The following is a 72,089-nucleotide window of genomic DNA, read 5'->3' on the forward strand; positions in this document are numbered from 1 at the left end:
AAAACCAATTGTTTAACTAGGGATACAGGTGAACCCATTGCAACAATGAGATGTACAATACATTATGTTGAAAAATGAACTTTACATCTTTGGAAGGTTCGGGGAGAGGGGGTGCGTGCTGGGGAGACGGGAAGGGATGGGAAGGGGAAACAAAGGAGGAGGCAACAATGCTTGATAAGAAATGTACTCATTACCTTGTCCATGTAATTGTAACCCCTCTGTATGGCATTTTCACAATAAAAAAGAAGACTCCTACATGGAAGAGACTATCTCTGACCCCCATGCTCTTCTTTTTATCAAAGAAACAGTTCCTTTAGTAATTGATGTTTTTTTTTTAATTTAGATAATGAATGAACATTTTTCACACAAATGAAGTTTGAAATCCCTTTGATCCATTTCCCATGCTTAAAACTAGCAATACAATATATAATAGTAGCCACAATTTTAAACTTTTCTATATCAATGGAAAAACAATTTGCAGAAAATAGATTCTAGAAAGTACCAAAGGAATCCAGAGATGCATCTATTTTCTACACAATTGCTCAAGTGGAAGTAAGGCCAATATATTTTCTTTAAAGTAGAATGATTCTAATGTCTGCACACCCACACTTAACAAATATTAGTTGTAAACTTGCTGACTGTACTCTAGGTAGACTTTTTTATTGTTGAAAAAAAAATCTACTTTAGTGAGACAAAGGAACCTTAAGTAAGGCTTACAAATAAAACACATAGTCTGTTAGAAGAGGAAAGCTTAGTAGAAAAATGAAACTTACTTTTCATTGGTTACGGGGTGTGAACTCAGGGCCTGAGTACCAACCCTCAGCTTTTGGTTCAAGGCTAGCCCTCTACCTCTTTGGGCCAGATTACCACTTCTGGTGTTTTGTTGGTAACTAGAGAGAAATCTCATAGACTTTCTTCCTAGGCTTGCTTAGAACCGCTATCCTCATATCTCAGCCTCCTGACTAGCTAGGATTATAGGTATGAGCCACCAGTATCCACCACCATCCCAAACTGAAACTTTGGAGCTTCTAGTGAATTCAATTTTCAGTGAAAACTTCAAAATGTCTGGTCAGGAAAGACCTCCTAGAATGAAGCTTGCTACTAAATAATTGAAAGTATAAAATGAGCAACCAGGAAGTTGTCTGTTGGTAAAGATGGAAGTATAGGAGAGGGTTATTAATTTCAGTTATTTTTTTGCAATATGATTGATCTTCAGTACAAATCTGAGCTTGTTGTCACAATGCATCTATCTCTTGGCATGAACTGAGCCTTGGCCTATTCTACCTCAAATGCAAGAGACTAGCAAAAGAATAACCTACAGTATTCCTGCCAAGGAATCAGGACAAGTAGTTGAATATCTAAAAGAAGCAATATATTGCTGGCATGGGAAGGTGTGGGAGAAACAACAGTAGAGAGAAAACTGGTGGTCACAACATATAACCCCTTCTCCTTCAAGGAAACTAACCTCCCACAAAGTGGCAGTAACATAATTCACCTAGTTCATTTTCTGATATAAAGGAAGGTATTGTGTCTCACTAACAATTCAATTGTAGTCAAAGAGAGGGAAATTATTTTGTGTCCCCCTTAGGCTCAGTCTCAGTTTATCTCCATCTTAGACTTTGTCCAGACTCTAATCCTAACAGAAGGTCCCTGATGAGGAGGAAAGCTTGATCTCCTGGCTTCTGACTGGCCCTGTGGGGACTGAGACCATTTTCAGATTAGAATCTGTTCCTCCTGCCAAGGCAGTGGCTTGTGGAGAGAAAGCTCATTCTTTGAATTGTGCCCTAGTACCAAATCTTTTCAGAGAAAGTCAAGGAATGACAGAGTCTGTCTGAGGGTGTTTCACCATTTACAAAGAGGTCAATTAATATCTGATTCTGAGGCCCAGGTGGAGGTCCTTCACTAGATCCTCTAAGATTTAGTGGGAGTTAGCTCAGGCTCCAGGCCGTCCTCATATTTCTCTAGCTCTTTCTCATGAACCAAAAGGTCACAGGAGTTGAGTTGAGAAACAAGGAGAATTGAGAGTAGCAGAAGAAACGTTGGCCCCTGCCAATTCAATTAGAAACTCTGGGTGAAAATGTGTTTGGAAAAATCTCCTAGGACCACTAAGATCATTTGGGAGTCACATCATAAAATTAGAGAATAAAAGTAATGAATTACAACCTAAATTAGTAACTTCATTGCTCTGACTATAAGTGTTCTATCAAAAGGTAGATGGCCTAGCTCTATGTTGATGAGGAAAGAGAGCACATTCTTTCCTCTCAAAGTTCTACTGAGTATCTTCATCCACTGTCCAGGTTGTTCTTACTCTCCACTTCTCTGTTACTTTCCTTTGCTGGTTCTTGTAATGACATTTGAAAGTGTTAACATCTTCAGATGTAATTAATTTTTATTTTAATCCATTTGTTATCAAATAAAACAAATTTTGGGGAAAAATCTGTCCGTGGTACATTCTCTCCCATGACCTATTTATTTGATGATATTAAGAATTATTTTTATAGTTTCATTTTTAAAATGTTTTGTTAAATTAGCACTAATTAGTTGCACATGTTTCCATCTCTGTATATGTGTAAAATATATCTTGAAAACACCTCATATGTTTTCTTTCCTCTTTTCTGAAATACAGATTCATTGTGCATCTTCCAGAATCATAAACTATTTTGGCCATATTTACTCTCCTTCACATTTCTGATCCTCCAGTGGATTCTTGCTATTACATATAATCAAGACAGATCCTGCTCTATCTTCTCATAAATATTTTAAGTGTATTTTATGTTTTGGAACGAGTTTCATCCGTGTACATTAAATATGCATGTACTTCAGTCGCATTGATGATGCAGATGAAGCTGTTTTTCTAACCTTCATCCATCTTCTATCATTCAACAACTTTTGATGAATATCATTTTATACGTCTTTATTCAACTTTTCAAGATAATTTGTTATTAATGTTCTAACATTGTCTTTTCCCTCAATTGCTGCCTTCTTAAAATTGCTTCAAATTATGAACTATATATTATGGTTCTGTATGTGTTCACTGATATATTTAAATTTTGGTCTACCATCCACATATTATAGGATATCTTTAACCTTTTGTAACTGCTCTGAAAATCATTATGGAGGTTCCTCACAAAAGCAAAAACACAATGCCATAAAACCCAGTGAAATTAGGATTAAGTGTATATCCAAAAATATTTTGAAATGAAATATAAGCATTCACTTCTCTTATCTCCCAGTATATGTTTATAGCTATGAATATCACATTGTCTTTATTGCCTCTTTCTGGTGCTCCTAGGTTGACTTCAGGGCTTGGGTGCTAAGAATACTCCTGCCATGAACGGGTAGATTCATGTTGAATCATATCCCTTCAATATGTATCCAAGTTGCTGTAAAGGTCATTAAAATACGTATCTTTTTTGTTATTGTGTAAACTTCCATTCTGAGCACCAAAGGAGTTGCACTAGTTTATAATGCCACACAATTAATATAGTTCCTGATTTATTTCAACCTCTCCAGCATTTGTTTTTATTTGTTTGAGTTGTGATAACTATTCTGATGTGTACGATGGAATCTCGGTGACTTTTTGATATATATTTCCATTGTGGATAAGAATTCCAAACATTGTATTTATTTATTAAACATTTACATTTGTACTTCATTCCTAATCAGTGTCTTTCTTTTTTGTTATTTGATCAATTTTTAAGTTTAACATTTGTGATTTTGTCCCATTCCAAGTATTCACATTAGTAAAAAAAATTATCACTGCAGTGGTGCACAATTTACTAAAATCAACAGATTGTACATTTATAACACTGTTTTTTTTTACAATCAGGCAATTATTTCAATAAAGAAGCTGAACATTTTTCACTGGAAAGATAGATTGAAAGGATAGTATCTCATATTAGTCCTAAGCTAATCTCAGAATTAACAGTCACAGCCAAGGCCCCAAGAGTTGGGCTAAGTAAAATTCACTAACATAGTAAAACTGCATTTAAAGTGATCAAAGGTTTCATAAGGTTTTTAAAAAGGCACCACCTTCAACGAGCAAATGGTAAGGTTCTCAAGCAGACCATAGGAATCTGAATATCAAGAAGATCAAAGGATAAAAGTATATAGAAATAGGGCTGGGAACGTGGCTCAGTGGTAGAGCACTTGCCTTGCATGCATAAGGCCCTGGGTTCAATTCTTGAGCACAACATAAGCAAAAAGAAAAAAAGCCAGAAGTGATGCTGTGGCTCAAGTGGTAGAGTGCTAGCCTTGAGCTTAAGAGCTGAGGGACAGCACCCAGACCCAGAGTTCAGGCCCCATGACCGGACCCCCCCCCCCAAAAAAAAAGAAAGTTAAAAAGTATATAGAAATACAGGTGGACCCGTTGCAACAATGAGAAGTACAAGTTGTCATGTCGAAAATGAACTTTACAACTTTGGTGGGGGGGAAGATTGGGTGGGGATGCCGGGAACTAGCTGGCAACGAAAGGGAATCCTGAGTTAGGGGGCGAGGAGAGAAAAATAAAGACATAAGCCAAAGGATGGGGTCGGGAGGTCTGCAGCTCAAGACTACAGCACCATTTATTTTTAACTCTCCTTATTATATACTATTAGAAGTCAAGAGGTAACCTAAGGTCACCATAGTGCAGAGAAGCAAGGAAAATTTTTAATAAAAACAAGGTGCAGATTGAAACAAGGTCAACTGACAGAAAGTAAAACAAACTCTACAGACATAGCAAAGCAAACCCGGGCACCTGGTGTTTTTATGAAAGCCAGTTCCTTGTACGTGCTTTCAAGTGAGCACAAGGGTAGAGATCACCTTGGAGCTTCACTGTCGGCTCTGAACATCTCTCCCACCTTTGTTTGAATAAGCGAACCCGCCTGTCTTAGGTTGGGTGGATCACCTTGTCTGTCTTACCCATCTTTGGGAACTTCTTCAGAGCAAAGCTGAAGGCCTTGTCTTAGATTGGTCAGACTGGCACCCCCTCTTACCCGTCTCTGGCTGCAGTTTCTCTAGGGGGGAATTCATTTATTTGGGGCTTGATGTTATGTAGCTGGCTGGCTAAACTCATAAGAGAGTTTTGGATGGCATGTATAATACAATAAAGGCAAAGAAAAACCATCAATAAAAGTGCACCGGGGCCAAGCAATGTCATTAACAATCCTTCAACATTAGTCAGGGAAAGAATATAACGTTGAAATTGTTCAAACAGCTTGTTAGCAATTTTGGCCACTTCAGAGTCCATCGATGGGGCTTGTTCTAATCTGGATATTTGCCTGTGAAGCTGAAAAAAATCTAAAGACAAGTTATTATGGTGCCAGATACCATTGAGATGTGCTACAACCTTTTCCCATGAGTGATTTGATTCATTATATATATGAGGAGTCACACAAATGAAATCAAACCTGGCATGACAGCGCACTCACTGTAAAGTTTGCAGAGCGCGAACTTGTTCTCCTAAAGACAATACTGACTCATATAATGCTTCTAGTTTTTGTTCTACCTTATCATCAATCCTACCTTGAAAGTGTAGAGCCTGTGCAGTATTATGAACAAGCTGATTAAGATAATGGGCAGTTTGTACATTTTGAGTGAGTGCCACAGCAGCTGCTGCTGAGGAGGCAGCTAATGAAATAAAGGCTAGAACAGCAACTATAAGTAGCCCAACAAATCTACGAGGGCGCATTAGTTCTTTCAATTGTTTTAACACCTGAATACCAGAATCTTCATACCAAGTTTCAGAAATATTTACAGGAAGCATAACAAAAGGTGGTTGTCTAACAATAAGTATGGATTCAGTTATGCCGCTATACAAGTTATTAGTAAAAGAACAATTAGAACAGGTAACATTAAATGAATTAGCTCCTACAGAAATATTAAATGGTCCATACATAATAACATGGGGTGGTGATACACAACTCATAATATTTTTTAAAAGGGATGCATTGGGCCAAGTTATATTATTAAGTGCAGCCACCAACATCCAAACATGATGTTGAGGATGCCCATTCATCCACCACAATCCAGGATTAAACTTATTAGTAAGATTAGCTCCAGACCAATCCAATAATTGAGAATTAGTTCCAGAAATATTGGTAACAAATGGCTGCCCATGTCTGCACCTTATTGGATGAGGCTCTCCTGTAGATTCTACTACCTGTGAAGAATTAATGCAATGGGGTATCCTATAGGATGGAGTAGAATTTGCAAAAACTAAATGGCCAGCTGTCAAGGATGTCATTTGTATATTGTATATTTGATTTTTGTCTGGGATCCAAATTTTATGAGTCATGGATTGCATAAAAGTACAGCCTGGAATGGAGCTTTAAAAATTGGTGGTAAAGCATAAAGGAGTTCCAATACTTGAAGCTGAGAAATCTCCCAGTTTTATATATTGGATGAAAGGATCGGGGACTGTACCATATGCTGATCTAGTAACATGAATGAGTACTTCAACTCCCTTCCAGGTCGCTGGGTGTACAATCTGGGGATCCGGCTGTAAGCCCAATGGGTCAGCGTTTGTGTCATCTGAATGAGCCTCCACAATCCTAATGCAGCCTTCAGGCAACCAGCGGGCGTCGTTTTCTTCCTGCGAGAAAACACAAACATATCCTCGACCCCATGTTAAAACCAGATTGGGCCCGTGCCAAGCACCTGTTAAAGTATCCTTCCACTTAACTTGAGCAAAAGCTCTTTGCTCTCTTTTTTCCCAAAACCACTGTGCTGCGGAAAGGCCATTACAATCTAAGTTCAAAAAATTTAGTACAAACAAAGCATGAGAAAGAATATTAACAGGAGAGATGGGGTACAATTCCCCACCTTTTAATTTAAAATTTTGATGTTTGAGCAAACCATTAGCTTGTTCAACAATTCCTTGACCTTGAGGATTATAGGGAATACCTGTAGTGTGAATAATCTGATAAGATTTACAAAAATTTTGGAAAGCTTGTACAACATATCCTGGACCATTGTCAGTTTTAATATATTTAGGAAGTCCCATAGTGGCGAAACAATGCAGAGAATGGGAAATACAATGCTTGCTAGTCTCCCCAGCAAGGGGAGTAGCCAAATAAAATTAGAATAAGTATCTATAGTAACATGAACAAAGTGAAGCCGTCCAAAGGATGGAATATGAGTAATATCCATTTGTCAGATCTGATTGGCAACTAAACCCCGAGGGTTAATTCCAATGGAGGGCGCTGGTAAGAAAGTATACAACTAGGGCAGGTCTTTAAAATTTGACGAGCTGCCTCACAAGTGATTTGGAATTGTGGGCGTAAAGCACGACTGTTTTGATGATGGATGGCATGTGATTATTTTGCCAAATCAATTTGAGTAAGAAAAACTTAAGTAGCCTTGTCTGTAATAGCATTGCCCTCACTTAATGGACCAGGAAGTTTAGTATGGACACGTATAAATCCAAAATAGCATGGACAAGTGTGAGAGTGAAGAAGAAGCTGTATTTGGCAAAAAAGAGTTTGAATAGTGGAACTTGCTGTTCCAAGAAAGGGGACAGTTTCAATAACCTGAAGGGCTAGAATAACATAATGACTCTGAATATAAATTAAAAGCACTAGTAGGCAGAAGTGTAAGGGCCTGTAAACCTGCTTGGAGCTCAACTTCCTGGGCTGAAGAAAGACCAGTATCCCAGGATGTAGTATTTCCATCAATAGTAAGAGCGGCCATTCAATTAGAAGATCCATCTGTAAACACTAAGGCAGCCATAGAAAGAGGTGATAAAGATACCACTCAAGGAAATATGAAAGTATAAGAAGAGGCAAATTGAAACAATTTGTTAGAGGGAAAATGATGTGAAATTGGGCCCATAAAATGAGCCCAAGCAATAGCCCAGGAATCACAATGAAAATAAAGCCATTCCTGCTATTGTAATGTATAGGGAATATAAATAGCATGTGGATCTCGTCCGAGATATTTACAAGATTCCACATGGCACATGTGAACTAAAGTAGCCACCAATTCATAATAAGGAGTTAATACTTTTGAGGGGGTAGCAGATAAAGAAAGCCATAAAAGGGGTCCCTTCTGCCAGAAGACCGCTGTGGGAGTATGAGGTGTAGTTAAAATATAAGCTTCCCAAGGAGCTGAATAATCAATATAATTTACATGTTGGATAGAGATAGCAGAATTTACTATTTTTAAAGCTTCAGCCACTTCAATTGTTAATTCTCTGAGGAATGCAGGGTTAGGGTCTCCTTTTAACAAATCAAATAAAGGTTTTTAATTCAGCTTTAGATAATTTAAGATAAGGGCGAAGCCAATTAATATCTCCCAGAAATTTCTGAAAATCAGGTAAAGTACGCAAATGAGAAGTTTTAATCTGTAATTTTTGACTAGTAAATAATAAGAACTCAAAATATAACCAAGATAAGTGAACGGAGGATGCTCTTGCACTTTATCATTGGCTACAATTAATCCAAAATAGCTAAGGTCTAGTTTTAATTGTCCAAAAGCTTGTCGTAGTACTGTAGGGTTTAAATGAGCTAACAATATATCATCCATATAATGAATGATATAAACAGAAGGAAATTTTTGGTGAGTAAAAGAAAGAGCCCAAGCTACAAAACTTTGACACAATGTGGGGCTATTTGCCATGCCTTGAGGCAACACTAGCCAATGGTACCGTTTCATGGGTTCTTTAAAATTAGTGGAAGGGACACTAAATGCAAAAAGTTTGCAATCTTGATGGGCAAGGCATATGGTATAAAAACAGTCTTTTAAATCAATTATTATTTTGTATGTATGTTGAGGAATGGCCATTGGGGAGGGCAAACCTGGTTGTAACGGCCACATAAGTTCCATGGTAGCATTTATTCTCCGGAGATCTTGAAGAAGTCTCCATTTTCCAGATTTCTTTTTGATAACAAAAATACGTGAATTCCATGGGGAAGTAGAGGGAGGTATATGGCCCAATTCCAGCTGTTCCTGCACCAGCTGCTGGCAACAATAATCCTTTCATTTGATAGGGGCCACTGATCCACCCACACAGGAGTTTTTGATAACCATGTAATAGGATCGGCGTGAGAGGCAGGATGAGCAGCAGCCCCCGCTAAAAATATCCTAAACCTTGTCTATTTGGTCAGGGCTGTGGCTGAATGGGCTCTCGAATGCCTTGTTGACCAATCCCCAGTCCCCCTGAAGGTAGCAGTCCTTGATCTAAGAGTTGTCGAGTGACTACATCATTTTGGCTAAACAAATAAAACTCATTTTTTCCATAATATCTCTTCCCCACAAATTAATGGGCAAATGATCCAGCACATAAGGCTGAAAAGTTCCAGAATGGCCTTCATCATCTTTCCAATTGAGAATAGCACTGCTTTGCTGTGGATCTGTAGCATGGCCAATTCCTTGTAAGGATGTGTGAGAGGCAGTAAGGGGCCAGTGAGAAGGCCAATATTTTTTTAGCTGTTACAGATACATCTGCTCCAGTATCCAACACGCCTCGAAAAGGCTTTTCTTGAATATAAATTATAAGTTCAGGCCTTCCTTGTTTTATATTTTGAATCCAGAATACATCTGAGGCCCCAAAACTTTTTGTGCCTCTAGGGGCAGAAGTAACAGAATTTCCAACAGAGAGTAAAGGAACAAGGACCAGCTGAGTGATTCTTTGCCCAGCAGAAATAGATATAACTGCAGAAGGTGCTGAGGCCATAATTTTTATTTCTCCAGTAAAGTATTGATCTATCACTCCTGGGGTAATATGTAGGCCTCTCAATGCCGAGCTACTGCGGCCTAATAATAGGCCAACAGATCCTTTTGGAAGGGGGCCAAATATGCCCGAAGGCAGAGCTTGAACTCCCATTTCAGGAGTCAATACTGTGTAGGTGGAAGAATAGAGGTCCAATCTTGCACTTCCTGGGGTTGCTCTGAGGAGATTGGAAACCGTTTGTTGTTGTTGTTGTTGGTTGCCAGCGGGTAGGCCTGAAGCCGTGAAAAGGACAGGGCTGCCCCGTTTTTTTGTTGAGGGGCCAGGGGCTGGCCCCTCTGCCAGTTTTCTGGAATCGGATGGCCAGCACTATCAAAAGTAGATTTACAATCTCTGGCCCAATGCCTTCCTTTATTACATCGGGGGCATCTCCTTAGTTTAATTCCCTTTTTCTGATTAGGACATTGAGTTATTAGATGGCCCATTTGGCCGCAAGAAAAACAACTGCCAGGAGGTCCAGCACCTCGGAGAAGTCTTCCTCCATTTTTGCCTCCCTGAGGAGTGGGGAGGAATTCAGTTATGGTTTGTCCCTGAAGTGCAGCAGCCAGTGTGAGGCCCTGCATATAGGATGGGCCAATGTTGGCACAGAGCCGAATATAATCAGTTATTCCTCCTTTTTTCCAAATGGTCTAATGGCTGCTTCCAAGCTGCATTAGCATTTTCATATGCCAATTGTTGTACAAAAACCATACCAGCATCCCCATCTTGGATGAGACGGCCTGTTGCCCCCAGTAACTGAGAGACAAAATCTTGATAAGGTTCATCTGGTCCCTGTATAATTTTAGAAAGATCCTCAGTCTTATTAGAGTTAGGAAGTTTCTTCCAGGCACGCTTAGCAGTGGCATTAATCTGAGCATATGTGCCCACAGGGTAATTTAACTGGGTATGGATGTCATTATAAGCACCTTCCCCAGCAAGCTCTGCAAAAGTAGTAGGTATATTATTAGCCCTATTAACCTCTGCTGTGGCCTGACACTGTTCCACAAATTCAGACTTCCACAACAAGTAATCTCCTCCACTAAGAGAAGCTCTAGCTAATTGTTTCCAATCATTAGGGCATAAAGCATCAGTGGACAATGTTTCCAAAATTACCTGCGTAAATGGAGCTGTAGGTCCATATTGAGAACAAGCATTTTTCAAGTCTCTTATTTGTTTAAATTGAATAGGTTGGTGAGTTCTTTGTTGCTTTTGGTCCTCCATTACAGGAAATAAATGAAAACCAGAAATATCCTCCACTCTTTGAGCAGCCTGTGCTAATGAGAGCTGCAAGGCACTACGCCTGGGAGGGCAAATAGCCCCTGTCCCAAGAGGGAATTCATCATTAGGAGGACTAGATAACTTCAAAGGCCTGGGCCGACTAGGCTCCACTGACCCAGTAGACTGCACCTGGGGAATAACAGGCGGAGGGGGTGGCAGAAAGAAATCTGAGTCCTTGGGAACTGTTAAAGTGGGCTCACAAACATTCACCCTTAAAGGGGGTTGCTGCTTTGCTTCAATCTGACAATTTTTTATAACTGAATTCAACATTTTCTCAAAATGGACTGTTTTATCCTCAGTAGGGTCATCATATATTTTTTCCTCAGCATCTGAGTCATCTGACTTTTCCTCAGCATCAGAGCAATCTGACTTTTCCTCATTTTCTGACCCAATAGATTCAACTTTTATCAATTTATTTGATTTCTCTTGGGCAGCAGTATGCTCTCCTGGAGCAGGCAAGACTTGTTACCCTGTTCAACTTCCCCAATCAACTGATTAAATTTTATTTGTTCATGTCTGGGGTCCAGAAATTCTTGAACTAAATGCCAAAGAGTAAAAGCATCCACTGGGGTTGTTTCAGGGCCACTTGCATCATAATGTTCCTGAATCATTTTTCCTATTTTTTGCCAAGCTTCTAAACTAATGGTTCCTTCCTCAAGGAACCAGGGGCATACTTCCTCGATAAAGCGAAAGAAACTCTCTAATTGACTCTGTCCAACTTTAACTCCTCGAGCTTGGAGCATGCCCTTAAGAGCCTGCGCATATAACTTGCGACTGTTACCTTGCCCCATAATTTCTTACTCCCAACTATACTATCACCCACTCTTTTTCTGGATGCATCCTCTTAACTTAGCGGGGTCCTCTGCCTTGATCCCAGGTTTTCAGGGTCCCTGTTCAGGCGCCACTTGCCAGAACCACCCGGCAACAAAAGGGAATCCTGAATTAGGGGGCGAGGACAGAAAAATAAAGACATAAGCCAAAGGATGGGGTCGGGAGGTCTGCAGCTCAAGACTACAGCACCGTTTATTTTTAACTCTCCTTATTATATACTATTAGAAGTCAAGATGTAACCTAAGGTCACCATAGTGCAGAGAAACAAGGAAAATTTTAATAAAAACAAGGTGCAGATTGAAACAAGACAAGGTCACCTGGTAGAAAGTAAAACAAACTCTACAGACATAGCAAAGCAGACCCGGGCACCTGGTGTTTTTCATGAAAGCCAGTTCCTTGTACGTGCCTTCAAGTGAGCACAAGGGTCGAGATGACCTTGGAGCTTTACTGTTGGCTCCCAACATGGGAGGGGGTGTGAGGAGGCTGGGAAGGGATGTGAAGGGTAAACAAAGGAGGAGGCTACAATGCTTGATAAGAAATGTACTCATTATCTTGCCCATGTAATTGTAACCCCTCTCTACAGTATGTTCACAAAAAAAAGTATATAGAAAGACAAGTTTAGAACATTGACTCAGAATCGGGGTGGGGGGGACAACAACTAGACACCAAAACTCAATGCTGAAGGAAAGAAGTGTTTTACCCCAAACCTCAGTTGTGTCTGATTCTCTCACACCACACACACACACACACACACACACACACACACACACACAGACACCCACACCCACATACACACATACACACACACACACACACACACCTCGTTTGTACAGAGAATCCCAGGGGCAGTTATATCTGGGACAATGAAGCTTTTTTCCTCTTCTTTTAGATAATCAAATGTGATGTTTTGGTTGGCTCCACAGCCGCCCCACAACTGAGCAGGAGGAGAGAAAGGATGCCTTAGACTGCAGGATGACTTTGTGTACCCCTAGCTTCCTGTGTAAGAATGCAGTTCGTGGTCCCCTAGACAGGAGTGGCCAAGCTGAAATGCGGGTATGCTTTGCCTGGAAGATGGCACCCCAGAACCCTGCATGCATGGTGAACCGGGCATGGGAAGCCCTGTGAGCATCTCTGGGATGGCCTTCCAGTGGTGTGGAGAAGTTGACACATGTAGTTGGACATGGCAGGAGGCAGGAGAACAGCAGGAATCCTGAAGACAGAAGAGGCACAGGTGTGAATGTGCCTTTCCGTGGAGAAGCCTAGGCCATGCTAAGGAAGTTCCCAGCCCGCATGAGTTGGCCACCACACAGGACCCCAGATGCCCCACCCAGTCTTGTCCACAAAGCTTGGTCCTGGTCCAGATCTGGAACCTCCCTGGCTGCCCTGGGCTCGGAGTAGCAGAAAGAGTGAACTCCAGGCATGCTTCCTACACCTGGCCATGGCAACTCAACAATTACAGTCACAATCGTTCTTTCCTTGGGTATCCTAGTCTCTGCTACTCTGTTCTACTACCCATAATTCATAGTACCATGGTTATAGCCACTTGATCTCTGACAGTGCTGATACTGATACTCCATTCCCTAAGAAAACAAGTGCAGAGTGGGCACAATCTGTCGACGTGGGTACTCCTGTCCTCTTGCAGGTACATTGGGACAAGTTATTCCTCAGGTGTATGAGCGACTAACTGGAGGTTGAAAGAAAAGAGATTATACAGAGGTGACTAAAGTGTAGGGTCATCAACGTAACATTGGTTGCTAGGAAGGCCTCAGGTAAAAGTTAATGAGAACAGAACACTTTATAAGGAATATTGGGGATGATGTATTAGGTTTAGCCTAGTCTCTTTTACTAGTGATCTGAATTATTTTATGACATAGATATGTAACTGTTTTGCATTTTAAAAATTATATGAAGATACACATACGTGGTAGTTATATTAATTTATAGAATAATTGCATGTAATTAATGCTATTCAATGACATATGAGTCTTCCATTGTCAATATAAATTGAGCTATCAACAAATGGAATTTCACTGTCAAATACTACAAGGAGATTACTGATGCTAGTCCCGAAATGAAAGCTAGAACAGTAATACTGAATAAAGCTACAAGTTTGAAAGGAGGGGGTCAGTGTTAAGGGCTTCTTCACCATGGAATCTGGGAAGAATAGAATGTGTTTTGTTGAATTACTAGTTTTTGTAACCTTGTTAGAAATCAGAACATTATTATTTATTCTTGCTTTATGGGACCTCTTTAGTGAGTGGTTTACAAAAAACTATCAAAATGACTGAAAATTCACTGATGTGAATTATCAGAGTAACATTATATGCAAAGCTGCCCTGAGATGCAGACAGGCTGTATTCCTTTTCTAATAAATTAATGAAATAAGTTTAGTTTTGAATGGATGGACAGTCCATGACATTTGTTCCAAACCAAGAAAAGATACTGGAAAATAAAAGAGGAAGGAGACCCAAGTCTCCTGAAATTAGCAGAAATATATAGAAATATAATTTAAACATTCACGGTCCAAAGCAAACCCTGGCATGAAAGTCTGTGAGACTCTTATCTCCAATTAACCACCAGAAAAGTGGAAGTATTGCTGTGGCTCAAGTGGTAGAGGGCTCCCCTTTATCTGAGGAGCTCAGGAACATGTTAACACTCAGGCACAGAGTTCAAGCCCCACAACTGACAAAAAGAAATTAAAAAAAAATTAAAGCATCAAACAACCTGAAGATGTTGACCAGAATAAAGAGTGTGGCATTATGCATTTACATGATTTAGTCACTTGCAACCTAGTTTACCAAGGGTGGGTGGGTGATTTGTGTGTGTGCCAAAACCTGCAAAATTATTCTGTATTTTACCAAGGAAGGAGGGATTGGAGGAAGGGGAAAAGTATTTGGTAGCCTTTCCTTTTGGTTCAATGATTGTTTTCTGGAGTCAAATTCAGAGAAATTCCACTGGTAATCCTACTTGCATGGGGAACTAAGGAGCCATACCCTGGAAGTGGATTTTGCCCTGTCCTTGGCCTGGTTACAACTGCCACTGTGTAATCCAAGTCCCACTTCAGGACCAAGATACCTTGAAGACAACTTATCCACCGGGCAGGTGGCTGAACCACAGCCAGAAAAGGCAAAAAGTGCCAGGTCAAGGGCAGCACGTGAGATCTAAACCATGCAGAGATTTTTTGTCATTCTCATATTGTAATACCACTTTGATTCTGCAAAATAATGTATGGATTTTTAACTTCTCCCCCCCCCCCCTACTTAGGATAAAGCTCACAAAAATCCTGTATCTAGCTCCCAGGACACTTAACACTTAGGTTTGGTTCATGCTGCATGTTAGCTCTTCAGAAGACTGTGATCCAGAGGATTGCATTTTGAAGCCAGCCCAGGCAAAAATTCTGCTAGATTCCATCTCCAAAATAACCAGCAGAAACCATGTGGTACAACACTAGCTGTCAGCAATCTGAGCAAGAGCTCAAGACTCCAGTTCAAACCTCAGTACCTAAAAAAAAAATTAAATCACTCATTAGCAATTCTGTAGACTTTAAGTCAAAGCCCAGCAAAACAAGAACCAAGAAATGTGTGCTAGCAAGAGGGGAAGGGAGGAAGAAAGGGGAGAAGGGTAGATGAGGGGGGAAGGGTAGAGAATGCAGGCAAGAATCCATACCAGAGAACTGAGACATATTAAGGGACAGGGTGTGTCAAAAGGGGGTGTGTGAAGACATTGACTTGGTGACAAAAGTCAAGATGCAGAGTACACATAAACTGCTTTGTAAAATTGCAAAACATTCAATAGATAGCCTACAATTAAGGTAAGTAAGGGAAGAGGTGACTTGGAGGATTGGGGGAGAATGCTGAAAGGGTAACATTGATCAAGACACATTGTATTCCTAAACCGCTTTGTACAACTACCTAAAGATAAAAAAACTATATTATAAAAGGAAGCAGAGAATTACTATGGTCATAATGCAAGACACAATGACTTCTACTGTAAGCCAGGAAAAAAAATGGGGATTCAAGTTTCAGAACCCAAATAAGATGACTAAGTTAAAAAAAATTACTCATTAAATAGCTTGAACTAGATTGCTCTTCATTAATACATTAAGAAGATGTATGAAAAGAATACAACCCAATGAGGAACATACGTGAAACACAGTTCTTGGCTGGAGACTCCTCATCCAGGGCACCCAGGGTCTCCTCCTCCACTGAGGCGTCTTCCTTCAGGGCTGTTAACTCCACGCCCCTGAAGAACAGCAAAAGACTCTTTAGTCATATGAAAGCATTTACACCAAAGTTTTACAAACATAAGATCGCAAAAACAAATTTTAATGACCCATTTCTTCTTTTTCAAAAAAAAAAAAACAGTATTAGGGTTTGAACTTAAGAGCATTTCATTGAAGCAATATTTTCCTACTTATGCTTCCTGCATAGCTGAGATTACAGGTGTATACCCCCATGCCTGGCTTGTTGATATTCAGTCTTTTCCCCTAGATAGCTGCAAACCATGATCCTCCCAAGTCTTTAGAGATTAAATGTGGGAATCACTGAGCTCAAATTTAGTTTCTTATTTCTTAAGGGTTTGCTCTTCATAGAGCTGCCACAACAAAAGGAATTCTTTATCCATGTAAATTTCCAGAATGTGAAAAGTTCTTTTATAAATAGAAATTTCCTTTTTTCCATAAATAATCTAAAATTAAGAATGGGCTATAGGCCAGGACCCAGTGGCTTATGCCTATAATCCTAGCTACTGAGGAGGCTGAGATCAAGAATCACAGTTCAAAGCCAGCCTGGGCAGGAGCGTATGTGAGAATCTTATCTCCAGTTAAACACCGGAAACCCAGAAATGGAGCTGTTGCTCAAAGTGGTAAAACACTACTTTAGTGCATTAGCCTAGGTCCTGAGTTCAAATCCTACAAACAAGAGAGAAAGAAAGAGAAGGAAGAGGGTGAATGGACTATAAATGAATCAAAACTCTTATTAACTTAGAAAATTCTAACTACTTAAAGGAGCCATAAGCTGAGTGCACAGTGTTCACACCTGTAATCCTAGTACTCAGGAAGCAGAGGACTGCAGTTTGAAGTCATCCCAGGCTGGAAGGTCTATGAGACTCCAGTTAATCACCACAAAGGAAGTGGTTTGGCTCAAGTGATAGAGCACTAGTCTTAAGAGCCCAGGTCTTGAGTTCAAGCACCATGATCAGCATGAGAGGTGGAAAGAGAGAGCACTCCATAAATATTATTTTCTCTTTTTTCTTTTTTGCCAGTGCTGGGGCTTGAACTCAGGGCCTGGCACTGCTCCTGAGCTTCTTTTACTCAAGGCTAGCATTCTACCACTTGAGACACAGCACCACTTCTGGCCTTTTCTGTTATGTGGTACTAAGGAATCCAACACAGGGCTTTATGCTTGCTAGGCGAGCACTCTACCACTAAGCCACATTCCCAGCCTCAACCATAAATATTCTTAAACTACAAGTATTAAAAATATTCCCTAAAAAATAAGACTGTGTTGGGCCTGGCACCACAGTGTGTGGCTGAGGTAAAAGACAACAAAATGCTGGTGCAATGTTTACACCTACCACATGAACTACACAGACATGGAAGCTCTTACTTGGAGGGCTATGGTCAGGCTAACCTGGGCAAAAAGCTACTTTATTAAAAAATAATGAAAAAGCATTGGGGGCATGACTCAAGTGTTGGAGTCTCTGCTTGGCTAGTGCAAGGGCTCTGAGTTCAAACCTAGTACTACCAAATGAAAGAAAAAGAGTGTCTGAACAAACTAAGAAAATGGCAATAAGTTAGAAATAAATTTTACAAAAAGGATCACATATGATTAAAAATAAGCTGGTAATAACTAATCCAGCAAAACAAGACTTTGAATTAACTTATATCCTATTTCTTTTAATATACCCTGTATGGACTGGAAATGACAGCATAATGAAAATTTAAATTTTAATTCACATGACCTCATTCTTTTCCTTTCTATTTTGACATTAATACTATTTGAACATTACATTTTATGAAGCTCCAGAAAAAGAAATATTAGTTTTAGTAAACTGTTAAAATCCAATTGCAGAATTGGATGTGTGGCTCAAGGGACACAGTGCTTGGTCTAAAAAAACTAAGTTCAATTCCCAACACTGCTGGGAAAAAAATCACAGTCACATACAGAATCCAGCATTTTTTTCATCCTAGTTCAGAAAAAAAAGATTTCAATGATGGCTTTTTAAGGTTTTAAAGTTCATATGAATTAAGCTGCATTAATAAAATACATCTCAACTTAAATATTTTGTGTTCTAAGCATGTAGAAACTGCAATCAGTTTTTAAAAACCCTTACAATTAAAGAAGGTACTCTTAAGGAAGAGACCCATAGGTACAATGAATGCGTCTGTGCCTGTGAACATATAAAATAATATTTATCAATATGAATGCCAGGAAATGGCAACAACTTTTTAACATTTTTCCTATTGTTGATGAAGATGGTGTTGTTTTTTGCGTTTGGTCTTTGTTTCTTGTTTTTTTTTTTTTTTTTGTATGTTCCTTTAACTGTCTTTGGGGGGTAAGAGGAAGCAAAGAAATAGAAGAACCAAGGGTGAACAAATGCAGCAGTGGTACTCAGTAGACGCTATCAGGAAAATGAACTGTACTCCTATAAAATTTGTAGGTAGAGATGGGAGAGGGAAACGGAGAGATCAAAGGCAGGGGTGAAATTGCCCCTAAAGGAATATATTCATTACCTGATTATGAAAAGGTAATCCCTTTGTACATCTCTTTAATAATTAATAACAGGGACTGGGAAGGTGACTAAGTGGTAGCATGCTTGCCTTGTATGCATGAGGGCCTGGGTTCGATTCCTCAGCTCCATATAAGCAGAAAAAGTTGGAAGTGGTGTTGTGGCTCAAGTGGTAGAGCACTAGCATTGAGCTGAAAAGCTGAGGGACAGCGCCTAGTCCAACGGTTCATTCCTCATGACCAGCAAAGAAAAATTAATAACCATTTTTTTAATCTCACAGTTTCTTTTTCTCATGAGCTTTGATTAACTTCCACATTTGTTTTGCTTTTTCTTTTGTTGTACAGGGTCTGAGTCTTGAGCTCAGGGTATCTCTCTCTCTCTCTCCCCTCTCTCAGCTTTTTCTCCCAAGGCTGCTACTCTATCACTGGAGGTACACCTTCACTTCCAGCTTTTTTTTTTTAATGTTTAACTAGAGATTAGAATATCTATCTCAGGGTCATCTGCCTGAGCTGGTTTCAACCTTTAGTTATCAGATCTCAGCCTCCTAATAGCTAGGACTGTAGATGTAAGCAACAAGTCCCTGGCATTAAAAATAATCATAAATTAGTTATACAAGGGGAGATTTTGTTGTGACATTTCCACACAATGTTATGCTTCTCCCTCTTCTCAAAACAATTTCCACAGGTTTTAGTTTTATTTTGACAAAAATCTACTTTAACCCTATTAATTCTCTTTCCCCTTAATTAGTCAACACTCTTACTAGTACTCTGCCCTAGCCTCTCTCTCACTCCAACTTGCTATCCAACAACAGCTTTCATGTTATTTTCATATATAGTTATAATGTATCTCAAAATTATTCACTCTCTTTTGCCCTTCCCCTTCTCCTCTTAAACAGTTCTGTAGACTCAAATTGTATGTCTGCCCATATACACAAAGGTATAATCATGTCTATGAATATGTATGCTTTTTAGGTCTAGCTTCAATGTAGGAGAAAAAAACACATATCTTCTGTGTTTTTTGTTTTTTTATCTTGGCTCATTATGATGTCTTCTAATTACATCCATTGTTCTAAAAGCGACATGATTTCATTTTCCTTCATGGCTGTGTAACATTCCATGGTACATCAATACTACTTCTTCTTTAGCCATTCAAGAAGATTCCAGGTGTAAGATTCCATCATTTGGCTATTGTGCACAGTGCTGTAATAACATGAGTTATGCTGGCGTCTTTCTGGTGTATTGATTTATTCTATTGACATGTGCCTCATATTGTTATAGTGGAGTCTTTGGAAGGGTCTATTTCTAGACTGATATCCATAATGATTGCACTAGTTTACATTCTAACCAAGAGAGTAAAAAGATTCCTTTTCTAATTCATCTTGCAAGCTCTTTCTTGGTGGCTTTCATTCTAACTGAAGTAGATGGAATCTTATTGCAGCTTTAATGTGCATGTTCTTTATTAAGCTATGACTGTTGAACATTTCCTGATGACTTTATTAGCCATCTCTTTCTTCTTCTGAGAACTATGTAATTACATTATCTGTGGGTTTTTGATGTCTAATTTCTGTCCTCTGTATAGTATAGATATCAAGCCTTTATTTGTTGAATAGCTGGCAAAGATTTTTCTCTTTCACAGGATTGTCTCTTGATTCTGGTCACTTCTTTTGCTGTGAAAAAAAAAAACACTTAATTTGATAGTGTCCCATTTGCCCATGATGTTCCCATTCTCTGGAGTCTTATTCAGAAAATAATTTCCTGTGTCTTTAATTTTCAGAAGTTTTACTATATTTTTCTGAAGCAGATTTAAAACTTCAGTTCTCATTTTGAGCTCTTTGTACCTCTTGAAGTTTTTTTTGCTTTTGTTTTTGTTGTTTGGTTTTGTCTTTTAGAAAGTGACAAAAGGCCCATTTTCAATATCCTAAGTTGATGACCCGTTTTCCCAACACCATTGGTTGGAGAGTTTTTGTCTCCAGTGTGGGTCTTTTGGCTCCTTTGTCAAATATCCGTTGGCTACAGATCTGTGCTCTTATTAAAAAATTTCACTTTATGAACAAGATGCTTTCCTTTTCCTTTTTATTTGCAGGTTCCAGGGCCTGAATTCAGGGCCTAGCTACTGCCCCTGAGGTATTTTGTCCAAGTCTGGGTTTCTAACACTTTAGACACAGCTCCACTTCCAGCTTTATGGTGGTTAGAGATAAGAATCTCAAAGACTTTCCTAACAGAGCTGGCTTGCAACCGTGATCTTCAGATCTCAGACTCTTGAGTAGCTAGGGTTATAGGCATGTGACAGTGGTGCCTGGCTTTAAAAAAGATCTTAAATCAAATGTATTTGATGTATAGAAGTACATATGCTAGCTGAGGCCCCTTCATAAATGCTTACATCTACCCATCAGCCAGATCCCAGTGGGTCCTTCATTTTTAAGCACCCAGTAGTCCCAAAGTCTAATGAATGGGAATGCTAAGCTATTTCAACGTTTTCTGTATTCTATTGCCATGACACAGACCAAGATTAAAATACAAAAACAGTTGTCAATGGCTTGTGACTACAACCCTAACTACTAAGGAGGCTAAGATTGAGGGCTGTGGTTAGAAGCCAGCCCAAAAAGGAAAGTCCATGAAACTCTTATCTCTAACTACCAAAAAACCTGGAAGTTTAGCTGTGGCTTCCTTCAAACATTAGAGCACTAACCTTAAGCACGAAAGCTCAGGGCACAGAGCCCATGCCCAGAGCCCAAGCTCCAGGACGGGCACACACACAATAAAAGCCTACAGTTGGAACTGTTTGGCAATTAATGACTAAAAAGATGTTGGAAAATGGAAATACAAACACCTGAGACTATAAAAATCAGCATTTGTTAAACCTGAGCAGTGAACTGATTTTACAGAGAGGAAAAATCACAGATGTACCCATTGTGTTGCCCTAAATTATTTTATGAATAAATATAAAACTCATGTTTCACTCCCAGCTTATTGAACCATGTGATCAAATTTACAAAGCTTATTTCAAGATGAACAACAATTTTTGACAAATAATGTTCTGCTGAAAGCAAACTGACAATGCTAAGTTCATTACAAGAAACAGCCCTAGAGACTGTGTCTATACTTTGACTTGTTATCCTAGAGAAAAGCATGCCTATTTGTGTGATTATGCTCCAAAAATGCTGTTGAACATGTCAAGGCTTTTAGGACCCCTGTCAAATGCAGTCAGGCTTCACACTGAACCCAAATCTCTAACAGTGGATGGAGTTTCAAAAATGTTACCTGGTAACATACAATTACCTGCTCTCAACAGTATAAATTGTAAGGCAGTATTACTGAAAAATCATGTGTGGTTGTGTATTATGCTTTTATCAAAATACTATGTTTTTAAAATGATATTGATGACACTCCATGCCAGACCTGTGAAGGAAACTCAAAACTGTCAGAACTACTCAGACATGTGAGTCTCTCCTTCCTTCTAGTCACTGCTGCCAGTGTTTTCAGAATGAGCAAGGGATGCTCTGCACATCACTTTACCTTCCTCAAGGATACAAAGTTCACATGAAAGCACCGACTGCACATCAGCTGATTAAAAATAACAGGAGGGTCTGGGGACTTAGCTCAGTGAAAGAGAACTTGCCTGGCAAGTGCAAGGATTTAAGTTCAGACCTCAGCTCTGAAAACTACAAAAACAATTAAACAACAACCACAACCACAAAATGTGAGTCTTACCTGATGTTGGTGGCTTATACCTGTAATCCTAGATTCTTAAGAGGTTGCAATCTGAGGATTGTGGTTCAAAGCCAGGCTGGGGAGGAAAATCAGTGAGAATCTTATCTCCAAAAAGCCAAAAGTGAAGACATACATGGCTCAACTAGAGTGCTAGCCTTAAGCACAAAAGCTCAGGGTCAGTAACCAGGCCCTAATTTCAAGCCCCAGATCCTGCACACACTAAAATATCTTACTCTAAGACTTATTTATAAACTATCATCACCTAAATTCCTGCCACAAACAAACCCAAAATGAACACCACAAGACACGTCTTTCTAACACCACTCTTAGAAGCCCCACAAGTGGCACAGCCAAGTCTACATACAAACATATAGATATTATGTGTATATATGTATATATACATGCATACATACATATAATTGAAGTAAAACAAAAGATCATTCAAACTATGGAATTCCAGATTAAGCAACCACTCAGGTCCCATAGAAGAGAATGCTAGTAAACCTAATTTTACTTTTGGCATTATTATTTTATATAGTTGTCTTTTAGAACAGATAGTCAAGGAATAGAATTTCTGCCTGGCATAGTGGAACATAGTGGAACGCTAGCATTCACGAGATGGCAGTAGCAGGCTCACAAGTTTGAGGCTAGCCTGGGACAAAGAGAACTCCAGGTCACCCTGGAACTGTCTGTCTCCAGAATAATGCTAACAACAAAGAAAAACAAGATTTCATAAAAAGCTCAGATTCTTTAAAAGAAGAAAAATGGAAGTAGAGATGCATCAGGTTTTGTAATTTATGGAAAGATGATCTTACACAGTTTCTTGCTCTACATCAAGCCTTACCCTACAGTATATCCTGCTCAGCAGACAACATGAAGGCCAACCCCCTATAAAACCAAACACATACCTATTCTTATTAGCAGAATTGAGATAGATTTATAGTATCATAAAATCATAGAGAAATGAGCAAGATACAGGAGAAACTTCTCTTGGAATTGCAACCCACATCTGCAAATGACTATAAAATAAGATGCAATACCAAAAAGCTAAAAGAACTCTGAAAGGTCTCAGGAAAGTATATAATATTTGGGAATTTAGAAAGCTTATTGAGACGTGCAAAAATATGCTAGGCCATATACTTGTTAAGGCATCAGCAAGTAGGCAGACCTCTGTCACAAATCATTAACTAATATAAAATAAAAAAGATCTTTAAAAGCAGTTTCAAATCTTAATGCAACAGAGCAAACTATTTATAAAAAGTTATTACCTAGAAGCCGGGCACTGGTGGTTCAGGCCTGTAATCCTAGCTTCTCAGGAGGCTGAGATATAAGGATTGGTTCAAAGCCAGCCCAGGCAGGAAAGTCCATGAGACTCTTATCTCCAGTAAACCACTGAAAACTGGAAGTGGTGCTGTGGCTCAAGTATTAGAGAGCTAGCCTTCACCTAAAGAGCTGAGGGATAGCACCCATGCCCAGACTTCAAGCCCCACAACGATGACCACCACCACCACCAACAACAACGAAAAGTTATCACCTGGGTACTTACACCAAAAAAAAAAAAAATTACAGCAGTAAATCAAAGCTCCAAATCAGTCTCTGCTTAGGAATATATAAGTATAAAGCATAATTCAACAATCACAATTCTGAATATAAACAAATAAAAGTATGTAGATTACCACTTCATCAAGGGTCTCAGAGGACACAAATTCAATCCTTACCTGGTGTCTTTACCTAATCCCCAGGTATGAGCTCCATATCCACGCATGCTGTCTTCATTACTAATAGCTCTAGTGAAATGAGGAGTATTCCTTTAACGTACAAGTGATGTTCTAGTCAATTTCTACATCAGAAAAAGTGGACCATAAAAGTTGTCCCAGGATCAGCCTTTTACAGAGAAATACCATATGATATGTATTTGGTTAAATATTCATACATAATTAACAGACTCATATATTACTGAAACTTATGTAAAAATAGCATTTATAAAGTGACTTACATTTTGTCATTCCCACTTTCAAATCTCTTTTCCTTCTGTGGACAAATGCATCAAAAGCTCTGTTCCTGGGACTGCCTCTGCCTCTGCTTAACATGCCCTCTCTTGGGCCTCCATGTCCTCTTAGTGGCCTGTCTCAATCAAACCTATCCACATGTCTAGGAAAAGATGGCAATGCAAAATTATAAGAGAACCCATGCCTCTGCCCGTGTTCTGCCACATCCAAGCTCCTGGATTGTGTGGTACACCACCAGGATCTGGTGGTGTAATTACCTGCCCGTTTTCCCTTCTGCCCATTCTCCTGCTTTCTGAGAACCTATTTTTTTCTATTAGACTATAATCCCCTAAAATGTAATTCAAAAGGACTACATCTTTTTAATCATTTTTTTGGGGGTCCGGTCTTGGGGCCTGAACTCTGGGCCTGGGCGATGTCCCTCAGCTCAGCTCAAGGCTAGCACTCTACCACTGGAGCCACAGCGCCACTTCTGGCTTTTTTCTTTTTGCTTATGTGGTGCTGAGGAATCGAACCCAGGGCCTCAGGCATGCAAGGCAAGCGCTTTACCACTGAGCCACCTTCCCAGCCCCCTTTTTAATCATTTTAACCCTTGTTTATTAACATTTCTTTAAGTTGTAAAGAATTTCCAAAACATTTGCCATAACAATAAATTTCTTATTTATAAGAGACTCTGCCCATGCGCCAGGGTCAGGAGGCTGAGATCTGAGGATCACAGTTCAAAGCCAGCCTAGACAGGAAAATCTATGAGACACTATCTCCAATGAACCACCAGAAAACTGGAAGTAGAGATGTGGCTCAAAATGGTAGAGCACTACCCTTGAACAAAGAAGCTCACAGAGAAGGCCCAAACCCTGAGTTTAAGCCCCATGTCTGACCAAAACAAAAAGGGATCTTGAAATCAAGAGATCTGTTGCATTTATAGCTTCAATACTTGCACCAGTAATATTATACTACCATTTTCTCATGGCTAAGAAAAGATATCCTTTCCACAATAGAAAAACAAAAAAAAAAGGATCCCATTTACAATTTTCTTTTCTTGAAAAGAAATGCCAAAGTACTCATGAATAATTTTACGTGTTTTTCATATAAAACACTATGCTAAATAAATTCCTTATATTGGCTTTTCAACCCTCTAACAAAATCCAAACAAATTTTAAAACAGAAATCTTTTTTTTATTTAAAATTCTATTCTTTTCCAATTTTCCTTAGTAGTATTTAATATAATTTTGAGAAAAAGGAAATTACTTTTAACCTATCAAAATTCCTTACGGAAATTGGACTAGACATATAAATACAGAAAAAATCATACCACATTATAAATTGTTAAAATATAGTCCAAAGGGTAGTAACTTTTTAAATAGTTTTATTGAGATTAAGTGATTACATAAAATTCACAAATTTCACACTATTGTGGAATAGTAATATTTACTTAAAATCATATACACATTCACATTGCAAAATTATCATTGTCATTGTCTATAGAGTTTGTGAATTCTATAAGCTTTGACAAACAATTATTTCTCCCAAATTGGGTTATATGTCCCTTTCTTTCCTTTTGTTTAGTGTAAACTACTCCCTCTTTCCTTCTCATTCCCTCCCTCCCCTTGTTGCCCTTGAGTTGCTTAGCCCATTTTCATCAATGTCAGGTGTAGCTGATGGACCCCTCTCTTGTATATTTTCCCATTTCCCTCTAATTCTCTGTCCTTCTCCTAGCTTCCTTCAGATGTGCACATATATATGCGATATATATATATATATATATATATGTGTGTATATATATATATATATACATATATATATATATATATATATATATATATATGGTCAAGAACATGGAGTCATTTAGAAATGATATGACAAATTAAGTAGAGATCCTTTGTTTCTTGAGTACTGTTTATTTTGTCATATCCTTGCATTTTGGATTTAACATCCACATATCAGGGACCATGTGCCATTTGTCTCTCTGATCTTGGCTTACCGTGTTTGAAATGATTTGCTGTAGTTCTATCCATTTCCCTGTGAATGCCATTATTTGGTCCTTTCTAATAGCTGCATATTTCATTGTATATAGGTACTGCAATTTTTTTGGAGGGGGTCCGGTCATGGGGCCTGAATTCTGGGCCTGGGAACTGTCCCTCATCTCTTCAGCTCAAGGATAACGCTCTACCACTTGAAACACAGTGCCATTTCTGGCTTTTTTCTTTTTGTTTATGTGGTGCTGAACAATTGAACCCAGGGCCTCATGCATGCAAGGCAAGCGCTCTACCACTCTTTAGCTGCTTTCCCATTTAATGATTGGTTAAATTTGGGAGGGGTAGTTTCTTGAGTTCCCTGTATATAATGGATATTAATCCTTTCTCTGGTATATTGCTGGTAAATATTTTTTTCCCAATTAGTTGACTGTCTTTCTAGTTTGGTTGCTATTACTTTATCTGTGCAGAAACTTTTTATTTTAAGGTAGTCCCATTTTTCTAGTCTCTCCAATTTGTTGTGACCCTGGGACACTGTTCAGGAAGTTCCAGCTTGTGCTTGTAAGTTCAAGTGTGTCTCCTACTGTGTTCTGCAGTAGTTTCAGAGATTCAGGTTTGATGTGAAGGTCTTCAGTCCATTTTGTGTTGATGCTAGTGCATGGAGACAGGTTGGGGTCCACTTTTAGTTTTCTGCATGTGGCCACCCAGTTTTCCTAGCACCAATAGTTCTTCCACTGTATGTCTTTGGCTTCTTTGTCAAATATCAGCTGACTATAGGTATGTGATTTTACTTCTGGATCTTCAAATGTATTCCAGTCATCTTCGGGTTTGTATTTGTGCCAATACTAAGCTGTCTTTGTTATTATGGCTCTGTATTTGAGCCTGAAATCTGGTATCGTGATCCGTCCTGTGTTGTTTCTTTTACTTATAATTGATTTGGTTATTCTAGGTCGTTTGTAAAACAGAAGTCTTAAAAAAAAGTCTACCCAAAACGTGAATAGCAAACACATATATGGAAAGTAACGTCAGTGAAAATAAGTCCTTCATTCATAGAAATCTAGATCAGATAACAACAAAACACCAAAATCTTCACAAATACATTAATGATAGAAACCAAACCTAAAATCATCCCTGTGATCTGGTACCCTGTGATACCTTTTCCCCTTTCCCTTTTGTTGTTGTGGTTATTGTTTTGGGTTTTTTTTTTTTTTTTGAAACGTGGTCTTCCTAATCTAACCCAGGATATGAACTTGAAATTATCCTGCTTCAGCCTCATAATTACTAAGACAACACCAGGTTTTCTGCATTTTAAAACTTGATAAAAATTAAATAGTCTTGTACTCAAGAAGTTTAACATTTGACAAACTCAAACACATAAGGCAGAAAAATAATATATGAATCAAGAATCCTGAGCTGGGTGCCAGTGGCTCACATCTGTAATCCTAGCTCCTCAGGAGATGAGATCTGAGAATTGTGGTTCAAAACAAGCCTGCACAGGAAAGTTCGTGAGACCCTTATCTCCAGTTAACCACCAGAATATCAGAGGTGGTGTTGTTGCTCAATGTAGTAGAGTACTAGCCTTGAGGCGAAAAGTTCAGGGACAGCTGTACCCAGATCAATTTCAAGGCCCAAGACAAGAAATAAAAAGTGTGCCTTCCCTATGTATTTCTCACATGACCCATTGAGTGGATACCACTTCTGGTGCTCCTACCAAAAGCAAATGGCAGTGTTCCTCCAGGAAAAAAATCAGACAAACACAAACCATGGTGTGTGTTACAAAAACAACTGGTCTACACTCTATTCCAGATTAAAGAAGGTAGAAGACCTCATAAAATTTTAAGGCAATTAGATAATTTAAAGAATCAGGCAACAGTGCTATATCAATATTAATAATTGTGTCATAATTTTTGGCAAATACATAAAGTATTTAGGGATGAAGGAACACTCACATATCACACTTCCAAATGACAAAAGAGAAAAGTATGTATTTGGAAAAGGAGAGAATGATAAAGCAAATATGTTAACAAGTTGATATTTAGGGAATCCAGATGAAGTGTATAAGAGAATATTTTATATAATTCTTGCAATAATTTTATAAATCAAATTATTTTAAAAGAAAAATGGTCACTCCATTTTCTCATATCCCTGTATGCCTACCATTACATATGTTATTTCACTTCACAGATTTTCATATCAAAAATATCTATCTTTTTCAAGGCTACCATTCTTATTATTAAAAAAAGAAAAGGTAGATGGGTGGTCTTGGGAGATAGGGAAATGATGAAAGGGGTGACAGTGATCAGGATGCATTTTATTCAAAAGCTGACATGTTCAATTTTACTCTTTAAAGTTCTGTACTTTTTAAAAATGATGGCATCAAGGGTTTTTGCCTTTGAACAAAAATTTCATTTTTTCCATAGAATAAAAGTCTGAATAGAGAAAAAACACATAAACATTTTAAAAAAGTAGTTCTGATCTAAGTGGCTTTTCATATATATAAGTGGCCACTACAGAGAAAAGTTGAAATAATCACCAAAAAATAAAAAAAATAAAGTGAGCGATTCCAGAACTTTCTCCAACCTTGTGGCAGATCCACCTGGTTGTGGATTGCTGTTTTATGTGTCCCTTCTAGTTAGTCATCATATGTACACCCCTTCAGATATGCTGTCTGTGCTTTATTTACTTAGTTCTAATTGACTCTAGCAGGGGTGAGGCACACTTGACCCATGGGCCATATAAGACCTGAAAAATCATTTGGTACATGACAGGTTATAAATATCCAAATGGCCTTTGGCAGAAAAAGGCTCCTCACTCCAGCCTTACATAGCTATGTTCTTTGGCTTAGACACTGTTTAGGACAGGGTCCTAAATAAATTTGGTAGTCAGGAAGTCAAAACACTTTGAGAACCTTGACTCCCTGGACACAGATCTATCTTGCTAACAGGAGGCATAAGATAAATAATAGCTACCTTTGTAGAAGGTTCTGCTCTGATTCAGGAGACATGGTAGAATGCACCATCCTTATGCCATACTTCACACCAGCGAACTTTCCAGAGATTGGTATCATACATCATACTATACTTTTCTTCACATGTCTCATGATAGCCTACTTAGCTGATCATAGAATTAAGAATCTGTTTTAATCTAAGAGTCTGAATTCATGATGCTAAATCAAAACCCTAATTATACCCTATTCTAAAATTAGCTCCTTAGTCTAAAACTTCAAAGTAAATTTTTAAAGAATTCAATGCACTCATCTGTTTTGGTGGTGTTTTCCTGTACTCGGGCTGTATGATTGCTACAAAAGCACTTTACTTAAACAACGCCTCCAGTCCCTTTCGATTATTTACTTTTTTATTTTTTTAGGGTGTCAGTATTGGTGCTTACACTCAGGACCTTGAGCTTTTACTTACCATTTTTTGTTCACAGCTGCTTCTCTATTAGGCCACATCTCTAGTCTGGCTAATTGGAAATAAAATATTATGGATTTTATTCCCTGGGCTGACTTCAAACTGTGATCCTCAGATCTTAGCCTTCGGGGTAGCTAGTATTACAGATGTGAGCCACTAACGTCCAGCTATTTCGTTATATTTGTATTTTTGCTTTTGCTTAGGCCAGCCTGGACCCCATATTTATGCTTCCCACATAGTTGACAAGCATGTACCACCACACCCAGCTTTTTTTTACTGTGTAAATACCGTACAGAGGGGTTACAATTACATGGGCAACGTAATGAGTACATTTCTTATCAAGCATTGTTGTCTCCTTCCTTGTTTCCCCTTGCCATCCATTCCCATCTCCCAACTTCCTTCAGGCCAAACTTGTAAAGTTCTTTTGTTGATATAACGACTTATACATCTCGTTGTTGCATTGGATCCAACTGTATCCCTATTTTAATGATTTGTTTTTTCCTTTTCCCTCCACAAATTATACCAACATCAAATACATGAAAGCAGGGGTTATACCGTGAGGGAGGGACATAAAAAGCGACAAAGAAATCATCTTATAAATATGTTAAAAACAATAGCAAGCAAGAAAAAAAACATTGGAATCCTTATCTTGGGGTTCATTTTGCCTAATATCACTTATCTGACATTTTCTGCTTGTCTCAGACATATACTAGTTATTGCACATAAGAGAAACCATGGGACCTATGTTTCTTTGGGCCTGGTTTACTTCACTTAATATAATTTTTTCCAAGTGGTGTCTTGCAAAACAGCTAAGTTAACTGGTGTGAAACACTGCACTGAGTGCTTCTCATAGTTACAAGAAAATTATTTTTTTTTCCTTTACAGTGCTACTAGACATTAATCCTAGGGCATTGTACATTCTGAAGTGTTCTACCAATGCTCTACCAATAAAGTATCTTGAAGCCCACAGTTGATTTATTGTTTATTTATTTTTGTTGGTTATGAGGCTTGAGCTCTGGTCCTGGGTATTTTCCCTCAGCTGCTCAGCACAAGGCTAGAACTCTACCACTTCCTGTTTTCTGGTGGTTAATTGGAGATAAGCGCCTCAAGGACTTTTCTGCCCAGGCTGGCTTTGAACCACAATCCTCAGATCTCAGCCTCCTGAGTAGCTAGGTTTATAGGCTTGAGCCAACAGTGCCCACCTCCACAATTTAGTTTTAATTATACAACTGGTCCTGAATCTTGATATAAGGTAAGCTCTGAAATACATGAATATCTTTCAGGTGTCATCTCAGATAATAATGACTTGTTACATACACTAGCAAAATATTCCTAAGATCTGTAATATGGAAAGTTCACAAAAGCTTTTGGCTATTCTGAAAACTCCTTTGGCTCCCCAACCCTCCAAGTTGTGGACTGTGGTACATACTTTTCATCTGAAAACTTCTCGACTGTAAAGTCTGCCTGCCTCTCGGTCTCAGACAGTCGATATTCCCTGTAGGATTTCCATTCTCTCTATCAAGTATTACCTCTGTTCCGGGGCTGTCATTCCATCCTTGTTCCTCCCCTCTTCTCAGAGTCAAAGCAGAGGGCTAAAACACAACATCCATGACAGCACTGGTAAAATTCTGTAGGTTCCTTAATATTTCATTGTTCTACAAACCAATTGGAAAACTATTGGAAAAGCTTGAGAATTTCGGGAGCGGGGGGGAGGAGTTGCTGATGTTATTTCCTAGAATTTCTTTATTTTTAATAAAACTTTATGACTATTATGACTTCACTTATGTCTTAGAGAGTATAAGGTAAACCGTATAATTATAGGTATCTTTTTCTTTCTGTTTTTTGTTACTGTGTTTTGAAATAAGGTAGTTACATATGTTTGAGACTAGCCTAGAACTCATAACCTTTCTGTATCAAAACTCCTGAGTGTTGAGGCTGGGAAGTTGGCTCAATGGTAGAGCGCTTGCATTGCATGCATGAGGTCTTGGTTTCAATTCCTCAGCACCACATAAACAAAAAGAAAAAATCAGAAATGGCACTGTGGCTCAAGTGGTAGACCACTAGCCTTGAGCTGAAGAGCTGAGGGACAGCACCCAGGCCCAGAGTTCAAGCCCCATGACCGGACCCCCCCCCCAAAAAAAAAAACAAAAAAATAAAAAACTCCTGAGTGTTAAGGTCAAAGGCATGCAGCACACCTAGTTAATTAAAGGTGACTTCTATTAACATATTTTAATAAATTAACTTCATTTCACATTTCAAAAGCAGCTTTATGAAACCATAGTTCTAAACTTCATCCAGAAAAGTAGATACATACCAGTACATTAGATTGTACTTTAAAGTACAATATTAGACTAAAGTTAAAATTGTATTTTAAAACACATTTTCTTGCTCTTTGATGGGATTTATATATTTGCCATTTGTCTCTACTGTGGGCCTCAACTCAGTTTCCAACTCACTCAAGTAGGCATCTTTTTCAGTCCATTTGAGAATCTAGCATTCAGGTGAAACAAGGACAAAGTACTAGCCCTCTCTAGTCTTTTCTTTTCTGATACATTAAAATGTACAATCAAAGCCTATATTTGAAGCAATCTCATAAGTTAGTAAATATGAACGTTGTCATTTCTTATTTGTATTCCAAAATTATCTTATTCACCCTTACATTTGAAAGGTCTCCTCAACTATTACTTATAACTTTTATTATAGTTCTTTTTATTTCCCTTAGGAGTGCTTATTCCACATTGACAGTTCAGATAGAAAATCTTAAAATTTATTTGAATAATGAGTGTATATCTCATTGAATTCCTTTCATGTATCCACATCAAAAATACAGGCATAGATCTGGGCATGTGGTTTAGTTGTTGCCTAGCATGCATGATGCCCTGTACCACACAAACAGAAAAGGACAGAAGTGGTGCTGTGGCTCAAGTGGTAGAACACTAGCCTTGAGCAAAAGCAGGTCAGAGACAGTACCCAGATGCTGAGTTCAAGCCCCAAGACCGGCAAAAAAATAAAAAATAAAAAAAATACAGGATTTTTTTCATGTTTCTTACTAATATTTCCTAACTAAACTTTATAGTCTAACACAAATAAGTACTATCAGATCTTAAAAAAAAATCCTGTTTGTACGTCACAAACATAAAATTACATAATTACTTTTAACATAAAATATTTTTGAATGTCAAATATTGTGCAAGAGATTTAAGTTCATTCTGATATGGCTTTAATATCCTATAATATCTATAAATATTTAAATCTAATTTATATCACTTAATGGTATTTTCATAGAGGATACTTCTACTGCAGAAACAAATCAGATCAACAAAATTAGAAGGGGTGTTTGAAATCAATGGTAGAAGTCACTAAGTTCATTAACAAGTTGAGCCAGGTAGTGGTGACTCACACCTGTAACCCGAGCTATTCAGAAGGTCAAGATCTGAGGATCATGGTTCAAAGACAGCCTAGACGGGAAATCCATGAGGCTCTTATCTCCAATTGACCATCATCAAAACTGAAATTAACATGTGGTTCAAAGTGGTAGAGTGCTAGATTTGAGCAAAAGATCTCAGGGACAAAATTCAGGCCCTGAGTTCAAGCCTCATAACCCCCCCCCCCAAAAAAAAATTAACAAGTTGAACCTGGGCACTGGAGGCTCATTCCTGTAGTCCTAGCTACTTATAAGGATGGGATTTGAGGATCACAGTTCGAAGCCAACCTGGGCATAAAAGTTATGTTACTTCAAGAAAGCCACATGTGGAACTGTGGCTTCAGGTGGTAGAGCACTAGCCGTAAGCAAAAAGGAAAAGCTTAGGGGCCAAGGATTCACGACCTACAACTAGCACCTAAATAAATTAAGTTAATATACTGAAAAATTAAAAGATTTGCTTTGAATTTCCTATTTGCAACCCATAAGTGTTTGTGTTTTACCATTATAGTATTTCCATTCAACTACAGTATTACTTCAGTGCTTATTCTACCTTCTTCCTGCTAACTCATTTTTAAGTATATCAGTTAAACTTGCTTTATAATGAAGTCACTTCCATCATTTCTGTATGTAAATTGAAAAGTGTTAAATAAAATTGGCTACATATTAGGATAATTACTGATATCCTGCAAATCTTACATTCTCCCTCTAAATCTCCAAAGACCAAAGCTAATAGTGACAGATATTTTCCTCCAGAAATCAGTTGTAAGAGGTCAAGACTGCAATTGACTCCACCTTGCTTTTCCATGCTGGAACAGCACGTTGGAGTAGGTAATGCAAACCTTGCATTTCACCAGCCCTTTCCAGTTAAAGGCTAGAATAAGCATTTTGATGACGGATCTACACAAAAGCCTAGAGAAGAAAAAGAATACAGTAAAATTTCCAGCAAGAGTTCCCATAAAATAGGTGCATTTTGGCTCCAAGATTTTCCTAGGCTCTAAAAGCTGAGGAAAGCAAGCTGAATCAGCCTCTGATGGTTCGAAAATATACTGAGCAAAGGGCGAAGGTTTCTGTACAGATTTGGACAATCTAGTACATTAAAACCTCCATTTCCATTGGGCAAGCGTCTGATTTCCACATTCTGGAGGATTAATGTTTCTGGTGTATGTCAAAAGCATGTTCCAAAGTGCTCGACATTTGTCTATGCTAAGCATTCACTCAATCTTCAGACTAAATTTGAAATTTTTGAGTATAGAAAAGCACAGAACTTCATAACAGGGCTAACAGGAATTTTTGTAGATCACTAACACTCATTACAGATAAATTTAGTACAGTAACTACATAAATGGAAATTAATGAGGTGCTTGCTGCTATTATGCACTTGAAAAAGAAATACAATGATATTCTAACTATAACATTGACTCAAAATTTTTAAATATAGATCTCAAAAGCCAGATTGCCTAGACTTTAAATGGATAAACTGGTAAGTGCACTAGATTAAAATGTCAAGCAGGAAGTAGACTGCATCCCTGTTTTATATCACGTAATTTTTGAAAAAAGAAACAGCACTGTGCATTTATGTAATTAAATTTGTTCATATAAATTCACAGTGCTGACAACATAAAAATAAAGAGTCTTCAGTCAATGTCATACATGTTTAAAATTTCCAACACAGGGTATGACTGTAGTTCATTAGTAAAGTCCTCTGGCCTGGCTTGCTTGAGGCCCCAAGTTTGATACTCAATACTATAAGAAAAAATGACAAAATATATTTTTAGATTAAAAAGTGAAAATTCAGCTTATTAACAGGATTAGCTTCAGTGTCACACTCTTATAAAGGACACAGCATTTGCATTTGTATAAAAAAATGAAGCTAGACATGAAGTCATGATGGCACACACTTCTAATCTCAGCTGTGTAGGAAGCATAGGGAGATGGCTATGTCTGAATAATAATGAGGCCATCAGTTCAAACTATTACAGCCAAAAAGACATAGATAAGTAAATAAATTGAGAAGCATTGCCTCGTTTAAATTTGTATTTATCTAATTTGAGAAAAAGTAAGGTAAAATGTTCATTATCTCATTTGTGAGTTGTGATTTGCACAAGTCAAGGTGCCAGTACTTAAAATTTTCCGTCAGGGCTGGAACTCACACTTTGCGTGTGTGTCTGCACACATGCACATGTTTGTGTGCACACATGTGCATGCTCAGGCCTGAGCACTGTCCCTCAAGACTTCTGGCTCATGGCTGGCACTCCACCACTAAACCACAGCCCCACCATGGTTAACTGGAGGTAAGAGTCTCCTGGACTTTCCTGTCAGGCTGGCTTTGATCCTCAGTTTCATCTCAGCCTCCAGAGGACCTCAGAAAAGAGAAATGAGACTCTGATGCCCAGAAGCAGTGCACAAGTATTGACCAAGCCAGGAATAGGCCAATAAGCTCTGCTAATGATGACAACTACACATTTAACATCAATACTCATAACAGTGACAACTACAAACCCAACCTCAATACTCAGAACAGTAAGAACTACACACCTAACCTCAATACACAGTAACAACTACACACTTAACCTCAATACTCAGAACAGTAAGAAGAGTGACAACTATACACCTTACCTCAACACTCAGAACAGTCAGAAGAGGGACAACTGCACACCTAACCTCACTACTATGAACAGTGACAACTACACCCCTAACCTCAACACTCAGAACAGTGAGAACAGTGACAACTGCACACCTCACTCAATACCCAGAACAGTGACAAATACACACTTAACCAAAACACTCAGAATATTGACAACTGCACACCTAACCTCAACACTCAGAACAGTGGCAACTACACACCTAACTTCAATAATCAGAACAGTGATGTCTGCACACCTAATCTCAATACTTGAAACAGTGATAGCTACACAGCTATCCTCAATTCTCAGCACAGTGACAATTGCACAACTAAACTAACTTCAGTACTCACAACAGTGACAACTACAAACCTAACCTCAGTACTCAGAACACTGACAAACACACACCTAACCACAGTACTCAGAACAGTGACAACCACACACCTGACCTTAGTACTCAGAACACTGACAACCACACATCAACTGTAATGCTAAGAAGAGTGACAACTACACACCTAAACTCAGTACTCAGAACAGTGACAGCTACCACATAACCTCAGTACTCAGAACAGTGACAATGGAACACCTACCTCAGCATTCAGTACCGTGAAAAATGCACACTTAACCTCAATACTCAGAACAGTGAAACCACACACCTAACCATAACACTCAGAACAGTAACAACCACACACTTAACCTCAACAATGAGAATACTGACAACTACACACATAACCTGAACACTCAGAAGAGTGACAAGTACACACCTAACCTCAAAACTAGGAACAGTGACAACTACATACCTAGCCTCAACACTCAGAACAATGACATCAACCCTAACTACAACACTCAGAACAGTAACAACTGCATACCACACCTCAATACTCAAAAAAGTGACAATTGCATATCTAATCTCAGTCATCAGAACAGTGACAACTATACACCTAACCTCAACATTCCAAACAGTCTGAACAGTGAATATTGCACACCTTACCTCAGTACTCAGGACAGTGACAACTACACACTTAACCTCAATACTCACACCAGCGACAACTAAACCTAAAACCTCAGTACTCAAAACAGTGACAACTGGACACCTCACCTCAACACTTAGAACTTTGACAACCGTACACCTAGCCTTGACAACCACACAACTAACTTCAACACTCAGAACAGTGACAACTACACATCTAACCTCAGTAATCAGAATAGTGACAACCACACACCTAATCTCAACATTCAGAACAGTCTGAACAGTGAATACTGCACACCTTACATCAATACTCAAAAAAGTGACAACTACACATTTAACCTCAGTACTCAGAACAGTGACAACCACATACCTAACCTAACAGTTACAACTGCACACCTAACATCAACACTCAGCATAGTGACAAATACACAGCTAATGTCAACACTCATAAACATGAAAACTACACATCAAACCTCATGACAAATTCACACCTCACTCAGCACTCAGGGAATAAGTTGGATGCAGGTGCAGGCGCCTTAGGCCAGGGCGGGTCAGCTGGAAGTGCTTTCTGAGGCGCCTTTCCCCTTCTTGCACCAGGTCATGGTCTGATGAGGCAGGAGACATATAGAAGCTTGGGGTTGACAGGGTTAGGAATGCTGTCTTAGAGCAATCAGGGGTGATTCAGGGCTGCATGTGCTGCCAGGCCAGCTCCAGCTGGAGAACTGCAGCCATGCCCTCGTCTTCCTCCTCCCCCCCCCCCAACCGGCCCCTGCACCCTCCGGTATCCCCATGCTCTGCCACCTGCATTTCTCCCTTTCCAGAACGCCCCCTTCCCTTTATGCCAATCTTCTTCAGCACCATACACAGGCCGGGCTGGTGGTGGCAGCAGTGCGAGCCTGCTCAGGACTTGGGCACAGGTCCAGGACCCCCCAACTTTGCTCAACTTCGGAGCCACCCGGGGCACCACCTTTGTGGCCATGAATGCTCTCAGCCTGTACAATGCCTCCAGAGTGCTCACTATGCTGTGCATAGTGCCTCAGGCTCTTCTAGTGGATGAGGGCTGCTGGCCAGGTGGCCCTGTGCCCCACGCCCCTCCTCTCCTACCTGCATACCCAGCCAGGGCTCTCTGGCCATGGCACATCGGGCGCAGGGAAGCTATTAAGCTCCTTCTGGGATTCCCTGCGGCCGCCGCCCATGCCCGGTCTGGGGACCGAGGTTCTGGCCTGGCTCTGGGCGCAGTGCTTAGCCTTGCTTGGCCATGCTGGACGCCTGGGGCCACTGCCACCTCTTCCTGCATGCGGAGCTGCACCTGCTGCTGGCACCAGCGATTGGTACAGGAGATCGAACAGGTTCGACTCTTTGTCCAGCAGCTGGTGGAAATGGTTGGCCACACCCCGCCAAAGCTCTCCTGCATTGAGGTGCTGGTGACGACCACAGGGGACCCCAGTGCCCCCTTATCCCGCCGCGGCCACTGTGGGCTAGTCCAAGCAAGCAAGGCTCAGGGCAGCCTGTGGTGAGGACCTCAGGCTGCCTGCCTCTGCCCTCCCTTCCAGAATCATTCTAGTCCCTCCCACTCCCCGCCCCTGCACTGCCGCTACCACTGCCCGCCCAACTACCATGAGACAGCCAATCAGCACACAGGGACAAGCTCCTTCCCCAGCCTGTGCGCTAGAAAGCCCAATCACAGTCCAGGCGGCTGTTACATAATGCCACCTCCGTGCCCACCCCCTTGTTCAGGAGAAGTGGGCCAGGGGCAAAGCCACCACAGATGGGTGCAGGTGACCCAGGCTGCAGATCCATTGTCTGCAGCCATCCTGTAACCCCTTGGAGCTTGGGGCACATTCCCTGCCCGCAACACTTTTGTGAAGGTTATGCATTCACTTAGCCATTCAACAGACCTGTACTTGGTATTTAGTGTGTGGTTGAGGAGGCACCTGTGCTTCTTGTTATGGACCTTAGGTCTTATTCTGCACACTGAGAAAAAAGACTGAGTCCTCTTCTAACTCCCAGTGCAAGGAAGACATGACTCCTAGTGCAAGGAAATGGCCTTGAGGACATGACACCAAGTGCTTCCCATTGGACTTCTGGAGTCAGACCACTTCCCCAATTATTCCTATTTTCCTTCCAGCAAGGTTAGCATACAAGTTCTTAGGGCTTGTCCTATGAGCATTGCATCTTAATTTTCCAATCACAAAGTACCATAATAACTGTAAGTAAATCAATCCTATTTGCTTTAGGACTAAGAACAGCTTTAGGATGGCTGAAATGGAGATAAGTTTTCTGTTGCTGATATTATCTGGTCACTTGTTTCTGAATTTAATGTAGACCTTATAATAGGTCTCACATATTTTACTGATCATTTGTCTGCTTGGAAGTTGCAATCCTAAATACATTCACAAAATACAATCACACTGCATTAGCATGAGTTATTTAAAACACCGTGTTTGAGTGGTCAATTATGCAAACATCAAATAACTCAAGATGTGAAAATGATCTGTAGTAATTATAAGTAAATACACACATTCCCATAATGTAAAAAATATATATGTAATATCACATATATCCCAGTGGTTATTACCACCAATGGATACACAGTGAAGCTCTACTGTACACAAAATGTATAATGCTTTGGGTTTCAAGAATTTCATTAAATATAATGTAAAATTGCCAAATACCAGTGACACATGCCTATAGTCATAGTTATTCAGGAGGCTGAATTGCAGTTCAAAGCCAGCTCATGGCAGAAACTCTATGAGACTTTCATTTCCAATGAAACACCAAACAGGCCCCAAGGAGAGCCATGGCTCAAGTCTTAAGCTGAAAAGTTTAGGGATAGTGCCCAGGCTCTACATTCAAGCATGGGTGCCACAACCTTCAGATAGACTTAGAATTTAATTCAATTGAGACTTCAACTCTCAGTAGTTACTCCTTTCAATTACATCTTGGTGAGACAAGGAAGAGCAGCTTCAGTGCCTTGAAAGTCACCTTTCATTCTGTAATTATTTATTGTCTGGATGAATGAATTTCTTGTTGTGTGTCTTTGTTCAAGGCAAATATTTTTTAATGTGTTAAAATTATATAAAGGGCTAGGTTGGCTAGTTACTCAGGAGGCTGAGATATGAAGTTGAAGGTTCAAACCTAGTCCAAGCAGGAATGGCCATGAGATTCTTATCTCTGATTAACCACAAAAAGCCAAAAGTGGAGTTGTGGCAAAAGTGGTAGAGCACTAGTCTTGAGCACAAAAGCCCAGGGACAGCATCCAGGTCCTGAGTTCAAGCTTCAGGAGAGGCAAAAAAATTCAACAAGGTACATCACAAAATCACGTGGATGTGACACTGTTTATTTTTACGGTAATTGCAGCTTAACCTTGTACTGTGCCTACTAAATGCCAGTCATTGGATACTTGTGATCTGCTTGTGAAATCCATGTATCTCCTTAATGACATGGATGCCTTCATATCCCCATGTTCTGTGGCATGAGTGTTCTAAGAGGAAGAGCTAAGTCCTTCAGTCCAGAGAGACTGTTCTGAGTCTGTGGTGTTTTAGTGATAAACACTGAGCTAAAATTTGGTGTTTCAGTAGGGCAATCTGTTCTTTTTTTTATTGTGAAAATACTGTACAGAGGGGTTACAATTACGTGGGCAAGATAGTGAGTACATTTCTTATCAAGCATTGTAGCCTCCTCCTTTGTTTACCCTTCCCATCCCTTCCAATCCTCTGTCCCCCCCCCCCAAGTTGTAAAGTTCGTTTTCAACATGACAACTTGTACTTCTCATTGTTGCAACAGGTCCACCTGTATCCTTATTTAAATGACTTGTATTTCCCCTTCCCCTCCACAAATTATACCGACATCAAATACAGTGAAAGCAGGGGTTATACTGTGGGGGAGGAACATACAAAGCAACAAAGAAATAATCATATAATTGCATTAGAAACAAATGCATGAAAGGAAAAATACATTTAAAATACATATCTTAGGGTTCATTTTCCTAACATCACCTTATCTGACCTTTTCTGCTTAACTCATACATATACTAGATATTGCAAATAAGGGAAGACCTGTCTACAGTAATAGTGGGAACCAGTGCTCAAGCCTGTAATCCTAGCTATTTAGGAGGCTGAGATCTGAGGATTGCTGTTTGAAGCCAGCTAATGCAGACAGGTCCATGAAACTCTTATCTCTAATTAACCATCAAAAAGCCAGAAAGAGAAGTATGGTTCAAGTGGTAGAACACCACCTTGAACAAAAAAAAAAAAAACTGAAGCCACACAACCAACCAAAAAATAAAAATAGAAATGAATGAAGAGCAGGAGGAGGAAGAAAAAGGCCTATGTGTATACGTTTATCTGTTTGGGGAAACAGAAGGGGAATAACAAAATGTTGAAAGAAGGACAGAGGATGACTCAGTGCAACAAAGATACTTTACAACTTTGGAGAGGGAGGAGTAGTGGGGGAGGGAAGGGATAGTGGGAGAAAAACCAAGGAATGGGTAACAATGTTCAACAAGAAATGTTCTCATTACCTTACTTATGTAACTGTAATCCCTCTGTACAGCACTTTTACAATAAAATGAAAATTAAAAATTAAAAAATAATTTAAAAAAGGAACAAATAATATTGCTATCTGGAGGCACTGGTTTTCAGAAACACCTGTAAAGCAAACTTCTGTATAGATCCATAATTCTATCAGTAATCCAAATTATATAAAGGAGCTAGTGGGGACAGACAAGATACTTAGATCCTCCAAAATACTGTTTTGTTATCTTAAAATTATACCATGTCCATGATAAGGTTGGGTTGTCTATGATACTGGAATTTGGCTTCCATTCTACTTCTATTTCAAATTTGTGTTCAGAAGTAAGCAAATAACTTCCTCCTCCAAGGATGATTTGTTGACCAGCAGAATTTCAGGCCTACCTTAGAGCTGCTAAATATGAATTTATACTCTATAATATCCCTAGGAAATTCCTGTGCTCTGTAAAACTTGAGAAGTTTTGAGCTAGAATAAAAAAACCACAAAGTCAGCATTTGGATGTCAGTTCCTTCTTTTGGAAGCCCAATCATCATGTATGGCTGAGATATTTGCATTGGTAATTTTTGTGTAGTTATATCCAAATACTTCACAGGAACAAAGGAAAGAATTGTCTGTTTTGTTTAGAGATGTTAGTTCATCATGGTTGAGGGTGGGGTAGAGTAGAGCAGCCCACATCACGAAGGACAGGAAGCAGAGAAAGGATAAGGAACTGGAGACCCTGTAAATTCTTTAAAGACCACCACTCCCCCGTAACCTACTTCCTCCAGCCTGCCCTCCCAAAGTTTCCATAGTCTCACAAAATAGTGGCACTAGTTGTGCAATATGCCTTGAATATATTATCTTGTGGGGGACACTTCGTATTAAGGATATAACATTCTGCCCCTAGGCCCTGCAGGCTCATGTTCTTCTCACAAGGCAAAATCTTCAAGACTCTCCAAAGTCTTAACAGTTCCAACAATGGTCAAGAGTCTAAACGTAAAGCCTTTTATGGGACTCAGGGAACTTTAGACTCTTGTATAAAAAAAAGTAAAATATATACTTCTACTGGGCTCGTGCGCACATCTGTAATCCCCGCTATTCAGGATGGTGAGATCTGATTCTGCTTGTGGTTTAAAGGTAGCTGGCCCTGAGTTTAAGCCCCAGGATCATTTTACACACACACACACACACACACACACACACACACACACACACACACACACAGAAGAATTTTTTTGGGGGGGGGGGGGTTGGGCAATGGTGGATCTGAAGTGAAGCAACCAGGCTCCATAAGATAAGGAGCTCATGTCTTCTCTAAGATGCAAATCTCTTTTAACTTTTGTTGTTGTTGTTCTTGCCAGTACAGGGCCTTGAATTCAGGGTCTTGTCCCTTAGTTTTTACATTCAAGGCTAGCCCTCTACCACTTGAGCTACAACTCCATTCCTAGCTTTTGGGTAGTTAATTGGAGATAAGAATATTACAGATTTGCTTGCCTGACTGGCTTTGAACCACAATCAGACCTCAGCCTCCCAAGTGACTATAATTATGGACATGAGCCACCATCACCTGGAACACATGTGGATCTTATATCTAAAACTAACATATAAAAGTACATACATGTCTTAACAGACTAAAGTATGGTATAAGCTGGCATGATATGTATCTAAAGCATATATATATATATATATATATATATATATATATATACATTCCATATCAAACTGACTAAAATATGGTATAAGCTGGAGTGAGATTCCATGATATAACCCCATCAAAAAGATAATAGTTTAACAAAAATGAATATCAGGAAACTGAAATGTGTCTTAACTACTAGAACAGGTGGATGCTAATGGGAAGGGAAGTGAATAGAGAGAATGGTGGGAGAATGTACATATCAGTCTCAATATATGTATGTGAAAATGGAACTTAGAAACTGAATGAGATAGGTGGGTTTGTGATAGGTGGAGAGAGAAAAACTGATGGAGGGAGAATGATTGTACAAGATGGGCTGTGCAGATAAATGGACACGTTAATTCAAAACTCTTCTGTAAAACTATTTGAAGGTGACAATAACAATAATTGGGCAAAATGTGTCTGACAGCTAACAAAAGACACTGTGGATATCATGAGAAGTACAGGGAGAAGATGCCCAACTCTAGTGATTAGGGAAATGTGGATCAAAATCGACTTCAAATTTATTAAAATGACAAAAATGAAGAGGTCTGATCGTGCTAGATTCTAAGAGGTGATGTGCTTAGAGTGTCCCAGAGGTTTATAGAGCAGAGGCTTGGTCCCCAAATGGCAGTGCGGGGAGATGGTAGGCACCTCTAGCTCCCAAGTGCATGCCAACAGTAGAAGGCAGGGACAGATACACCTATGTTCATACAACATTGTTCACTATAGTCAAAGAAGCTGGAAGCACCCTAAGAACCCCTTTGCAGGTGACTGTATACAGAGAACACCACATGCACGTGGATTGGAGTATTTACACACCTTGGGCTGTACACGGAGAATATGACATGTGGACACAGTGGAATATTGACTCACATTGGGCTGCACACGGAGAACATGATGTGTGCACACAATGGAGTACTGACACACTGTGAACTATACATGGAGAAGACAGCATGCGCACACAGTGGAGTATTTAGACACAGTGGACTGTACATGGAGAACACCTGTGCCCACAATAGAGTACTTACATACTGTGAACTGTACACAGAGAACACAGCCTGTACATGCAGTGGAATATTTACACATAGTAGGCTGTACAGAAAGGACATGGCATGTGCACACCGGGGAGTACTGACACCCAGGGGACTGTAAACAGAGAATACAGCATGTGTACACAGTATAGAATTTACACACAGTGGACTGTACCCACAGAACATGGCATGTGCATGCAGTGGAGTACTGGTCCTGGGAAGGAAGGTAAAATGCTGACTGATGGGCCTAGCCTGGCCTTTCCTGAGACCGCTGGCCCTGCACCCCTCTTCCTGGACTTCTAGGAAACACTGTCCCCTGATCCCGAGACCACAGCCAGGCCCTTGGCCCCTCAGCTCAGCTGCCTGGGGACACCTGTTGGCCCTGGTAACTCATCTCTAAGTGCCTGCAGATCCCACCCACCAGCCCTGGGCCACTCACCCTGGGTGGCACAAGACCCTATTTGGACACCAGCCCCTCTGCCCAGGTAGCCTTGAGACCATGTCTGGACCTTGGCCCCTGACCTCGCTAACACCAGGGCTGGCAGACCTTTGGCCCCTCACCCCGGGGTTTTCCCAGCCTCAGCCAGTTGGATTTTGGGCCTTCACCCAGAAAATGTCTGGCCTTCAGCTCCTAGACCTAGTCTGCCCAGACACCCTGCCATTTGCATTCCCCCCATTAGAGGCTCAGCATGTTCTGAGCTGTGCACTCCATATTGAAGGGGCTCCCTTGGAGCTCAGGGTGGCCCACTGGAAGGTTCACTCCAATAAGTAGACTCATGAGGGTACTGGTGTGGCCAGGCTATGGGTGGCAGGCTTCCTGGCCATGTGTAGATGTTTCTCTGAAAGACATTTTATTTTTTGATAAATGAGATAGTGTCTCAATCAAGTGCAGGACATCCTTCAACTCACTTCCTCCTGAGGGCACCACCACACTGGGCTCATTTCTTTGCCATGTTATAGGAGCAGTGTGCTTAACTCCCAGTGTGCTGCTGAGGAAATGCGTTGGGCAGTTGGCAGTGGGCAGGAGCAGCCACAAGGGCTGTGAGTTGATGAAGTGGGTATGCAGCCTGCCCTGGCACCATGTTGCTAGACTGGAGGGATTGGGTGCCCCGAAGTTGAACATGCCCAGTGTTTTGTTCTGGTGGGCTAGCCCGGGCAGGTGTCAACATTGTGTAGGAAAGCACTAATGAAAATGTGGTTCTCATCCAGTCTTGACAACTGAATGGATTTATGATTAGAAGGGGGCTGACAGAGTTCAGTTGTCTCTGGCCACATACATGTATTCATGTGTCCATTCTCTCTTCGCACCCCATTTTTAGTTTGTGCTGTGTATGGGGGAACTGATGCTAAAGCTCTTGTTAAATGGGGAATTAAGAGGTTAAAAAAAACACTCTTCTCTTCCTGGGTACCTTAGGCAGGACTTTGGACAAGCTATTCTCCTGCCTCTTGACAGGAGAGTGCTTGGATTATGGGGTGCCTGGTTCATTTATTTTAATTTCGGGAGGAGTATTGGGGTTTGAACCCAGGGCATTGTTCTTGGTATACAGGCACTTCAACCTCTGAGCCACACTTCTCACCTTGGCTCCTTTGCTTTATTCTTCTGATATGCTCTCACTCCCTCCTTCCTTCTACCTATGTCTCCCAAGGAGCTGAAATTACAGGAATGAGTTTTCATACGCAAAGAAGTCGAATTTTTTAAATCTTAAGAATATCTTGGTGAGAGAAGATTTTAGGACAAGATTCTTTGTATTTTACACTATGCTTGCTGATTAGCCTACCTTCTTTTACCTTCTGATTGTTTTTCATTAATTTATGAGTTAGCAGGAAGGAATAACCAGATCCTACAGTGGCTGCAAGATCTTATACATCTGACCTGATCTCTGTTCTTTCTTCTCTATTTCTACCTCTGTTTAACCTGCTTTGATCTTGAATTATGCTCCAGATTGGCTTTTTCCACTTCTGTTAACACAGAGCTATAAATTAGGTATACAAGTTTGCCTTTGACTTCAACAGTAATAAAAAAATCATTTTTTTTGCAAAGATTACTTGTGTCAATCTTTCTTTGGTGTGTTCATTTTTAGGATGTCATACCATTTAAGTGTTAATACTGATCAGTGTTTCAACAGCAGGGATCCCTTTGCTTTGATCGTTTTTCTAATTCTCTATCTTGGATTTGGAACATTTCAATGTTCATATTGTTGACTCTTAAAGTATACCCTGTGTTCTAGAATTTCCTTAATCTTCATCTGAGGTTTAGTTTTGTGAGGCTTGTTGATCGTGGATGTGTAGCTCTAAGTTAGAAGAAGTGGTGGACTGGATGTTCAGGTTTAACCACTGCCCTTGTCCTGCCTTTGCATGCCTTGTTTCTGACTCCCAGAGAACATACGTTTGGTGGTTGTTCCTGTGAGGGTTGTGCCACTGGGTTGCTGACCACCTCTTCTTGTGGCCCGTTCTGTGCTTCGATGGGGGCCAGTTCTCACATGGACTTGGTGGCATGCTTATATGCCTCATTTCCCTTTGGAAACAGACAGTTCTGGCTCAAATAATTGTGGGGATTGTGCCTGTGGGCTCAGAGGGGGTTTAGGGGAAGAGGTTATGCAAAACTCTGCTGTCTGCAACAGTTAATGGAGTGTGGGAGGTTGGCTCTGACCTTACGTTGCCTTCCAGAAGGATGTTGGCCATGGAAGACTTGGGGAGAAACACTACCATCTTTTCCAGCATGAGGACTTTGAACTTCATTTCTTAGAGAGTGGAAGGACTTTTCCACTTCTGTTCCAAGTTCTCTACAGATGCAGTAGCAGCAGAGCAGGCAGGTAAAAAGTGTGTCCCTGTGAGGTTTCTGGGTAGACACCTGGGCACAAAGAGGCCTGGTCAAGACCTGAATAGCTCAGGTAAGCAGCCCTGAGGGATATGCTGGTAAGGGTGATGTCTAGGGAGACACTTGGGCTGATGTAGGGCTTGTTCCCATCCTATGTCATTGAGGCAGCTATTTGTCCTCCAGATCTCATCCTGGTATGCAGACATATTTGGGGTGATTATAGGAGGCCGTAAAACTATTGTTACAAAGGCTTACTCACCCTGGTGAGTGCTCTTTTCCTCATGAGTGCTTTTTTCCTGGTGAGCAAGTGTTCTCCTCTTGGTGCGGATCCTCTCCTAATGAGTGCTCTCCTCCTGGATGAGTGCTCACCATTGTCCTCCCTCTCATGGACTCGTGGATGCTGATGACGTTCTTGGAGAGCCTGGGAGGAGGAGCATCAGTGTGTCTTCCTCTTATACGAGGAGGCTATGTTGTATGCATAGGTCTCCATCAGCACTGTGAATGATCCTGTGCAGATTATAATGTGGTGGTGGGATGTCCTGTACTGGTCTATTTGGGGTTCTAAAAGCCTCTTGTATCTGAATAAGCCTATATATTTGCATGTTTGCGAAGTTCTCTGCTAGGATCCTGTTAAACAAATTTCCTAGACCATTAACTTTTGTCTCTAGTTGCTCCTCTACACTCATTATCCTCAGATTAGGCCTTCTGATGGTGTCTTCCAAATGTTGAATAGATCTATCATATTTTTTGGATTTGTCTTGGATAGTTTTATGTTCTTTCTCTGTACTCAATATTCTTCAATACCCAACATTTGATCTTATGCATGGTCTAACCTATTGTCAAGACTTTTTACTTTCTTTTTTATTTCTTTTCCTTCTACATGGTCGGCTTTGATGGCTTCCAATTCTTTGTTGGAAATTTGTTTTAGATCTTGAGTGAACGTCTTTATTTCCTTAATTTGGTGTTCAGTGTTTATTCTCAAATCACTTAGTTGATTGGTTATGGTTTCCTTGGACTCCCATTCCTTCTGTTGGGCTCCATTCAGCATTCCCTTTGTGGTGTCCCTGAATTCTTTCAATTGTCTGTTTATGGATTCCATGAATGTCTCTATTCATCTTTGTCTGTTCTCATCCCTCTCTCGCAATTCCTGTTTTACTTTTTGATTAGTTTCCTCACGTTCACCCTATTCCTGTAGTTCTCTGACTGTTCTCAGCCTGCTCACACAATTCCTTTATTTCTCTATGACAGTTCCCAACCTGCTCAGACAATTCTTGTATTAAATTTGAGTAGCTTCCTCATGCTCACGAAATTCCTGTATTAATCATTGGTTTGCCTCATCTTTTTCCCTATCACACTCACACTGAGTCCGTTGCAGGTTTTCAATCTTTTCGTTTACCATGTTTACCAGTAATGTTTGTAGAGCATTTTCCAAACTCTCCTCTGGATTATTCATTAACTATTCTGTAACCTGATTATCATGGATGGGAGTTATGCTACCTGGACTTGCCATTTTTTCTTGTGGTTTTCAGGCTTGTTCTGCCCATTTGGTATGAAAGTAACACAAATTTTGTGCTAGAACAATATTTTAAGGCCACATCAACCAGAGTCCTGTAGTTGCACAGTCAAAATGGCAGCAGATACAATCTGGTTCAACAGATACAATCTATTCAACATCAAACAACTATGGTTTAATGGGCTAAAAACAGCAAAGAAGAACTTGGCAAACCAGAAATTCTTAGGTTTATGGAGAAATGTGGGGGAAAATAGGACTAGAGGGATGTGGAGAGGTAAAAGGAGAGTGACTTTAACCAAGTCCTAACTTCAGAGAGGGAAATGGATAGGACAGAATAATAGAAGAGAGATTAAAAAAATGAAGAAAACCAAAATTTAAAATTTAAAAAGTGAAACACTTAAAAATGATGTAAGTTGAAAGAAATGATATTGAGAGAAGAAAGGATAGGTTGAGAGGAGGGGAGAGATAGAAAGGAAACATGAAAAACTAAAAAATAAAAATACTTAAAATTAGATACTTGAAAATTATACAGGTATAAAGAGGAAATATTGCTATTAAGGATTTTCTGGATTAAGTATTACACAATGGGGGATAAGGTCTAATAATTGAAGATGGTATATATCTGGGGATGAGCAAAGAGCAATTAAGTCATGCAAGAAAGAAAGAAAGAGAAAAGAAGTGAAAAGAATATTTTAAAAGGACCAAAATATCAAGAAGAGATTTTAAAAAGCACGCACACCTGTGCACCTAAAATCAAAATTATGAGATGAAAAGAAAAGATTAATAGGAAACAATTTAAAAAAATATTTTTTTTAAAAAAGAAACAAAAAATTCTTTGATTTTTTGGGGGGAGGGAATGGGAAGATCCTGTATCTCCCCTTTGTCCATAACCAATGTCTTGGTGTAGTCTCTGGTCTGCTTGTGGTGCTTGGTTTTCTTGTGGCTTGATTGGTTTCTTAAGTCAGTTTGTTTGAACAGGCATAAAAATGCTCTGTGTTAGGCAGGATTTTGTGATCCTCTTCCCAGGCTAGTTCAGTGGGAGGGAGCTCTTCTTTGAGTATCACAAAAGAGGGAGATGGCTCTTTCCTCTAGTTTGGAGATGCTGTGATGAGGCAAGATTCTGGGTAGGGTTGAGGCCTTTCAGCAAACAGTAGCTTTTCCCTGAGGGGATAGCTCCTGAGACACTCACAGATCCCATCCAGTAGCCATTCTTAGGGTTTATGTTTACTGAATTTCGATGGATTATCTAGGCTGCTGTAGGGAGGGGCAGGCTCTGGTTCTGTTTACTCAGTGAAGAAAGTCACTCCTCTGGGGGTGGAGATTTCTCTGCGGGAGCAGGTGACTTTCCCCTGGGTGGGCCTGAGCCTGGAAGGTCAGGTCAGGTTGCTGTGACCTGCTAAATGATTCTTTTTTTTTCTTTCTAGCCCCAAGTTGGAGCTAGCTGCTCAAAGGAGCCGTTGTCAGTATCAAAAATTGAGATCTCCAGTGGTGGGGGAGGTACAGCCTTCCCTCCTCAGTTACCTGAGATGGAGTAAGGAGGAGAGTCTTGGTTCCTGGACAGTCTCTGGTCTGCAGTCTGCAGGATAAAGGTATCTGCTCCTTGTCAGTTCTTGTTGGTGTTGAGTATAATCCTCTTGTCCACAGTGTCTGTATCCTTCGTCCCGGACTCTCTCTGTAGATGTGGTGGCTATGGCCTCTGCCGCTGCTGCCACAGCAGCCACATCCATGGCTACCGGCAAACACTAAATCTGTCTCCTTGCCTGGATTTTCCCTCTCTGGCCAAGCTCTCTGTACTGTGATGACACACTTGATGTGATTCTCTAGCTTAGGACTGTTCACTAGAACACTCAAACTCCTTTCTAGATGAGAGCTTGTTTAGGCTCCAACTTCTCTTCCACCATCTTCCTCCAAACCCAGCTTGTCTTTCTTTATAAAAGCAAGGATTGTCTTGGTGGGAGGGGGAGGGACAATGGCTGGGTGTAACTTCTTTTACAGCTATGTTCCCTTGAGTGTCTTCAAGGTCTGGTTCACCCTTCCCTCCATGGGGCTGCAGTCCCATGGGTGCTCTTATTAAACTTTCCTTGGTCTGGGTCTGGAGCATCTTGTATATGACATAAGGCCTTAGTCTGAGTCAGACTTGAACATGTTTCCAAGTGTGAGAAAAGCTTCTTTTCTATCAAAAGTTGATTGGTTTCTTACTGTCAATTTTTTGAGAATTGTTTTTCTGAAAAGTTTCTTTGTTGTTCTGGTGACTTGCCTTTGTTGATTACATTTTGGTTATATCTTTTGCCTGCTGAAATTTAAGGATCCTGTTCAAAGCTCTTGAATGTGTGTGACACCTTGTTAATTCACATCCTTTTGCATATTCTGTATCTGAGCTCAGCCAGTCTGAGCACATGGGCAGGGCCTCTTGGCATAGGGAATAAAAGGGAACAGTGCCTGTTGTGTGTGCTTGCTTGCCAAAATGTTGGTTAATGGCACATCCTTCTGCAGTAGTAAATTTTGTCTTTCCAACTTCCTTTAAAGTTGATGATCTTTTTTTTAAAATTTGTATTTATTTTTATTGGGAAAATTCTGTACAGAGGGGTTACAATTACATCGGCAAGATAATGAGTACATTTATTTTCAAGCATTGTAGCCTTCTCTTTGGTTTTCCCTTCCCATCCCTTTCCATGATCTTTTTCCTACAAGACAGCCCAATATCCAGAGCCATGTCTAAAACTATTGACTCTCAGAAAGCTTGTATGGGCAGCTTTCATGAAGGCTTTCAGGGAGAGTGCAGCAGTGCTGGGCTTGATTGACTAGCAAACACTCCTGTCTTCCTGGAATCCAGGACCTTCCCTTTGCTCCCTCCCTTCTCTGCAGGTAACAGAGACTCTGTCCAATCTCTGTGGATCATAGAGATCAGAGATTCTAGTTCTGTCCCCTCCTCCCTAGCTTCTCCAAGTTTAATGGTGGATTGTGGCTCTTAGTTCTGTATAATGTGGCTGTTGTAGGCCCAGCATAAAGTGACTGTGTCTGCAAGTCAGTGTGTGTGTGTGTGTGTGTGTGTGTGTGTGTGTGTGTTTGTGTGTGCATGTGTGCTCATGCCCATGTGCCCACATGTGCATGCACGTGCATGGACTGATACTGGTGCTTCCACTCAGGGTCTCTTGCTCTTGCTTAGCTTTGTTGCTCAAGGCTAGTGCTCTATTACTTGAGCCATACCTTCACTTTGGACTTTATGCAAGTTGCAATGCTCAGATTTCAGCCTCCTGGCTTTGCCATTTGTAGAGGCGGGTTTCCTGTCTCTTAATGCTCACTGTCCCTGTCTTTTTTTCCATGCCTTGCACTGGACCTGAAGCAGAAGCTGTGCCTATAGGAAGGAGCAGGATGCAGTTGTTATGAGAAACATGAAGCCTGAGATATAGTGGCTGCTCAGGGTGTATTGGAAGCCGAACCCACTCCAGGAGAATGTTTGCCTGTGTTGAAGAGCCTGGTGTGGCTGTGCTGCTCGGCAGGGGTAGAACAGCTTCAAAGGTCAGGAGACTTCATTTGGTTCAGTGTCAATGTCAGTTTTACATATTTGCTTGGTATGTGGTGAGGGGTCTATAGTTGTCTTTTCAGAAGCTGCTGGTGAAGCTGTGGAGTGGGGAGAGACTGGATCATACCATGACCTTGGGCCTCAGTTGGGTGTGCTGCCACCCTCCCCTCACTTCAGGTGGGTAGGCCACTGTCCTCACCTCTGCCCTTTGGCAGCCAGCATCCACCATGGTTCTGCCCTGGCCGGCAGCCTCAGTTCCTCATCTGGAGGTTTTATTTCTCTCTCTGAATGGGGCTTTTGTTCCACATTGCCCAGGTTTATCTCAACAATGGGAGAGAAAATAGAGCTGAGTTATGCAATTTGTTCAAGTCTTAGCACCATTGTTAAAAACTCCCACAGTGATGAACAGTGTCTGTCCTGTGCTGTTCAGGACTGTGTGTGATGAGGAAGCTATTGCTTTGGGAGACAGTGATTCCTTTTAGCAATGATAGCCACTGGGGATAGAACTATGATTTAGGATGAAAGAATCTCATCACAGAGGAGATTCTTGACACACACTAGCCCCTGTAGCAGACTGTTGCTGATTAACAGAAGGTAGGTAGAGAGATGTAGAGTGGGCTGTAGGCTGGAACTGCTGGGTGGCTTGCACCTAAGTGCTGATGTTGTGATACAGAACAGGGCTGTTCTCATCACCCACCCCTTCTGCCTGCTGTCTCATCCTTTTGGGGTCCACAGCTTATGTTCTCTAGCTTAAGTTCTGCTTGCCCTTCTGCTGTGCTCTGCGGACAGGTCACCTCCCATGTTAACCACTGTGTCCAGGTCTCAGCGAGGTGAAGGACTCACCCTTCCAGATGAGCCCTTGGGCCCAGGCCCACTGAGTTTGTGTGTGCTCAGGGTTAAAGACCCCCAGCTTCCTGCTTTGCTTTCCTGCTGTTCTGGGAAATTGAGACTCTTATAGAGCTGCGCAGTCCTTACTTATGGTGTTCACCACTGGCTCAGATATCTCCCTCTACCCCATGGCAGAGCTGCCATCGGCTCTCTGTCTCTTGGCAATACCTCTTGATTTTCTTTTTGCCTTGAGAACTCACAGGGTGTAGTCTGGGACAGCGTTACCCTTTGAACTCCACTTGCAGTACAGGCTCATGGAGGCTGACCTAGCAGGCTGTTGCTGGGGGCTTCCTCATCTTCTCTGTGAGAGTTAACTACCCACAAGTGTTCCCTCTGCTCCTGGGGCCACATTGGTCTGGTGAGAAACCTCTGGTTCTTGTTTCCTGTTAGGAAGAGCACAGGCCCTTTGTGCTCATCTGGACCAGCCCTGTTGAGTAGACAGCATGCTGGTTTGCCCACTGTTGCTAAATGACACTGTGGGGCAGGAAGTAGGAGCTGCCGCTCTGGCCAAAGTAGCATAGGCTTCCACAGCTAGCTGGAATTTCCACTTTCTTCTTGAATAATTTACAACTATTTCTAGGCCTAAGGCACCTGTTGTAAGCATGACTTAGGTGGCCATGTGCATCATCAAGTCTTACCTTCTCCACTCGGTCCTGTTCTAAGCTCTGAGTGGGGTTGCCTGTGTGTCTTCCTGGACTGAGCAAAAGGGAGGAGCTGGATTTTGTACTTCACTGTTGTCTTCATTGTGGAAAGGATATAAATTAGGTTTGTTAACACCTCCCTGTAATCCCAGCTACTCAGGAGACTGCGATCTGAGCATCTGATGATTATGTTTTTACAATTGTGTTTTAAAGCCAAATCAGGACAGAAAAGTCTAGGAAGCTCTATCTCCAATGAACTAGCAAATCTTTTGGTAGTGGCACCAAAAACAACACAAGGTGTGATTCCTCATACCTTTGGAGACTCCCACGTGTCAAGACCTTCCAAAGGTGATGAGACCTCCCCCAGGTGATGAAATTCCCTCAGATGACACCGCTCCCTGGGTGGTTGCTCTGCTTCAGTAGCAGGATGAACACAGGAGTACAGTACTGCTTCTGCTGTGATGAGCTGGTAGGATCATATCCTTCACTAACGAACTACCACGTGGCTTGACTTGGCTTTTAGGTAGGCAAAGGGAGTAAACTTTGTGGTGGCCCTGGTCTAGGGAAGCTCCTTTGGTATAGGCTTCTGTGCAGGGAAGATTCTCCTGTGCTTCACCTATTGTACTGCAGCTTTGCAGCTCACTGTGGGGAGCTAGTATCTTGGAAGCCTCAGTGCTGTGTGCCTGTCTCCTTGTGTATCCACTCCATGTCATACTTGTTGTCGGTCAGTCTTGAAGTCAGTATATTTGGGCTCCACTCCCATCTTATACTCTTCTCATGGGGGAGGCAGAACTAGTAAATTTAGTCTCACCAGAATCACTTTAAGCTTGAGGGCAGCTAGGACTTGTATATAGCATGTGTGAAGCCCTGAGTTCAGATCACATATGCTTCTTGTCACAGCACCAAGAAGGGAAATTAAAAAGAAGGTTTCCACTTTAAGGTGGTGTACCTGAACTACCCAACTACTTGAGAGGCAGAAGCAAAAGGAATGCTTGAGCCAAGCATTTCCCTGCCAGGCAGGGTGATATAGTATTGGGGCCTAAGTACTCCCCAAACGAATCCCTTTCCTTGCTGGTGGGAGGTTGGCAGTATGGGAGCACCTATTAGAACCTTCTGTGCAAGGTGAAGCCTGTGCTAATGAGATTGAGCATGGCGCAGGGACTGGGTAGAAGGGGTAGAAGCAGGGAAAAGTTGGGCCCTCTGCTGTGGCTTGTGTCCCTGCAAGAAATATTACACATTAGCAGGTTGGCTAGTCACCCACAGGTATGAGTGACAGTTCAGGGACCCACTCTTAAAGATGCTTCAAAGCAGCTGCATGAGTGGCTTGGGAATGTGGCCTTGTGTTGTGTGTGTTTGTGAGTGTGTGTGTGTGTGTGTGTGTGTGTGTGTGTGTGTGTGTCTGTGTCTATGTCTATGTTGTGCGGGTGTGTGCAAATATATGTGTGCCAGTAATAGGGCATGAACTCAGGGCCTGGGAAATCTCCCTTAGACTCGTTCCTCAAGGTTAACACTCTATCAGTTGAGCCACAGTTTCCCTTTTATCTATTTTGGTTGTAATTTGTATATAGGATTCTCACAAACTTTCCTTCCTGGGCTGGCTTTGTGCGATGATTCTCACATCTCAGCCTCCTAAGCAGTTACGATTACAGGCATGGGCCGCTGGCACCTGGCTCTCTTTTCTCCTACTTATGTTTTTTTTTTTTTTAATCATCTTTAGTTGTCAAGTGTGCCAGTCCCCATTCCTTTTGAGTACAGCACATCTTATTAGGTTTTTTTTTTTAAGGTCTTGCCATCATTTGGGGTAGTCTGCCCAGCATTGTGGGTTCTGAGGTATTACTACCACTTGGTGGCCCTGTTGCCTTTGCAATCTGGCTTTCTTACTGTTGGTTGTGATGCCTGAACTCCATCCCTGAGCTCTTTCGCTCAAAAGCTACCACTTGTACCAAAAAGCCACTTCTGGTTTTTGGTGGCTAATTGGAGACAGGAGTCTCACAGACTTTTCTGACCCTGGCTAATATTGAACTGCCATCCTGAGATCTCAGTCTCCTGAGTAGCTAGCTAGGATTACAGGTTTCAGCCACCAGCGCCTGGCTGGTGCAGATTTCTTAGGAAGACTGTGGTTGCCTCTTGCAAGCCTTTCTCAGGCTCACCACTTTCCCACAAGGGACTTGCTAATTCCAGAGTTGGGCTGAACCCTGTGATTTTTATTTTCATGGTGGGTTCATCATGTAGGCAGGAGCAGTAATGTGAGACACTGATCATGAACACTGACTTGGCCTCTGCTTTCCCAGTGAAAAGCCCCAGCCTTTTGATCCAGCCTTTGGCTGACTTCGGACCAGCCCCAATCTGAGGCTTCCATGAGCTACCAACCATCAGCCAGCTCAGCAACACACAGCAAGTGTCATCATTGGGATCTTAAGGGTTGTATCAGCTACTCACAGACCAGCTCTGCCTCATGGTATCATAGGAGTCTATGTTCATGTAGTGAATGTTCAGAGTTGCCAGCGGGGCAGTTTGTTTAAACATGTCCAAGCAGACTTTTTTGAATAGAAATTAACAAACCAATTTCTAAAGTTTTTATAGATGTGCATAGGATCTGGAATGCGCTGGATAATATTGAAAACGGTCAATTTAAAGACATGTTACAAAGTGCTTGGGACAATGAAAGGTTGGGACAATGATAGACAGGTAAATGAGTAGAACAGAATGGAAAGTTCAGAAGTAATTGAAAAATATATTGTTCATTGTTTTTTTTTTAAATAATCAAAAGTGTCTTGATAATTCATTGAGAGAGAGATGGTTATTCCAAATGGTGGTACAATGTGTTTGAAAGGGGATGAGCCCAAACTGTGGCCTATACACCAATAGAACTCCAAGTGTCACATGGGATTATGGAGGGAAGCCAGAACTCTGAAAACTTATGTTTGCCAAGAAGGACATACAGAACATGAATTAATTATACTTGGGGAAAAATAAAATGCATTGGACTTTAGCTTGCTTTAAGAGAACTAGCAAAAAGACAGACTATAGAGAACCTGTTGGCAATATGTACGTATCTATCTGGCTGAAGAAGTATACCAAAACCATATAAGAATTTCTTTTTCTTAGTATTGAGGATTGAACTCAAGTCCTCAGCACTTGCTGAGGCCAGATTAGAAAAGGCAGAAGATGGGGCTCAGCGGTGGAGCACCTGTCTAGAGTGTACATGGTCTGGACTTTGAGCCCCAGCACTACCAAAAAGGACAAAGCCTTTTTTTTTTTTTTAACAGTTTCTGTATGAGATGTGGTATATGAATGTTAAATGAGGACACAAAAAATTGTAGCAACAATATTCATTAGAGAAGTCACAGGGTGCTCAACTGGGATGAGTGTCCCTCAAAGACTCATGGTGGTAGTGGAAGGGGTGGGATCCTTGAGATGTAGGCCTTGGTGGAAGGACGTTATATTATTGGGGTGTGCATGAAGGGGATCCTGGGGCTCTCTCTCCTCTCCATCTTTGCCATCCAGCCCTAGAATTGAGCAGGCTCACTTTTACCAGGTTGTATTGTGTAATCACAGGATCCGAAGGAGAGGTGCCAACTGACACAGTCTGACACCATGAAAGAGTGATCACCTCTCTGTTGGCAGAGAATAATACAGAACATCTGTATCGATTTTGAGGATAAAAAATGATACAGACAGTCACTCTGGAAATAGATAGATAGATTCTTGTGCACTTAGAATGTAACCTAGCAATTCCACTCCTAAATATTTGTCCACACTACAATGCGGCCTCATGATGACTTGTTTGAAGATGTTTATAGGAGCTTTATTTGTAGTATCAGCCAAAGAGTGGAATACTCAAGTGTGTGCCTGCAGGTGCAGGAAATGAACACATGGTACATCTACATCATGGCGTAACATACAGAGCAGTGAGGAGCAGACATGTGAGCAACTTGTGATGAACGGTCAAGCTTGAATTCATAAAGTTTGTGATTCCATAAACCTGAAGTGTTATAAAAGGTGACAGTGACCTAGAGTGACAGGAAGTCAAAGTTCCTTGAGTCTGGGTTGTTGGGACTGCTTTCAGTGGAGGCACTAGGTACAGCTTTAAAATGGACTTCATTGAAACATGTTTAATCGAGGGTGAAGTATACCTCCAAAAAAGACATTATCCAGAAAGAACAGAAACACCTCTGCAGTGACTTGGATTGGATTAGAGAGAGATAGGGTTAAGACAGAGTACTTTGGGGGGGAGCCCATCCCTGAGCTTGTCAAAGGCCTTGGGGAGCCTGGATCTCTCAGGCATTTGAACTGTGCTCAAGGCTGGCAGCTGGCCTGCATCTAGGTTTTCTCCTTGGCACAGGAGGCATCAAGATAGAGCAAGAGCCCATCATCATTTGGAGAGGAAGCATTTCACTTCTGAGGCAACAACACAATGCTGTCTCGCTGTGGAGTTGGCTGAGAAAGAAGGTTAGCAATTAATTTTTTGACTTGTGCAAACTCCTTTTCAGTTCGGGGTACCAAATAGCCCTCCCACAGTGAGGGAGGGTCAGGCTACCACCTTGGTTTCAGTGCACTGCTGTTCTTCTGCTTTTTAACTGACAGGAATTAAGAGTCTTTGTGGAAGACATTCAGATGTAAAGTTCTCTGAATTCCCATTGGCTCCCTCTGACTTTTATTTTTCCATCTTGCTACTTATTCCACTTTGGTCCCTGGAATAGACAATTTTTGTAATATTGATTTTAGTAGTATTTTCCTTTAAATCAAATTATTTTTTATTTTTTTGACTTATAAGAAAATTGAAGTTAAGAGAGTCACATTTGTTTCATCCAATTAGTCAGTTCAATTTCTTTTTGCATTTTTGTAAGCAAGCATTGGAATACTGATGCTCTCATGGGATGCTTTTAGGGACATGGCTAGCCAGGAAGTAACACTTCAATGCAGTGTGGGCTTTGAAGTTTCTGTCACCTTAGTGCAGAGTGGGCCCACCTGGACAAGGCCATCTCTATGAGTCAGGCCAGTAGGCCCACCTGGACAAGGCCATCTCTGTGCATCAGGAAAGGGGACCCACCTGGACAAGGCTGTCTCTATGCATCAGGTCAGGAGACCTACCTGGACAATGCCGTCACTATGCATTAGGCCAGGGGACCCACCTGGACAAGGCCGCCTCAATGCATGAATTCAGGAGACCCTCCTGGACAAGAACCATCTCTGTGAAGCAGTCCATGACACCCACCTGGACAAGGCTGACACACTTGTGGCACTGGAATGGCACCACCACTACTGTTTCCATTAGTGCCTGGTCAGTTCATCAGAATGGGCAAACTTCTACTCAGTAACAGTGGTAAGGTAAGGTGTCTCACCTGTATGGGTTCAGAAATGCACCTTGAGATGAGAGCTCCTTGTATAGGTTTGGCTGTAGCCCATGCACTCACATGTGTTGGTGGCCTTTGGGTGACCATGACCTTCCTTCCCCCTTTGTCTTGGGCTCCTCTGGCAGGTAGGAACCAGGTCATCTGCTCACACAGGCAGGGTGGGTAGTTGGTCCCTGGATGGTCATGGGATCCAGGGGGGTAGCAGTCTGGTGGGGTGAAAATCCAGGTTGACCAGCAATTCCTTGTGACAGGCTCAGGTAGTCCTATTGGGGAGCAGCTGCCCCAAGGAGAATTCCTATGTGCTGGGCCAGTGGCTCTTGCTGAGTTGGGGTCCTGCACCCAAGTAGGCTTCCAGTCATTGGCCCATGGTGACAAGGAGACCATGGCCTGTCATTGTAGGGCATCGCCACCATTGGATGGCCACATTCAAGGCTGGCTTCGCTGACCATGATGACCGACAGGCCACCATACTCACTGCCAGGGGTGAATAAGACCATTTTATAGATAGGAATTACTATTCTTCATTGCTAAGACTGGCATTGGTGGAAGGTCACATGGCTGGAAGGTGTGGACACTGGGATTTGGACTCTGCGCATGCAGCTTTAAATTGAGTCTCAGAATTGAGCACCATCCACTGCAAGGCTGATTGGAACAACAACTGGTGGGTTCCTCCCTCAGGATCTCTGACTAAGTGTGTGTCTGTAGAACCCACTCTTCCCTGTCAGCTTCTCCCTTGGGTAGCCTAAATCAGGGTCTTTGGTTGAGTGCCAGGCTGTGCCTGCTGCCTGCTACCTGCTGCCTGCTTTCTTCTGCCTGCTTGTAGGCTGGCCTGCTCTGCAACCAGCAAAAGTTGAAAGTGTTTCATATACCATGCACACCAAAGACTCTAATGAATCTGTGACCACATACTGATAGCTACTGCCCAGCAGAGAGCACAGCTGAGCTTCAGAGACCTAGCAAGACCTCTCTTGGAATGCAATCTCTCTTACCTCTTCCTTTTTGTCACACTTTCACAAACCCATGTGTGCTAGACCAAGGAGTGGGTCCCCAATGGGACCTTCTTGCTGTACCCTAACACACTTCTTCCTGCCACATCCTGGGCTTGCCACCCACTGGTGGAAGTGCTAGATAATCAGGCCACCACTTCACATTTCAGGACAAAAGGAGCCCTCCTGAGGTCTTGGTGCAAAGTCTACATGTCCAGCTCTTGTGTTGCTAGCCGCGTCCTCAATAAGTGGTCAATAGTGAACTCCCTGGGGCCTCTTCCTCTCTGGGAATGGTCAGGCCTTGCTTTATTCACAAGAGTGGCATCATAGGCAGATCCAGGGGATGTGCAGCATGAGTGTGTGTATGTGACTTTCATGTAGAGACTTAGATGACTGAGCTAGCCATAGGTGGATAGGGAACTGCTTCTGCAGCCAAGTTAACTTGATGATTTCCTGCTTAGAAGATGGCCTGGTTCTAAGCAGATCTCAAGGTGAAAAACAAGAGTAGATGGGCTGGGCCACATCTGTAATCCTAGCACTTTGGGGGAAGTGGCAACAGGTAGAGAACAGCTGGATGTCAGGCTTTAACTCCATAGTGAGACTGTCTCAAAAGGAAGCCAAAGGCTGAGGAGGTAGACCAGTTGTTAGAGCAGTTTTCTACTACATGCAAGTGTCTGGATTCAATTCTTAGCATTCTGAGGACAGCGTGGACACAGGCTTTGTTTCCTGACCTCCTTTCAGAGGTACAGGACCTAGCCACTTGATCAACGTGCTTTGCACAGAGAAAGACACCAATAGTACCTCAGTCCTGCACTGCTGCTGAGCTTTCCAAATCTGTCTGTCCACTGATATGGGCTAAGTCATCACTTCTGCTTCCCCACCACTGGAGCAGAGAACCCTTCCCTGTCTGTTCCTTCTCAGAATGAACACAAGCCATGTTTCTCAGGTAGAACAAGAAGTATTTTTGAGCAGTTCCATGGACCTATTAGTTATACTTTGTGCCTCAAGGAATCTGCTGTTCACATGTGGATGTGTAGGGACTGACAAAGCCACAGCTGAGAGCAGAGATGGGCTAGGATCCCAAGACTTCTTCGCCATTGGCACCTTATCTCTGGATTACACCAGCCATGTCATCTGCTGCTCCGATCCTGGACATAGCTAGCACTGGGGAATCACACTGTGCATCCATGTAGGCTGATTTATGCCAAAGCATAGCCATTGGGAGTTGGTAGAGATTGCTGAATCATGTCCCCCGGAGTTGGGGGATGCTTTCTGGGTAACTGCTATGGCAAGCATTGGGTCAGGTTGGAGAAGGTCTTAAGCTGCTGATGGGCATGGCAAGGGGCAGCCAGAGCATGCCCCATAGCTTCTGAGACTATTCCTATGTGTGGAATCACAGTTATATCTTATTCAGACGTTACAGTTTAAGGAAAGAGTAGTTTTCTAGTTTTACTCCTGCTGTCCATATTTTCCAACGCTTAGTATTGCAGAGTTCTTAATTATGGCCAACCAAATAGCTGCAGAATGGCATTTCACTGCTAGCCCTGACATGCAATTTTGTAATCACCACCCATATTAATCATCTTTCTGCATGTTTGCTGGCTGTTGACATTGCCTTTTCTGGGAGGCATCTGGTAGCATCTTTGCCTTTTTCATTTTTGTGGTCTTTGTTATTTTATTGTTCAGTAGGTATTCAGTGTCTTTGAGATCAGGTGGAGGGATGTGGCTACCTGCCTTGCACTCTTTTTGCTTGGGAGACATGAGGCACCCTTGCCAGATAGAGTTGAGGAGCTATGTCACACCAAGGGGACACTTGGGCGCCTGCAGTTCTGTGATGTTTGAGCGCTGCAGGATGAGCAGAGGCCTGAGTCAAGACAGGCCTGCGCCAAATTCTGCCATGTTATTGACTGCTGGCCGGGCCTGGTTAGGACTTAGCCTCAGTTTCTTCTTTTGTAAAGAGCCAGTAAGAAAGCCCCTTCCCAGGGGAGTCTGCAGTCTCTTCCAGGAGGAGGGGGTATAGCTAGTAGCATCTCCCAAAGGTTGATCTTGTCGGTGACAGCAAAGGGACATGTTTTTCATTCTTGTGAACCTGGTACCTGGGCAGGCTGATTCCCACTGTCTGTGTGTATGAGCAACTCCTGTTTCAGGGATGAGCTTGCCAGGGAGTGAATGGATATCCAAGGATATGACCTGCAACTAGGAGGATGTTTCCTGCAGGTGTCATGACTGTCTTCACATGTCATTTCCTACCTGCTTCAGCACCTTGACAGAGCTGATAATGGCCAGCATCTGTTATCAATGGGTGTGCCTTAGGACGTGATGGTCTAGCCAGTGAGGAGTCCCCTTGCCACAGCTCTGAGCAGGATAGGGCTGAATCTGAGTTGTTCTACAGTGGTCTTTGGAATTGCCACAGGGTTTATGAGGTAGTGGATTCTGTCTCTGGATTGTTCCCATCTCTCTCACCACAAGCCCAGATGTGCTTATAGGGACTCTTAGTCAGAGTGAGGCTGCTGTTACCCCTGTCCAGTGTGGCTACCTTCAGTTCTCAGGTCAGGGACCCCTCTGGCGTCTCTACACTAAGAGCCAGGCCTTATCCTTTCCTGCTCTGATTGGTGCCAGCCACGGAGAGGATACTGGGGTTTCTTTTCATGACATGGCCTGTGTTGGCATGGGAGAGGACAGTCCATCAGGAGTGCTGCTGAGTCTCTTCTGAGGACCTCCTGCTTACCTGTGATCCTGCCCATGGTTTTGGCTGGACTTGAGGTGTTTGGGTTTTGGGCTGCCAGATCAGTTACCTTACAAAACAGAGCCCTTGGCCTATCTGGAGGGACAACTTGGCCCTGTCTGATGGCCTGGTAGCTGCTACCCAGCTCTGGCTCTGTTGGCTTAGTGGGAGGGGAGGCCATGGTGTGGGTGAGGAAGGTCACAAATGCCCAAGGTAGACACGTGGCTTGACCCAACCTCTGGACTTTGCATTTTTGTTTTACAAGCTAAACTGTCTCTGGTCCTGGAGGAGCTCAGAGTCGAGAAGCAGAGAGATGACACAGTAAGTCCTGTCACAGCTTGCTTGTCACTAGTGGCAAAAGGCAGCCTGAAGTGTAGGCTGTCAGGCAACAGCATGGCAAATTCCAGGTGGGTTTGCCATGGAGACGCTGTCCCAGGTCAGACTGCTGAGTGGATATGGGCAACTTCACCTACCCCTACCATGTGCTGAAGGGCATTCTTTCCACTAGAAAATAGCATTTTGTCATTGGGGAATGGGGGTGGGGTACAAAGCAAGATAAGCAGGGTACAAAGCAAGGTAGCTGATAGAGAGTGGTGAAAGCAGCACTGTAGAATGAGGAGCAGGAGCCTGGAAACAGTTTACAAGGAGCCTTGAGTAGGTTGAGGTTTAAGTGAGTTCAGTGGGCAGATGGAGACCAAAGGCAGAGTGATTAATGTTCAAGGCTAGGATGTAAAGGGGCTTGGAGAATCCTGAGGACATTGAGGTTGAGGTAAGAGAGATAGGATTTGGCTTAGCTGCATGGTGTGGTGGATGTAGGAGTGTGAGGAGTGAGATGTGAGGGTGTGGTGGCATTCTGGCCTGTGCAGGCGACAGAGGGAAGATAGAGGGAAAGGGCATCTGAGGGCTGGACAGAGCCTGGAGTCAGGCCTTGTACTGGGCCACTGAACCAGATGTGCTCGTAGTCTCTGAGTGATGCCTCCACCCTTGGGAAGCATACACACAGAAGATGAGCCTTTTCCAGGGTGCACCTACATACATTCAGGCATTTGATCTGTGTAGAGATCTGTGGTCCCATTGTATGTGGTCAAGGTTGTATTGGTCCAGATCACTGGCCAGGAATATGGACATCCTTTGCCTATAGGTCAGCTCTGAGGAAGAGCAGAGTGGCAGAAGCACAACAGGAAGCTAGGTCCATGGAAGATTTTTACTATCCTTATCCTCCTTTTCCAAAGCTTGAGGAAGCAGACACAGCACGTGAAGACACTGCTGTCAAGGTACATGAAATATGATCCCTCAGTGGTAGCATTTGAGGGTGTGAATTGAGGTAAGCTGGACAGTACTGCTTTTTGGCCACAATCAAGGGTTTCATTTTAAACAAAATACAGGAGGCTTGGTGGCATTATCTGGTGAGTTATTTCTCCCATCACTCAGCTCCATTTGAAGTGTGTTCTGGACAGCGCAGCACTGTGAGTCCCATACAGGCCCATTATCCTTCCTCCTGTGGGGAAGGTGGGAGACCTCCCCAGGTACAGAGGGAAAAGGACAGAACCCTCACTTGGATTAACTTGTCACTTGACACTGGGAGGCAATGCTGGACTCACTGTCATCTCTCATCCCACATGCCCCAGGCATGCCATACCCACCTACCATCAACAATACAAGTCTATGGGCCCTGTTGCTGTCCGAAGAGGTGCCAGGCCCATCTGCTTCCACAGGGCCACAAACAGCCCCAATAGCAGCCATCTCATACCCCTCCCTCCCACCCTCACTCATCTTACTGTCCATATGCCACCCCCCCCTCTTCTTTTCAGACCTGGAAGAGGAGATGGCCCCAGGTGGCAAACATCAGCTAACCCTCCACCTGCCTCAGTGTGACTACTAGGCACCTACATTTGTCACTCACTTGGGTGAGTGTGTATGCACACTGGTTCCCATACAACGCACTAATACTGGGTCTGACTTGGAGAGAGTCACACAAGGCTTTCTCTTCAATTGCCACAATGCCCTAAGCTCCTTCTTTTCCCAGACATCCTTGAATGTGAGACCACTGACAAAGGCCCTGTGCCAATGTAATACTGGCCCTGCATCAAAGCCCACTATCCAACACTCCCCCAGTTTAGACACTCATTACAGGTGAAAGTGGCTTGATGGCCACATGTGAAATGAGGTATCCCAAGAGCCACCTCTGCCAAATTGCATTTCAATTGTCATGCTTTGTCTACATTCTGACATGTCCCCTCCTAGACAGTCCTGGACACATCACTGCCTCTCAGCTCTGTTGCCAGGGGCCTAACAACTTCCTCATCTTCTGTAGGCTTTCACGTGTGTGTGTGTGTGTGTGTGTGTGTGTGTGTGTGTGTGTGTGTTTGTGTGTGTCCCATGATCCACTTCAGTTCCCCTGTCTAAGGGTGGTGGAATTTTTTCTGAGCTCGTGCCAGCAAGCCTCGAGAGAGATGGGTCTTACTTTGCCAACTGATTCTGCCCATACATAGAGGGAAAATGGGATCATGGTTCTCATGATTGATGAGGACGTGTACATCATATGGACAGTAAGAAAGGGCACCTGTTGCAGATGCTCAGGGGGTATCCACAGCCCTTTGGACCCATGGAGGCATTGTGCTCCAGCAAATAGGCCCTGCAAGTGACCGGGTGAGCCTCGTCCTGCAAGGCTTTCGCTGATGTGGCCAGCTGGAGCACACCCAGGTCTTACTCAAGTGGACATGCAGGAAAAATGGATGGGATTTTCACTCTGCTGCAGCCCCCTTGCCCATATTTCCTGCTCATAACTACATTAAATTGAAGCCTCTGTATTGCTCCCAGAGTCCCAGTCAAGGTGGATAAAAGAACTCTTGCTTCCACTGCTCAGCCCCATGGAGTTTCGGCCTGGCCAAGCTAGCACTGTAAGGTTTCTACATGGTACCCTCAGCCTTCTTCCTCTGGGGCAGAGGGGTTTCTCCCAAGGGACACATGGTGTCAGAGAGGTCCTTGCAGAACTATCCTTCACTCCTCTTCACCCCTTCACTGGCCTCTCTATCATCTCTACTCTTACAAGCCCCCAGGTGTGCCTGCTCACTCAACTGCCAGCCATTTACCCTGCAAGTCTGTGAGACTTGATGCTGCCTAGGAAGGTGCCCGGCCGAGAAGCTACCATGGAACCACAAATAACCTCAACTGTTACCACACAGCATGCTCCATCCCCTCCAAACCAATGCTTCTTTCTGGCCTCATGCCACTCCCTGTCTTTTCAGACCTAGCAGTTACATAAACACATGATGGGAAGGGCAGGCTGCATATGCCAATATGAGACTCTCCCATGGAACTCCCAGCCCCTGCCCTCCTGTTTCAGGGGAAGCATCTGGAGCCCACTGAGGCTGCAGTTGAAGGGGACTTGCTTGGTGCTGTTCCTTCCAAAGAAGGGATAGCCAGCCTTAGGTACACACACACACAGGAGAGGGCTGTAAAAGGGCAGAATTCTGTGTGTTGTGTATGGGGAAGACACCAGGAGGAGAATGTAGAGGAGCAGCATCGTGGAAGGAACAATAGCAATAACTGTGTAGATGCCTTTGAGGACTGATCTCCTGAGTTCTGCCGGCACTGTTGCTAGCACTGTCACTTGTGCCATCTTCAAGCTCCACTGACACCATAGCAATAGCCTTCACCACAAATGCACTGATCACATGGTTCTGCACCCATGGAAACTTGTCTAAGGGCTCTTCTGATAGTTCCAGAGCTAAGCCCCATCTTGCACCAGCCTCTGGCACACACCTACCTGCCCTGTTACTCACTAATCCTTTGCTTTCTTTCCCATATGACCTACTGTTTCCTTTGTTTATACTGTTCTTATTGTTAATTTCAATAAAAAACCTGGCACACAATGACTTCTCTCTGGTGGAATAAAAAGTTCCAATCCGTGGCCCCAAATCATTTTCGAGTTGGAGCATGCCCTGGCAGTCTACTAGGGAACACAATCCTTCAACAGTGTTACCCTTTGGAGGACCTCCCCACTCTTTGCCTCCTTGTTTTTGGCAGCCAAGAAGCTATCCAACCTTCCTTATTCTATCCTTATTCTTGATTCCTTACCTTTCTTGCTGGTAGACTGTTTTCTGCCCACATAGTAGTAGAAGTAGTAACTCTGATTCAGGTCACAGGCCTCTGTGTCCCAACAGGAAATGTAAGTCAGAACAGAATTCACAGGGCAAAAAGGAGAGCCCAGAATACCTTGTTTGCCTGTTCCAAGTGTGGCATGGACTTTTGGAGGACAGGAGTGCAAAGGCACACACAGAGGGAAGGGCCAACTCCAGCTGCTGCCCAGTGCGATGTAGGGAAAACTACCCTGGAGGGTACATGTTGGGGAGACATTCCTGGGGCCCAAAGGACACAGAGGTCTTACAGCAGCTCTCTCACTGAGAGATCCATGAGGGGGAAAAAGGAAGGGAGAGCCTGTCTGTCCAAAGACATGGCCAGCTCATGTCCTATCTTCTGCTGATGACCCCATATGAACAGTTGGAACTAACGCACCCACGCCCCAACAAAATAACCAGCCTTTGTGCAAACCACAATGGCTGGTGGGTTGGAAGGAGCTGCTGGCCAGTAGTGAAGAGAATGTACAATGGGGGAGGCAGAATATTGGGGAACTCTTCCTCGATCAATCTGGGATAGCTTTGAGAACCGATCCAAACTCTGAAGAAATAGGTTACTTGAATCAATAACTACCAATGCTGGGGATTTTGCACAACTCATCGGGATATCTTGGCAAGACTACTTACTCCTAACAGCACTGGTTAGAGCAAGGGGTTAGAAGGCTCTAGAACGTCCCCACAGACAGCACCAATGGATAATCTTGGTCTATGGATAACAGGGAATAGTGTGTGTGGGGCTGATGGGGAGAATAGATTTAAGAAGTGAGGGGAAGGGGAAGCCATTGGACGGTCCCAAACTCTGCCAGAGAGACTATAAGAACCCTACAAAACCCTTCTTTTTCCTCAACAAAGCAGGCATGGAGAGATATCATTGTGGAAAGCATTGTATCTGGCCTAGACGTTCACCTGTGAGCAGAAACAGAGCAAGGAACCTCTGGCACCACCAGTCATAGACACATCCTGGCCTCCCTGACCCAACCTGACTGACCTGACCGGCTCTGCTCTGGTATGAATTCTGTCAGCCATTGTTTTTCTCACCAAGGGACCACAGCCTGCAATGTGCTCCTCTTGGGCCGGCTTTCCTAGAGGAAGCTTCATCACATGCCATGTCTACCCTCTGCATCCTCAGCCTTCTCTTCAGTGAAAGACAGGTGGCTTTCCTTCAGGGTACTGAAGCAAAGACAAGGTATTTTCTGAGAAAAAAAGAAGGAATTTCACAGGAGTAAGAGCAAGGGGATATTCAGATTGACTTTACTATGGAGCCATATATGTCTGGTCCACACCTATTTGTGTTCCCATATTGAGGTTTATCACAACACCTAACTCTGTCACATGCAATGAAGGCATCACAGGAAGGGAAGTTCTTTAGAGTATTATCTCCAATTAAACATAAAAAACCCAGACGTGATGACATGGCTTGTGGGGCACATAGGCACCAAAGATGGCACTGAGAGATTTATAGGGTGTGACCTTTACAGTGATTGGTTGGTTCCTTTCCCTCCCCTTCCATGCCGCTCAGTTTTTCACTTTAAAAGGTGTCTGCTGTGTGGTAATAAACTAGTTTCTTGCTTGACTTGACTCCGCGCTGTGTCTGGTTGTCTCCCGGGCTAAAGGAGGCTGGGGAACAGGTGAGTGGCGCACATTCCTTGGACCCTGTCTGTCTTTCACGGAGTGGACAAAGACCCAACATATGGCACCCAACGTGAGGCAGGAAGGGAAAGCATACCGGCCAAGGCTAAGCGGTCTTCCAGGGTAAGTGAAACTCTTAGTGTGGGTAATTCTATTTCTCTGAAGTAAGAGCCAGCCTTAAGGAAGGGCCCCCCAGGAACCTGGACCCTGGGCCACAGGATTCACTTCCTCAAGAGTATCCGGTCAATCTGGCACCAGGAGCTAGAAGCTGGCCATAGAAAGGGAGAGGCACTTTGGTGTCCCACAACCTCTGGGGTTTTATCCCACCATATAGCCTTGGTCATACCTACTCAGGAGCATGCTGGGCAACAGCACATACAACTAACATTCACAGGCACATTTTCTTCAATGCTTTGCCACCTTGGGGCTACCAGCACAAAACCGATAATGGACCCTGTATTATTAGTCAAGCAATGTCAGAGGTTTTTGAAAGATGGCATATTAAGATTACTACAGGAATCCCCTATAATCACCAGGGCCAAGCAATTAAACCCCAAGCTCCAAGGGAAAGTCAGGTTTCCGAAGCACTGGGGCCAATTAAACCCAGGGCCCCAGGTGAAAGTCAGGTGGAAATGGAGAGGACCTGACCCCCTAGTTATGCGTTTTCCCCATAAGGGAGACAACCCCCATTTGGATCCTGGCCAGGAATCTTACCATTTCCTCTATACAGGAGGATGGCCAAGGATAAACTAACCAACAAGTAAATAAAACAGCTATGGTGGCAGAGGCTTGTGTTTAAAAGAGGGAAAGCTAAAAAGATAACCACTAACCATCCCAAAGGGCAACCAGCTCTTGAGACGCTCTTATGTTCCTTAGGAATTGCAGATGGTGATACTCCAGCTGATGACTGTCCTAACACTCCCAGTCCTGGCAATCTGCATCAACCTCAACAGGTAACCTGGGCAGTGATCAGCACTGGCAATAGCACCACAAGAGAAGCTGTCCCTTCAACCTGGTGACCCCCCCTTCAACAAGGATGGCCTGAGTGTGGGGGCCCACGAGCATGCACTGTGCCTCATATGTAGGACCCCCAAAGCCCAGGTTTCTCTCATGTTCTGAAGAGGGCGACCTTACAAGATACTGACTTTTATATATGCCCCAGAAATAATCGAACTGCTTCGGACATTTCTAACTGCAGTGGGGCTGACGTTTATTACTGTGTTAGGTGGGGATGTGAGGTAATTGGGATGGGCTCTTGGATCATGCACAAGGGCCCCATCCTTGTCAGGTGAATCTCGCCCCCCAGAATTTGCATCCAACCCCCTGCGTGGCTGATACAGAGGAGGGAAAAAGGATAACTAACTGGGAGGTGGGCAAGATGTGGGGGATGTGGTTATATAAAAAAGGATAGACCCCCAAGAGAACCAGCTGATGGCTCTCCGAGTCCATTATGATAAGCTTAGTGCCAAAGATTACCCCCTACCTTAGGCAAACCTCAGAAAAAGGAGGTGCCAGTTGGGCGAACCTTGTAAGAGGTGCCCTGACCCATACCTCAGCAAGGAGGTTGGTCTGCCATTAAAACAAAAAGAGGAAATCTGTGGGGCACATGGGCAACAAAGATGGCACTGATAGGTTTATAGGGTGTGACCTTTACAGTGATTGGTTGGTTCCTTTCCCTCCCCTTCCATGCTGCTTAGTTTTTCACTTTAAAAGGTGCCTAGTGTGTGGTAATAAATGAGTTCTTGCTTGACTTGACTCTCCGCTGCATCTGATTGTCTACCAGGCTAAGGGAGGCTGGGGAACAGGCAAGCGGCGCCCTTACCTTTCCTGGGACCCCATCCGTCTCTCAAGGAGCGGATGAAGACCGGACAATGGCTCAAGAGGTAGTCAGTGTCACCTTTCAGGACAAATCCTCCGTGAGTTTCCTGGCCCTAGTTTAAGCTCTACAACTGGCACTGAAAAAATAATAGTAATAATTCTACAGAGCTAAGACAGATCTGTGGCCATCGGATAAGAAGTCCACTCAAATCAGGGATTGGGATAGTTGAGATATTTGAAAATGATTTTTTTTATGGAGTCCTACTTTTCTTATCTTTGTGGCTAGGTAATCTTTGATCTAAGTTTAGCAGTACCATTATTAGGTTTGTGTCCTTTTGGTGGTTGCTGGTGGCTATGACTCTAAACACTTCAGTCTGAAAGAATTTCAGCCCTGCATGCCCCTGTGGAGAACACTGGAGACCACATGAAAGCGTTACCAGCTTGTTGACATCACATTGTGTTGGCACAATCATCATCTCATGCTGCACTGGATATTCATGACACAGAGAAGCCATGCTGCTGAGAAGAAATCTCCCCTCCTACTTCTTTAACTCATGCCAACATGCACTTACTTTCCATGATGTCACCCACTCAGTACTGCCATACACATGCACATCACACTGTGCATGACTGTGAGGGACTGCTGATTTCACTGTATCTTGTTCATTCATGTTTCCTAGTACTACCACAGCAATGGGTAGAATGGCTCATAACTTACCACTCACTTCCAGGGGCAGCTGATTTCTCTTGGGCTGGAAAGGCTATATAAAAATGAACTTCCTTTCTTAGAAAAAAATGACTACCAAAACAACCACTGGGCCAAAGAGTAACTGCACTTATAGGTTATTTTTCTACACTGTACCATTTGCACTCTGCTGCCACTGGATGAACTGTCTAAATCTCTCTCATCCTTATTAATATCACTGTAGCAAACATTCTTTGTGCAAATTTTAGTTAGGTCTGAGGTTATACCTCCAGTGCACTTCAAATAGGTAATGGCATCCAAAACCCTGCCATGTGCTTGTAATCTATATTTGATGGTTTTCAAAGATGACCATACAAATCTTTTGCTCACATTGCAGTAAGGTTGTTTTTCTGTATTTTTACCATGGAGTTGTGAGCCATGTTCCAAAACATTTTACCAGACTGCTCGAGGTGACAAAATCAGGAAAAGCTAAAGATTGTTCAGAGTCTAAATTGTCCAAGCAAAGCTGAGATTCAAACGTGGGCAGTGCATGCTTAGACACCACAGTGAGCAGTCACTCACCATTATCATCACTGCAGGCACAGATGGACAGCCATTCAGAGGCACAGGTACCTTCTAGCATTATTAATTATGGGTATCTGTGACTGGCTTATCTAACCTCAGGACAGCTAACAAATGCTTTAACTCACACAGTAATGGGCTAATAAAAGTGACAAGGTCTCATTATACTACAAGATATTTTATACACTGGATTCAATACTTTAGTCAAGGAGCACTAAATTGTGACTGTAATGCTCACTTTTGGGAGGCAACAGGGGAAGTGAGTGAACAATTGCTGAAATGTGGAATGGTCATGAACTACCACCACCTACTCGCTTCCTAAGGCTGCTTTGCTAGACAAGAGTGTATTTCCTCCCAAAGTGTCCCCAGAAGAATGGCCCAGTATAGACCTAAGGAAGTTCTATAAGCATCCAGGCCAAACCAGGTTTCGAGTGACTCACTGGCAACAAAGGAATTTCCCGACTAATTGCCACCATTAGGAGGTCAGAGTGAGTTCAATTCTTGACTTGGGTAGTAGCACTTGGAGGCTGACTTGATGGGTCTTCTGAAGAACCCAGCAGCATAAAATAAAGTGGCCAAGCAGACTGATAGGCCAGAGTACCTGTGCCCATATCACTCAGTATCTTATCACTAGGTGGTTCTACAGACTATCTGATGGTGCACAGAGGAAGGCTGGATAACCAAGTACTCAGGATACACTGCCCAAAGATCATTGCTGACAAATAGAAATGAGCAACACAGGCTCAGCTCCTCAAAAACCTGGGCTCTCCCATTGGATGAAGCACAAAAACTCTGAAGACATATAGGCCTGTGGTCAAGCTCTATTTCTAACACTTGTAGCAGATCAAGCCAGAGCTCATGTTTTTCTGATACAAAGCTGTGATAATATCCATGTCTGTCTGGGATAAGTGACATGTTGCTTGATAC

At 42.2% G+C, this 72,089-nt stretch overlaps 1 protein-coding gene and 1 long non-coding RNA gene across 2 annotated transcripts; one reads left to right on the forward strand and one right to left on the reverse strand.

The window, feature by feature from the left end:
- Positions 1-10,309: 10,309 nt before the first annotated feature.
- On the reverse strand, positions 10,310-11,757 carry LOC122099188 (endogenous retrovirus group K member 10 Gag polyprotein-like). The gene is made up of 2 exons (XM_042669803.1): positions 11,436-11,757; positions 10,310-11,349 (listed from the first exon to the last, which is right to left on the reverse strand). Exons 1-2 carry the CDS (start codon positions 11,755-11,757, stop codon positions 10,310-10,312), a joined length of 1,362 nt encoding a protein of 453 aa, XP_042525737.1.
- A 14,920-nt stretch (positions 11,758-26,677) lies between these two features.
- LOC122099195 lies at positions 26,678-47,148 on the forward strand. Its single transcript, XR_006145865.1, has 3 exons — positions 26,678-26,940; positions 37,196-37,201; positions 47,138-47,148. It is a non-coding gene; the product is annotated as an uncharacterized LOC122099195 (long non-coding RNA).
- The last annotated feature ends 24,941 nt before the right edge of the window (positions 47,149-72,089 follow it).

Source organism: Dipodomys spectabilis, unplaced genomic scaffold (genome assembly GCF_019054845.1).
Source record: "Dipodomys spectabilis isolate Male_0828 unplaced genomic scaffold, ASM1905484v1 ptg000505l, whole genome shotgun sequence".
In the NCBI taxonomy this organism is placed as follows: domain Eukaryota; kingdom Metazoa; phylum Chordata; class Mammalia; order Rodentia; family Heteromyidae; genus Dipodomys; species Dipodomys spectabilis.

Bases quoted from the DNA above. Each gene is read 5' to 3' on its own strand.
- LOC122099188 (XM_042669803.1), bottom strand. From the start codon at position 11,757: ATGGGGCAAGGTAACAGTCGCAAGTTATATGCGCAGGCTCTTAAGGGC. The intron at 11,350-11,435 runs GTAACAAGTCTT...CTATTGGGTCAG, and splicing joins GATTGGGGAAGTTGAACAGG to AAAATGAGGAAAAGTCAGAT.